The 67421-nt window shown below is 37.0% G+C and overlaps 2 protein-coding genes, 1 long non-coding RNA gene, 1 other non-coding gene and 1 pseudogene across 7 annotated transcripts; 3 read left to right on the top strand and 2 right to left on the bottom strand.

The window, feature by feature from the left end:
• Positions 1-30707: 30707 nt before the first annotated feature.
• Positions 30708-31573, bottom strand: LOC132066452 (uncharacterized). Its single transcript, XM_059459760.1, has 2 exons — positions 30859-31573; positions 30708-30820 (listed from the first exon to the last, which is right to left on the bottom strand). Exons 1-2 carry the CDS (start codon positions 31316-31318, stop codon positions 30708-30710), a joined length of 573 nt encoding a protein of 190 aa, XP_059315743.1. The 5' UTR covers positions 31319-31573.
• Positions 31574-38094: 6521 nt separating this feature from the next.
• LOC132068698 (uncharacterized) lies at positions 38095-42197 on the bottom strand. Of its 4 annotated transcripts, none has more exons than XR_009417480.1 (5): positions 42071-42197; positions 41778-41910; positions 40831-40920; positions 40211-40287; positions 38095-38380 (listed from the first exon to the last, which is right to left on the bottom strand). It is a non-coding gene; the product is annotated as an uncharacterized LOC132068698 (long non-coding RNA). The 4 variants fall into 4 exon arrangements; XR_009417479.1 differs by having other exon boundaries at positions 41999-42145; XR_009417481.1 differs by lacking the exon at positions 41778-41910 and having other exon boundaries at positions 42071-42196.
• Positions 42198-53297: 11100 nt separating this feature from the next.
• Positions 53298-54297, top strand: LOC132067032 (F-box protein SNE-like). Its single transcript, XM_059460193.1, has one exon. It carries the CDS (start codon positions 53537-53539, stop codon positions 54020-54022), a length of 486 nt encoding a protein of 161 aa, XP_059316176.1. The 5' UTR covers positions 53298-53536; the 3' UTR covers positions 54023-54297.
• On the top strand, positions 54059-54161 carry LOC132069030 (U6 spliceosomal RNA). The gene has a single exon (XR_009417602.1). It is a non-coding gene; the product is annotated as a U6 spliceosomal RNA (small nuclear RNA).
• An 8278-nt stretch (positions 54298-62575) lies between the features above and the next one.
• Positions 62576-63468, top strand: LOC132067031 (thaumatin-like protein 1; annotated as a pseudogene).
• Positions 63469-67421: the final 3953 nt, after the last annotated feature.

Here is a 67421-nt window from a genome sequence, read left to right as displayed (position 1 = left end):
ATTCTTTAAAGGCATTACCCTTTTCACTTTTTTATCCACAATTCCTTATACTTATTTTTCACCAATACTTTTTTACAATTCTTTTGTTCCTTAGTATTTTGATAGGATATTCATTAAACAAACACTCTTTTACGAAACGGTAGAAACAAGTCAAATCGACTTCACTTTTTTCTGAATTCTTTTGTTATATAAGATCTCTACACCAACGAATATTCTTAAAGCCTTTTTACATTCTTTATGCACTGATATATCTAGTTATACAATTTTTATACATTTTTTATTTTGATATACACTCCTTTATATTTGAAATACATTCTTTATATATTTCATATACATACATTCTTTTATATACATTTTCACGCATTCTTTATATACTTGATATACCTATTTTACATACTCTTGTATTTTTTATATTTCTTTTATATAGTTGTATACATTCTCTACACCAACTGATATACTTTTGTGCCAATAGATATATACTCATTTTACTAACGAATACACTACTACGGGGTATGTTTTCTTTACACTCCATTGTACATTCCTATCGATAAACATTCTTTATAAATACTTGATACTTGATATACATACATTTTTATACACTGTATATACTTAGCATATTATCACCTAGTGTAGCTTTTCATGAAATCATAACATTTTGAAAACAAGTAATAATAATGATAAACAGATTGATAATCCCCCTCTAGTGTTCAGTTAAACTAAGTTTAAGGACTGTCTTCGGATAGGCTCTGAGGGATGCTTAAAACTTTCTCCTCGGGGTAAATAAAACCCTTATCTAAAATCTCATAGGTTTCATGGATTACAAATAGAGTAGACACACAAATACATACAGGTTTCCTGATTTCCCTTAAAAATTAGGTGGCGGCTCTAACTCTTTTAAACTAGTTAGAAGAACCGGGAAGTTACAAACTATCTTGGACCCGTTCAAAATAGGGCGCAATAGAATGGCGACTCTAACTCTTTTAAACTTGTTAGAAGAACCGGGAAGTTACAAATTATCTTGGATCCATTCAAAAAGAGGGCAAAACAATAGGCCTAGATGGAAGCTTCTAAACCCCAATCCATCAAGTCCCTAAATAAAGGTTCTTACGGCACTCAACACTACAACCAGATAGCCAATAAAGAATCCACAAAGAAACATGTATATGCGGATACAATACAAGTGCTATGCAATGTAATGCAATGCTCCCTAGGCCTTCTCTCCATATCGTACACACATGCTAAGGGAAATGCGTCATAGTCATGACCCATGGGGGACCCGCAAAGTTCATGTACTCACACAGAAATATCCGCTAGGGCTCACACAGAAAACCGACGTTAGGGTTCACACTGAAATCCTTTGTTACCTTTGCCAATTTGGCCCACACAGAGTATCCTTGTTTCCATAGTAACCATTGATGCATACGAATGGGTGATACATGTATGATTGGATGAGTCTCAAATCAATATGTACAATAATGAATGCATGCCATGCATGAGATCTATCTCAACAAACAATCATGTGGAAATCTCAACAATTACTTGCCATAAACTCGCACATCACAACTTACTCCATTACGGTATTTTCCCTTTTTAGATGATAAGTAAGATATCCAAAGACAGAGATGGGCTCAGAAATGCTCATATCACACTCAAGGAATTTATAGGTCAAGGCATGAAACCAACACAATCATGTATCTAACAAGCAAACTAGTCATAAGGAAATAACATATATGGCGGTAAGCCTACATAACAATTGACGGAACCAACCTAAATGGAATTCTCATCCACACCATGCCCGAAGGCCTATCATGATCTCCCCGTCAATATCTACTTCCACATTTATTCCCTAATCAGAGTGTAATAGTGTTAAACTGTAACCTACCTCGAAGCCGAACAGGAGCCATGAACCATCCATCTCGAGCTTCTTTCCTTTTTGGAACGCATCCGAATGGGCAAGGTGTAGTCAAATAAGTATTCGATATTAGCGAACGAAGCTACAAACACGATATTAGCAAATGAAACTACAAACACCCAAGCTACCATACTCCTAGAAGGACTAAAAAATGACCCCTGGCCCACAAGGGCAAATTCGAAACTTTTACGTAAAATTAGACTACTTGAAGCTCAACCAGTCAACAACCTAAGTTTCACGCATTTCTAATCCCAAATGAGCTTTCAATTCCTCTAATTACTAAAATTCCCAAAGTTCAAGGAAGACCCAAAAGTTGACCCACTTGAAAAATCCATTTTAGAAGTTGAGATTGAGCTGAAAATAACTTGTCCAAGCTACAATCTATGAAATATTTCAAAATAATCCATGATTTTAGTTTAAGAACAACATTTTACCCACCTAGGGTTTATAAGTCAAAAAGGGTTTTCCCCCAAACCCAAAACCTAACTTGCATTTAATTAATGGAAGAAATAAAGATTAGAAAAGAATAATGAAGTAGGGTTTAGGCATTACCCTTGCCCAAAACCATGAAAGTCCTCTGAAATCTCTCTAATTCCAGCTCTAGAACATTTTGCGGATTCATTAATTTTCATAGGTCTCCGCAAAAGCGGATGAGTTCTTGCAGACGCAGGCTCGCAGAAGTGGCCCACCGATCGCAGGTGCGAGGCACTTGTTCAGAAATCCTAGGTTGATCAGTTTCTTTTCAAATAGGCTATAGGTCAACCTTACCCGCTAATCCTGCGCATAAAATGCTACCAAACGAATCTAAACGAGGGATATTTCAGAGATAAGAGAAAGAGTGTCCATAATGACCAAATGGATCATTACAAATTCGTTTATATTTAACATTTGTTATATTAACCGTAGAATATTAAATTTTTTGCTAACAAAAAAATCGTGGTTAAAATTTACAAGATATAGCAACAATTAAATCAAGTTGTTACCATTTATTCATGTATGCTAACAATAATATAGTTGTTGCTACTATACTTTCTTGTAGTGACAAATTCCAAGGGTTAAAAATCAAAATAATTAATCCAATAATTTTCAAAAATAGATAGAAAAATCATCCTCAAATGTCACATTTGATGGCTATTTTACAAGAATATTTTCATTAATGTCTTTTGCTTGTAGAAGGACGATAACAATATCATTGAAAAGATAGCTAGCGCTCCACTAATTGAAGTACTCGTGGCAAAGGTTGGCTCTAGAGATCATGATAATTTTGCTTATAACAAACTTGCTTGTACAAAGTTGATGTTTTATTGTTGACAGGAACAATGATAATTTTAGGGACCTATCTCTGATCATGAGTCATCATCGGAGCTATAGTTGGGGAAGTGTGGAATCCATCAAATTTCAATTGTAATGATAGGGCACATAACTTGCGGCATAGTGCACATAACTTATAACTCTTTCAAATATGCAACTAATTAATTACCAAACCCAATAATGACTCTTATTAATATAAGCATATTTGAATTTTAATTTTCATAATTTAGAAAGGAATATTTTATATGAAAAACCATAGATTATGACAACACGATTTCTATATAATGGTATTACCACTATCATTAAAAGGCAATTAATGAATTTATGTGCCTGTCACTTGGAGTAGCATTTTCTCGGCTTCTACTTTCTGTGCTAAGTTTTTAATGGAGCTTCTAGAGAGTATAGAAAAGTTATTTATTGAACGAAACATTTATGGATAGACGGGATGGACAAAAAGTATGACTGACCGGGCAAATACATTAAGGGAATTTCAAGTTTCAAAGACTGAAAATCAGAATAATTAATTTAATTGTAACAACTCGGCCCTTAATTTTGAAATTTAGCACTTAATTTTAGGTTGGTGTCTTTTAACAAGTCATAATATTTATTTGGAACTTTTTTGAGGAATTTGGGTTGGGACTCGACAGGTATGAGTGAGTTTTGGGTTCGCGTCCCTTGATGCTGGACCAGTTTTTTTCTAGTATAATTGCAAGCCTTCTCAATTGCGGGGCTTGGGTTCGCGTCCATGAGAAAGGGTCGGGGACTCTTCGCGGTAGCATATGGCTGGTCGCAATCGCATAGGGAGCCTCGCTGGATTGCACTTCATAGTCATGGGCCTCTCTCGTGGTGGCGTATACGGGACCACTGGCAGCATGTAAATGGCAGATTAGGCTTAAAGTTTATTTCAGCATTTTATGGATTTGGACACTTAGGTTTTTGGCGATTCAAAAGTGTACATTCATCACCAAATATTGGGTAAGTGATTTCACCGTGAATTTAAGCTATTATGTCAAATGCCCGTTGATTTTAACATCTAGTTCATGAAGGTTTGAATTTGAAATTGGGGAATTCTTACCCTAGATTAAGAGAGTATAATTCATTAAATTGAAGGTCAATTCTTTGTTGGATCTAGAAATTGATTGTGAATTTGAACTCGTGGGAGTTTGGGTAATGAGAAAATGTATCAAAGTTAAAACTTTAATCCCGAGGCTCGGGTTTGATATTTTGATTTCATTTAATTATGCAAATATGGGTATTGTTGGACACTTTAAATATCGTAGAGTACATTTTTGAATTATATTTAGAGCACTTAATTTTAAGGCTTTGAGAAAAGACAAGGCTTTTCAAGATGACTAGTAGTGATTTAGATTGATGTAAGTTCAAATTTTTACATTGATGGGGGGATTTTCTCAACTAAATGATAATTGTAATATACTACATATATGGGGCCGCAGGGATGGACCTACCTTATAGCAAGGAGATTAGTTGAACCCACTTCGTCAAAAAAAATCAATTTTTATGTTTGGATTTCATCATAAAATGGAAATACATTAGTATTGATCCCGCTTAACATAAGCAATTGATGTAGAGCAGTGATTAAGGGGTTCTAATTGTTGCCAAGGTACTAGTTTGAATCAGTGCTAAGGCAGTGAACTTGGAGCTATTGTTTTTATCAATATTTCCCTTTTGGCTTTTGCTAAATAGAAAAGGGCCAAGTATATCCCTGTACTATCATAAAAGGTCTAAGTATATCCCTTATTATACTTTGGGTCCAAATATACCCCTACCGTTATCCTTTGGACACAAATATACCTTTCCACCATTAAAGTTGACCAATATGGATCTCAATCCCACATGACACTAATATTTTAATGAAGTAAACACCATACCAAACCTAGGTATTTCGAACCCCTGATGTATGGACCAAGTTGGGGAGTTTGACTTTGTCTAGTGCCCAGGAGATGGGGAGAAGTTGACGCCTGTGCGGGCTTGGGAGAGTAGGAGGAATGCGAGTAGTTTGTGGGTTAGTATGGCCAGTTGCATTAGGAAAGCATCTAGAGAGGCATTGGAGATCTCGAGAGGTCATCGTAGTGGGCACCAAGGGGATTGGTAGTGGAATGGAGAAGTCCAAGGGAAGGTGGAAGCAAAGAAGGTGGCATATATGAAGTTGGTAGACATCAAGGATGAAGAAGAAAAGCGGACGAATCGGAAAAGTATAAGATGGTGAGAAATGAGGCGAAGTTGGTAGTTTCGGCGGCAAAAACGGCAGCTTTTAAATGCCTTTATGCAGTGGAGGACAAAGAAGGGGATAAGAAGCTGTTCAGGATAGCCCAAGGTAAGGGAGAGAAGGGAACGTGATCTGGATGAATTAAAGTGCATCTAGGACGAGTATTGCAAAGTATTAGTGGAGAAATCTCTTAGACGGAGATGGCACTCATACTTCTATAACTCTTGAACGAAGAAGGGGACAAAAACGTTTTATTGGGAGATTTGTAGTACTCTGATGAGCGCCGATATTTTGGGTATTGTAAAAGAATAAAGGTTGAGGAGGTTAAGGGTGTTGTTCGTAGGATGCGCAGGGGCAGAGTGACCGGACCTGACGATATTCTTGGGGAATTTTGGAAGAGTGTTGGTAGAGTAGGTTTGGAGTGGCTGGTTGGATTGTTTAATGTCATTTTTAAGACGGCGAAAATGCCCGAAGAATGGAAGTTGAGTAAAATGATTCCTTTATACAATAACAAAGGTGACATTCAAAGTTGCAACAATTATAGAGGTATCAAGCTGCAAAGCCACACTATGAAAGTTTGGGAAATGGTGGGAGAGATGAGGGTGACGAGAGGCATGCATATTTTAGAGTAGTTCAGATTCATGCTGGGGAGCTCAACTACAGAAGCTATTCGTCTTATGAGGAGACTGGTGGAGCAACATAGATAGAGGAAGAAAGACTTACACATGGTATTCATCGATCTAGAAAAGGCTTACGATAAAGTGCCAAAGGAGGTTCTATAGAAATGCTTGGAACTAGAGGGGTACCTGTGGCATACATTAGGGTAATCAAAGACATGTATGATGGAGTGAAGACTAGGATAAGGACAGTGGGAGGAGACTTGGAGCACTTCCTAGTTGTGATGGGGTTGCACCAGGGATCAACTCTTACCCCATTTTTATTTGTCTTGGTGATGGATGCATTGATGCGGAAAATTCAAGGTGAGGTGTCATGGTGTATGTCATTTGCGGATTACATAATATTTATTGATGAGACTCAAAGCGGTGTTAACGCTAAGATGAAGGGTTAGAGACGCGGAGCACTTTCCAGTTGTGATGGGGTTATACCAGGGATCAGCTCTTAGCCCATTTTTATTTTCCTTAGTGATGGATGTATTGATGCGGCAAATTCAAGGTGAGGTGCCACGGTGTATGTTATTCCCAGTTGGCATAGTCTTGATTGACAAGACTCCCAGTGGAGTTAACGCTAAGCTAGATGGTTGGAGACAAACTCTAGAGTCTAATGGGTTTTAGTCCAGTAGGACCAAGATAAAGTACTTAGAGTGCAAGTTTAGTGACATACCGCATGAGGATGATGTGGAAGTGAAGCTTGGTGATAAGTCGTGGATTTGGGACTTCTTACATTCACTACTTATACTTTTTTAGGAGTCTTTTCAAGTATTAGTCTCTACTTTTATAGTGTTTTCGTGTGTTTTCAGATTTTGTGAGTCCGAGGGCATAAAAGGGATAAAATGGCAAAAAAAAGAGCAAAAACCACCAAATGCGGAGCAAAGTTGCTACATCGCAAGTCGGAGATGCATTCACATACTCCAATTCCTATCAACTAGTGAGTTAGACAAATTGCACCAAGTTGCTCAATGAATGCGACAACGCATTCTCAATATGCGGCCGCATCTCTGAAGATCAGTGGAAGACTGACAAATGAAGATGATGCGGTGCTCTGAAGGAGTTGCGGTCGCATCTCAAGAATGCGGCACTGCAAAGTGCATGCAAAACATCACGAGGTCTCAGAATTCAAGAAGCCCAAGCTGGAAGATGCGGCCAGGATACGGTCGCATACTCTTGTTGCGATCGCATTCTCTGCATTGCAAGTCGTCACTTAGTCCATTTTTGCACCTTTTGTTCTCCCTCCATTGATACTTGTGCTTAGGTTTTTGTGCACATTATTGAATATTCCCTACACAAACTTTATTGTTGTCTTTTAGCATTTAGAGCATTGAATATTGATGGTTGAAGGTTTTTAAAAGGAGAATCTTGTACTTTTCTCTGCACACCACTGTAAGCTTTATGAATATTCTCTTTACCATTGTCTTTTATTTAATAGACATGAGTAGCTAAACCATTTGGTTAAGGTTGTGAGACCAAATGTATTAGTTATGTGATTATTCCAACAATAATTGTATGTAAAAGGTGTTTTCTATTAACTCTGCATGCTTGAACTACTTTTTATGGTGGCCAACATTACTTGTGCCTAAATACTTTTACTTTGCTTGGAAAAGAAAGTATAAGCTAGGAAAAGAGTTAAATAGCAAGAATTTGGGGCTTTAAGCCTTACCTAATAGCTTGATCTAGAAATAGGAAAGCTACTTCACACTAAAAATGGGTGTTCATATTTGTATCATTCTAAGGCTTGGAAAAGCTTGTTAATGAGATTTACTAATTTAGTTCAAAGACTTTAGGTAAAATTAAGCAACCATTATTTACTACATCTAACATACAAATAAGTTGAACTGATACCAAATCACATTACTTTCCTTTGAAACCACAACCTTAGTCCTCTTACCAATAGATCAAATTTTACAACAAAGGTTTCTCTAACAATTAGTGTGACAAAACTTCAAATCAAATACTATTTATACCCCTGTCCCTAGAAATATAGACTATTAGTTGGCCATTACACTTACTAAGTATATTTCTTCATCGTGTTCCTTGTGGGATTCGACCCCAACCTCGTTGGGTTCTATATTTGGCCAACGACTACTTTACTCCTATTTTTAAGGGTGTAATTTGGACGTATCAAATTTTGGCGTCGTTGCTGGGGAATATGGTCTAGAAATTTATCAATTACTGTAAAACTCTACTTTTAGTCTTTATTTCTCTTCTTACTATTGTTTTTGTTGAATGTGTTGATCCAGGTGAAATGACGGATACCGATAATGTTACACCCCAGAAAATTTCACGTTACTAAGGCTGCAGACGGCTTAATGTGAGCTCAAGGAGGAGCAAATATTACAAGTATAAAGGATGAAAATTCTACTATATTAGCATGAGGATAGCATGAGTATGATATTTGGAATTCGTACAGTATGATTGGAATGATACGTTAAAAGATATATAGCCCTCGTAATCGTAAGCTGAGGTGGGGTCCACATGTCAAGATTTTATAAAGGACATATGACAAGTTATATGGATAATATATGTGAAGTTAAACACAACTCAAGAAGGATCCTTGAGCCAAATCCAAGTGGAAGCCCTCAAAAAGATGTTTTTAAGTTACATTTTTCGGGTGATCTGAATTCGGGAGGCCATAACCCCATCATTATTTGGGAATTTGGGAAAACTCCAAAAATGAAAGTTGTAGATCATTGAAATACCTTTCCAACCATAGGTCGTGGGCCTGCATGTGACATAGGGATAAAAAGTTATGGACTTTTTAAGACAGAAAGGTAATGCTGGGCAGTGGGCTCGGCCCAACCCGACTCAAGGTCGGTGGGAACCGACCCAAGACCCATATATAAGGGCTAAAGTCATAAAAATTCATTCATTTATACATCAAGAAGTCCACAAACTTTTAGAGATGGAGAGAGGAGAGTTAGAGAGAGAAAGTGGAGAATCGATCAAGTTCGAGGCCCCGAATCCTGAGGCTCGTGAAGGATAAAGTGTAGTACGAGTTGTCGTCATCGTTTTAAGCTAAAAGTTGAACTTGGGGGATGTTGGTTTCGTGGTGGCTGCTCATATAAGGTATGTTTAAGATGTTAATGATGTTCTTACCATGATCATTGATGGATTTGACGGGTTAGAATAGAGAAAATGACGTTGAAAGTTCGGTTATAATTTTTGGATATCAAATGACTTGGGGGCTGTTTTGGTATGATTAAATGGATAGAATTAGTTGGATATTGATATAAAATGATTGTTGATTTTTGATATGTTGTTGATAAGTTGCTGTTCTTGAATTTGGGAGAATAAAGTGTATGAAGATATCGTATACAAAGCGTATACTGGGTTGTTTTGGTGTATATCTTTGGGAGTTGATGCTTTGAGTTTAAAGAGACTTATATGAGATGGTTGTTGTTGTTGTTGGTTGTTGATTGTGTTGTTAAATTGAATTGGAATTAGAGGGAAGCGAAGATTACAGGGAAAATGTTGCCCGAATTTACGAAAGTTAATTACGAGCTTAGAGAAGTATATGAACCTTTATCAAGTTGTCTACGGGGTTTCCTTTACCTTGATTGTGGATTGGCCAGTGTTTGGAAGCATAAGTTAAGCTAATCATATAAGCGACAAGGTATGTAAGGCAAACCTTTCTTCTTTTGGCATGATTCTTGTTGTTATTCGTTCTATATGTACTCCATATGATTCCATTCTTAGACGAGTAAGGTCTAAATGTTTCTTGTGATGCCTTATTGATATTGTACTCCTATTCTGTTCCGAAGGAAACACCCATAAGGTGCCACGTTGAGTTGTGTATATGGTTTTACTAATGATTTCGAGGAAATGAGTTTTATACTAAAGGAAACATAAAGTTTGATTTTCAAAACCACTCCGAAGGGGGTGCGAGATTTTACTACTTCATTTCATTTACGATTTATGTTTACATTCCATAGTATCATCCCTTTGTATTGACATGATCATTTATTCTTTGGGTAAGGCAATAAGATGAAATTGAGTAGAATATAGGTAGTAAGAATTTCATAACAATTCTACCCTCAAACACTGGAAGTATGTCCTCTCTAGTCTAGTGAGATACAAATTTGATAACTTCTTATGAAAGACTAAGGCTAATAATTGGATTGTGATGAATTGATTAGTGACTTATGATATGAATTGAAATTGATACTTGTGGATTGAGTTGTGTTGACATGATTGTGATATTAAGCCGGAAGCGACTGCCCGAAGGGGCCATCATTATTATGCTTAAAGCGGCCGTCCGAAGGGACTATTGTGATACTAGCCGGAAGCGGCCGTCCGAAGGGACTATTCTATTAACATGTCGGAAGCGGCATGTGTGTTGGATTGCATTATTTACTTAAAGATTGTTTTGAGACTTCGTGTACACATTTATGTTTCTTCCGGCGAAAGGCTGCGGTATTGAGTTAGATTGTGATTTCTTCTCTCCTAAATCAAATTATGATTATGATTTGTTACCACCTTACATACTCGGTACATTGTCCGTACGACGTCCTTTTTTGCACTGGGACGCCGCGTTCATGCCCGCATGCCCAGATTGTTTGGCGAGTTAAGTGTATAGCTAGAATGCTTGGACGTCGGTTTGGATTGGCAAGTTCCACCTCATTACCGGAGCCGTGTCTTGGAGTCATGTATAGATATGCATAATTATGGGTATGTCGGGGCCACAATCGACTCATAATATTCGAGTTCACTTCTTAGAGACTTCGAGACGGTGTCTGTGGTATGTTTGTCGAGATGTCGACAAAGTGATGTCGATTGAGTCATTTGTGGATTTTAAAAGAGTATGTATTTTAGATGATTTCAATTGGTTTAAAGTACTTATTTGATTGAAAGTTTTCATAATCGTCATAAAGATAATGATTTCTATTTAGAAAAGTTTCATGTTTTTAAAAGTTTTTGAAATGACGGGTTTTGATAGAGCGAATGTCTAAGGGTTCGCTCGACTCTGATGAGAGTCGGGTGCCCGTCATGCCCTACCATTGGTAGGACAAAGTGGTATCAGCGCAGTTCGTTCTAGGGGTTGTCTGCAAAGTCGTGTCAGGTAGAGTCTTATTCGTGGGTGTGTTGTCGACCACACTTATGAACAGGAGGCTACAGGGCATCTAGGATGGTTTCCCTTCATTCAGATCATAGATTGTGCTATAGAGCTATGTTATAGGCCTTTAATCCTTGCCGCTAACTTTAAGATTTGAATTTTGATTAAGTGATTGTAAAGTGCGGCTATGATTGCGAAATTGGAATTGTTCGTAAGAAAGGTAAGTTCTCGATGATTAATGATTGCTATGTGAGGTAAGTCTTTGCAGGTTAAGGATTGCAGTAAGAAAGGTATGCTTCTTATCGAATTGAGAATGCCATTGTGAAGAGCATTTGTACAGGTATGTATAGGGTGTTGTAATATGATTGTGGCCCTGTGAGGCAAGTTGATATATTTTGATTGTGGCCCTGTGAGGCAAGTTGATATATTTTGATTGTTGCCCTCTGAGGCTTGTTGGTTAGCAAAATTTTGTTATACGGGTGGGTAGTATAATTACGGATCGGTTAGGAGGGTTATAAGATGGGTTCGAGAATGAGTTTGAAAGAGGTTAGTTCAGAATGAGTTTGAGAGTTAGGTTGAAATTACTCGAGGATATAGAAGTGAGTCGAGGATTAAGATAAGTTCTCTCGGGGATTAGAAGTAAGGTGGATGAACTAAGATTAATGTGATTCGAATAATGCGATAAGATTATGAGAAGAGACTTAAGAGGGGAAGCAATGATAATCAAAGGAGTCATTCGAGAGGTGAGTTAGTAAAAAAAAAAAAAAAGGTTGGCTTAAACGAGTAAAGAATGAAACAAAGAAGAGAAAGAAACATGATTATATGTGGTTGAGGAAAGGGAGTAATGTGTCCCTTATAGAAATCAATATAACGGAAAGCATCAATGAGGTTAAGGGAAGTTGAAGCTTATAGAGGAAAGATAAGTATTGAAAAGGACTTTAGGAATTGTGAAGGGTTAAGTGATATTAATAAGCATAGGAATTGGATACGAGTATTAGTCTTTATTTAACATTCGAGGACGAATGTTTCTAAGAGGGGAAGGATGTTACACCCCAGAAAATTTCGCGTTACTAAGGCTACAGACGGCTTAATGTGAGCTCAAGGAGGAGCAAATATTACAAGTATAAAGGATGAAATTCTACTATATTAGCATGAGGATAGCATGAGTATGATATTTGGAATTCGTACAGTATGATTGGAATGATACGTTAAAAGATATATAGCCCTCGTAATCGTAAGCTGAGGTGGGGTCCACATGTCGAGATTTTATAAAGGACATATGACAAGTTATATGGATAATATATGTGAAGTTAAACACAACTCAAGAAGGATCCTTGAGCCAAATCCAAGTGTAAGCCCTCCAAAAGATGTTTTTAAGTTACGTTTTCGGGTGATCTGACTTCGGGAGGCCATAACCCCATCATTATTTGGGAATTTGGGAAAACTCCAAAAATGAAAGTTGTAGATAATTGAAATACCTTTCCAACCATAGGTCGTGGGCCTGCATGTGACATAGGGATAAAAAGTTATGGACTTTTTAAGACATAAAGGTAATCTTTGGGCAGTGGGCTCGGCCCAACCCGACTCAAGGTCGGTGGGAACCGACCCAAGACCCATATATAAGGGCTAAAGTCATAAAAATTCATTCATTTATACATCAAGAAGTCCACAAAATTTTAGAGAGGGAGAGAGGAGAGTTAGAGAGAGAAAGTGGAGAATCGATCAAGTTCGAGGCCCCGAATCCCGAGGCTCGTGAAGGATAAAGTGTAGTACGAGTTGTCGTCATCGTTTTAAGCTAAAAGTTGAACTTGGGGGATGTTGGTTTCATGGTGGCTGCTCATATAAGGTATGTTTAAGATGTTAATGATGTTCTTACCATGATCATTGATGGATTTGACGGGTTAGAATAGAGAAAATGACGTTGAAAGTTCGGTTATAATTTTTGGATATCAAATGACTTGGGGGCTGTTTTGGTATGATTAAATGGATAGAATTAGTTGGATATTGATATAAAATGATTTTTGATATGTTGTTGATAAGTTGTTGTTCTTGAATTTGGGAGAATAAAGTGTATGAAGATATCGTATACAAAGCGTATCTTTTGGTTTTTTTGGTGTATATCTTTGGGAGTTGATGCTTTGAGTTTAAAGAGACTTATATGAGATGGTTGTTGTTGTTGTTGTTGGTTGTTGATTGTGTTGTTAAATTGAATTGGAATTAGAGGGAAGCGAAGATTACAGGGAAAATGCTGCCCGAATTTACGGAAGTTAATTACGAGCTTAGAGAAGTATATGAACCTTTTTCAAGTTGTCTACGGGGTTTCCTTTACCTTGATTGTGGATTGGCCAGTGTTTGGAAGCATAAGTTAAGCTAATCACGTAAGCGACAAGGTATGTAAGGCAAACCTTTCTTCTTTTGGCATGATTCTTGTTGTTATTCGTTCTATATGTACTCCATATGATTCCATTCTTAGACGAGTAAGGTCTAAATGTTTCTTGTGATGCCTTATTGATATTGTACTCCTGATGTTCGAAGGGAACACCCATAAGGTGCCACGTTGAGTTGTGTATATATGGTTTTACTAATGATTTCGAGGAAATGAGTTTTATACTAAAGGAAACATAAAGTTTGATTTTCAAAACCACTCGAAGGGTGCGAGATTTTACTACTTCATTTCATTTACGATTTATGTTTACATTCCATAGTATCATCCTTTTGTATTGACATGATCATTTATTCTTTGGGTAAGGCAATAAGATGAAATTGAGTAGAATATAGGTAGTAAGAATTTCATAACAATTCTACCCTCAAACACGGAAGTATGTCCTCACGAGTCTAGTGAGATACAAATTTGATAACTTCTTGAAAAACTAAGGCTAATAACTGGATTGTGATGAATTGATTAGTGACTTATGATATGAATTGAAATTGATACTTGTGGATTGAGTTTGTGTTGACATGATTGTGATATTAAGCGGAAGCGGTACTTGCTGAAGGGCCATCATTATTATCGAAGCGGCCAAGGGGTCATCCAAAGGGACTATTGTGATACTAGCCGGAAGCGGCTGTCCGAAGGGACCATTCTGTTAACATGTCGGAAGCGGCATGTGTGTTGGATTGCATTATTTACTTAAAGATTGTTTTGAGACTTCGTGTGCACATTTTTGTTTCTTCCAGCGAAGATTGCGGTATTGAGTTAGATTGTGATTTCTTCTCTCCTAAATCAAATTATGATTATGATTTGTTACCACCTTGCATACTCGGTACATTGTCCGTACTCGTCGTCCTTTTGCACTGGGGACGCTGCGTTCATGCATGCGGCCCACGATTGTTTGGCGAGTTAAGTGTATAGCTAGAATGCTTGGACGTCGGTTTGGGATTGGCAAGTTCCACCTCGTTACGGAGATGTCTTTGAGTCATGTATAGATATGCATAATTATGGGTATGTCGGGGCCACATGCGACTCATAATATTCGGTTCACTTCTTAGAGACTTACGCGACGAGTGTCTGTGGTATGTTTGTCGAGATGTCGACAAAGTGATGTCAGTTGAGTCATTTGTGGATTTTAAAAGAGTATGTATTTTAGATGATTTCAATTGGTTTAAAGTACTTATTTGATTGAAAGTTTTCATAATCGTCATAAAGATAATGATTTCTATTTAGAAAAGTTTCATGTTTTTAAAAGTTTTTTGAAATGACAGGTTTTGATAGAGCGAATGTCTAAGGGTTCGCTCGACTCTGATGAGAGTCAGGTGCCCGTCGTGCCTACCATTGTTAGGGTGTGACAGATAATGGCATGGTGGAGGAAACTTGGTATGCAACCGCTATCCAACCACCTCCGGTTCAAGGGAACGCGAGTTTCCATGTCAATAACACTATGTTGCTCCTGCTCAACACAAAGAGCTTATTCGGAGGTCTACCCACTGATGACCCGAATGGTACCTTAAGAACTTTCTTGGGGTGTGTACCACCAACGTGCATTCGAACGTCTTAAGCGAGATGGATAATTTGAGGCTTTTACAGTTCTCTCTCACGGGGGAAGCCACCGTATGGTTGGATGATCTTCCGGCCAGGTCTATCACTACTTGGGCAGAATTAACTCAAGCTTTCCTCAAGAAGTTCTTCCCTCCATCCTGGATGTTGCAACTCTGTGATAAAATTAACAACTTTCGTAAACTTCCGATTGAAGCTCTACATGAGGCTTGGACTCGATTTAAAAAGAAATTCAAGAGTTGTCCAAAGCATGGGTTGCCCTATAGCGTTCTTTTTCAAACATTTTATCGGTCACTCGATTTAGTCAACAAGTCGGTGGCTAATAATATTGCGGGTGAGTCCGTGATGGAAAATTCTTATGATGTCATGAGTGCTCTCCTAGACAAATTAACTAAGACCAACGAAGCTTGGCATATTAGAGAGGCCTCGAAAGACAATCAAGAAGGAGGAAGAGAGAGATGAAATAATGGAAAAGTTGGTCACTCAAATGGAGCTTCTCACGTAGCATGTGTTGGATGGAGGCACGAAGCGGGTTAATGCAGTAGGACCTTATGAAGGGGGCCCTCAAGATGAACAATGCTTCCAAATGTATGATGAGGAAGCCAATTTTATAAACAATCAAGCAGGGAGTTTCCGGCCTAACTACCACGGTTCTAATCAAGGACCTTGGCGGAAAGGTCAAGTGAATCAAGGTTAGAACAAAGAGCAAGGAAATTCACAATGGCCGGACAACAATCAACGGGGTTACAATAACAATTACAACAACCACCGGAGCTCTAATCTTTATGTCCCACCTAAGGGGAATCAAGGCGATTTCAAGCCAACCATCCACTAGCGACCCCGCTAGTTCTAAAATAGAGGACATATTATCTAGAGTGTTGAAAAAGGTTGAGTCGACTGATTCCTTTTACAAGAAAACAAGAGATGAAATGAAAAGCATGGGGCAAGTTGTAAGTTCTCACTCAACTTCCATCAAGCAATTAGAATCACAACTTAGTCAAGTCTCGGCTACCCTCAATCAAAGGTAAAAGGGCACACTCCCTAGTGATACGATTGCAAACCCAAAGAATGATGGTGACCATATATCCCATGCAATCACTACTAGGAGTGGCAAGGCAATTAGGGAAAAGAAGTTGGTGCAAGATAATTTGGTTGTTGATGATGAGAAAATGGTTGAAGAGCCTATGGTTATTGAAGAAGAAGTCACTCCAAAGAAGAAGCAGGCTAGTATTGAAAAGCCCATTGTTATTGAAGAAGTGCCGGAAAAGGATGAAGCTTTAAAAAGCAAAGAAGTGGTAGAGAAGGTACCAAGGGCTTTAACGCCCATTCCAAAGCCACCTCCTCCATTTCCTCAAAGGCTAGAAAACAAGGTGGATGATGACAAGTTTATAAAGTTCATTGAAAAATTGAAACAACTCTCTATCAACATCCCATTGGTGGAAGCCCTTGAACAAATGTGGGGTATACTAAGTTTATGAAAGATCTTGTCACAAAAAGGAGGCAAACTAGCTTTGCAACGGGGGATGTTACAAATCATTGTTGCTCCATCGTTACAAAGGCTTTAGTTCAAAAGAAAGAGGACCCTAGATCTTTTACTATTCTATGAACCATTGGGGCATATAAATTTGCCAAAGCTTTGTGTGACCTTGGTGCAAGTATAAATTTGATGCCGCTTGCAATATTCAACATGTTGGGCTTGGGCACTCCCCGACCCACAACAATAAGGTTACTAATGGCGGATCGAACCGTGAAGAAGGCGGTTGGGATTATTTTTGATGTGCTTATTAGGGTGGACCGTTTCATATTTTTGTCCGACTTTGTTATATTGGATTATGAGGTTGACTTTGAGGTCCCTATTATCATGGGGCGACCATTCCTAGCCACCGGACGAGCTCTTGTTGATGTCGAAAGGGGTGACCTCAAATTTCGGATGATCAATGAGAAAATCACATTCCATATTTGTAAACCAATGGAGCAACCGACGCATGTGAGTGTGGTGTCGGTGATTGACACTATTGGTAAAGTGGTAGAAATCACCATTGAGCAAGAATATGTTGGTGAGGTCTAGGCGCGGTGTTGATGAATTACGATGGGAAAATTACGAAGATTTTGAGGAGACGGTGAATGCCTTGGTAGGCTTGGAGTCTTACAACTACAATCGCAAGAAACTTGATCTTGATTTGGAAAATCGAGAAACTTCTCCCACAAAGCCATCCATCATTGAACCACCTTCTTTGGAACCTGAACCTCTCTCTTCACATTTGAGGTATGAGTTTCTTGGCCCTAACAACATCGTTCCCGTTATTGTTTCCACTCGGTTAACCGAAGAACAAATTGAAAGATTGTTGGTGATATTGCGGAGATTCATAAAGGCAATTGGTTGGTCTATTGCGGACATTCAAGGGATTCCTCCCCGTATTTGCACCCATAAAATTCAACTTTATGAGGAATGTTTACTGTGTGTTGAGCATCAAAGGAGTTTAAATCCTCCCATACAAGAAGTGTTTAAGAAAGAAATTATCAAGTGGTTAGATGCTGGAGTGGTGTATCTAATCTCGAATAGTCCATGGGTAAGTCCAGTGCACTGCGTGCCTAAAAAAGGAGGTACAATCGTGGTTCCTAATGAGAAGAATGAGTTGATCCTAACACGTACGGTTATCGGTTGGAGGGTTTATATGGACCACCGAAAGCTAAACTGATGGACCAAGAAGGATCATTTCCCAATGCCATTCATGGACCAAATACTTGATAGGCTTAGAGGGAGGGCCTTCTATTGTTTTCTAGATGGCTATTCGGGATACAACCAAATCACTATTGATCCCGAAGATCAAAAGAAAACCAATTTCACTTGTCCTTATGGGATGTTTGCTTTCAAAAGGATGCCCTTTGGTTTATGCAATGCACCCACAATTTTCCAACGGTGCATGATGTCCATTTTTTCCGACACAGTTGAGGAGTCCATTGAAATATTCATGGATGACTTTTCCGTGGTGGGAGATTCTTTTGATCATTGGTTGGGGAATCTAGCCTATGTTTTGAAGAGATGTGAAGAAACGAACTTGGTTCTCAATTGGGAAAAATGTCACTTTATGGTGAAAGAGGGGATTGCACTTGGTCAATAAATTTCGAAAGATGGGATAGAGGTTGACAAGGCAAAGATTGAAGTTATCATTAAGCTTCCTCCTCCAATTACTGTGAAGGGTGTCCAAAGGTTCCTAGGCCATGCCGGCTTCTATAGGAGGTTCATCAAAGACTTCCCAAAGGTAGCTAACCCCATATGCAAGTTGTTCAAAAAAGAAACCAAGTTTGTGTTCGGTGATTCTTGTCTTAAGGCCTTTGAATGCTTAAAAGAAAAGCTCACTTCGGAATCTATCATTATTGCTCCGGATTGGTCTAAACCATTTGAATTAATGTGTGAGGTGAGTGACTTTGAAATGGGAGTCGTTCTTGGTCAAAGCTGTGAAAAGATCTTTCATCCAATTTATTAGGCAGGCAAGACTCTTAATAGAGCTCAAATGAACTACACCGTCACCGAACAAGAGTTGCTTGTCATTGCTTTTGCCTTTGAAAAATTTTGCACCTATTTATTGGGAACTCATATGGTTTTTCACACCGATCAAGTGTCCCTTTGTTACCTCATGGCTAAGAAAGATGCAAAACTAAGGATAATCTGTTGAGTTCTTATATAACAAGAGTTTTACTTTGAATTCAAGAATAGGAAGGGATGTGAAAACCAAGTGGTCGACCACTTATCTCGCCTTGAAGAAGGAGGGCGTCCATCGGATGGCCTTGAAGTAAATGAAGCATTTTCGGATGAGCAAGTCATGGCGGGGTCACATGATATGATCCCATGGTACGCCGACTTTGCAAACTATCATGCTAGTGACATTATGCCAGAATATATGAATTTCCACCAAAAGAAGAAGTTCTTGAATTATGTCCAAAAGTTCTATTAGGATGAGTCATATCTATTCCGGTTTTGTGCCGATAACATCATAAGGCGGTGCATACCCGAAGTTGAGATGATGCCTATCATTGAAGCTTGTTATTCCTCACCCGTTGGGGGACACCATAGTAGCTCACAGACGGCCACTAAAATTCTTCAAAGTGGTTTCTATTGGACAACCATCTACCAAGATGACCATGATTTTATGAAGGCTTGTAATCAATGTCAAAGACAAGGTGGCATCTCAAGAAGTAATGAGTTACTAATGACACATATTCTTGAAGTTGAATTATTCGATGTTTAGGGGATTGACTTCATGGGTCCATTTGTGAGTTCCTACAAAATAAGTACATCCTTGTGGTGGTTGACTACGTATCCAAGTGGGTTGAAGCCGTGACGCTTCCAAATAAAGAAGGAAGAAGTGGTACCGCATTCTTGAAAAAGAACATCTTCTCAAGGTTTGGTACTCCAAGGGAAATCATTAGTGATGGGGGCTCTCATTTTTGCAACCGGTTTCCAGACTCTTCTTGAAAAATATGGAGTCAAACATAAAGTTTCCACCCCGTACCATCCCCAAATAAGTGGACAAGTTGAGGTGTCAAATAAGGAGATCAAGAGCATTCTCTCCGAGACAGTGAATGCAAATAGGACCGATTGGTCAAAGAAATGGGATGATGTACAATGGGCTTACCGAACGGCTTACAAGACACCAATTGGCATATCTCTTTCCCAATTGGTTTTTGGTAAAGCTTGTCATCTCCGGGTGAAATTTGAGCATAAGGCATTGTGGGCCTTGAAAAAGTTGAATCTAGAATAGGGTGATGTCTCAAACTTGAGGATGGAACAAGTTAATGAGCTAGATGAATTCTGATTTAGAGCATATGCTAGCTCTTCACTCTACAAAGCCCACATGAAGCACTTCTATGATAAGAATATCCTGAAAAGAGAGTTCATCCCAGGGGATTATGTTTTGTTGCTCAATTCAAGACTCCGGTTGTTTCTTGGAAAATTGAAATCTAAGTGGTCTGGTCCTTTCGAAATCACTCAAGTGTTCCCACATGGAGCAATTGAGATTGTGTGCCTAAGTAGAGATTGAATCAAAGTAAACGGACAGCGGGTTAAGCATTACTTGGCTTACCCAATGAAGTGAAGATAATCGAGGTCATCTACCTTAATGAACCATGAAAGGGTAAAACCGTTGTGCCACGACGTTAAATCAAGCGCTTCTTGGGAGGCAACCCTAGCTTTTATTTTCTTATTTTTCTTACCGTTTGTTTGAATGTGTAGGATGCAAAGTTGCAGGGAATCTGAGTTGAATCACCTGAGACTTAAACTTTTGGTGGAAATTAAAATTCACTTAAATGAGCAGAAATGTCGAAGTTGCAGCCAAAATCTGGCACCGCATCCTTGAATGCAATATAGTTTGCAGCCACATCTTCAGCCCAGTGAATGACCAGTAAGTAGTGCAAATGAATTGAGAATGCAAGCACTATGCGTCGCCGCATCTCACATATGCGGTCGCATCTCTCAGTCCACGACAAGACAGGTAATGGCAACTTGCGAGAGGATGCAGGGTCGCAAACTCTAAATGAGACCGCATTCTCATTGTACCTCGCAAAGGGTTTAAATTACACTTTGGAATTCAATTTCTCACTTTTCCCCCTTAAAACCCTCGACCGTTACACTCCCCCACTTTTCCAAATCAGCGATCTCAAGCGATAATCTCACCCAACCGTCCTTTAAAGAACACGATGAGCTGATTTGGATATGGTGATGAGAAGTATGATGATCTGGTAGACTTTGACACCCTTCCAGATGCTATATAGGATGTGCTTCAGGCCACCATGACAGCTTCTCTTCAGACGGAGAATCTTGTTGCTCACTCGGAGGAGGAGCTTGAGAGCACACACAGATAACCCGTGAGCGATCCATTATGGACTAGTTAGGCATGAGAGAGAAGGGTAAGGACGCTTCTTCCCTGCCAGCAGATGGAGCGAGTTCATCTCACACCCCGACACCAATTGTTATAGCTACTGAGACCACTGTTCCACCTACCGAGCCTGATTTAGCTCCTTCTGATGCGGCTCGAGACGACGCTTGGTGTGTGTTCTCACCTCTTTTGATTGTATATGATGCACTGGGGACAATGAAATATTTTTAATTAGGGGTGGCTATCCTTTGTATCTCTTATGGGTTGGATGTGATGACTTGGATATGGTATATTGGATGTTTTGTACTTTGTTTTTGTAGTTTGTCTTATTGGATATTGTTGATATTAGTTGATGTTTTGTTCTGATGTCTGCCTATGTTTCATAAGTATTAGCTATATCCTTGTCTTTTCTTAGCCGGAGTTCTTTTCCCAAGGATGCTAATGGTCTTTTTAACCCGGTATTTTTAGGTAGTTTTGAGTCGGCTTATCCCAATAATAGATATTTGGGCAATTTCTTAAGGGAATTAAGCCTTGTAGGGTAGGGATGACATCATGACTTGTTTGGTACCAGTATAGTAGGGTATGGATGACATCATGACTTGTTTGGTGCCAGTATAGTTAGAATCTTGCATATTTATGTTATTAATGTGTACCCCTTCAAAAAAAAAAAAGTTTAAACAAGTGCAAATTTTGACAATATGTGCCTCACTTTGTGATTTTTGAGTACCCTTTTGGTTCATTGCATAACTTGTGCTTATCTTAGAGGTTGAGTGACCAATCTTAAACAGTGCATGTGCCATGAGTGGTGACGTTTTGTTAATAACTCTTGTGTTTGCTTGTGTCAACTACAACTCGCCAGTTTGTTTATCTAAGCTAATCTTGATTGTGCTTATTGGAGAAAGGATTTTAGGCAATCTTTAGATGTCCTCAATGAACCCCTTTTATCTTTGAAAGATCACCAAAAGCACAAATGTATCCCTAGTTACCCCTTTCGAGTCTTTTTATCCCTTCTTTGTCAACCACATTACAAGCCATAACCCTTCATACATCTACATCTTTTGAACCCGTCCTTCTTTGAACTTTAAGTATCAACTTAGGACAAAAGCCTAAGTTAGCGGTGAGAAGCCATGTGAGTAAGGGAAGGTGTCTACTTAGGCCTTCGACCTAAGTTGGGGGGTGGAGTACCTGGTGTTTGACTTGCTGCCCTTGTACATAAAAAAAATGATTAGAAGTAGCAACACTAAGAGCAAAAAAGGCTGGAAAATAACGAAGGCAAAAGAAAAGGGGAACTATCAAGAGAAGGTTAAGAGAAGAAGTTAGATCATTGATAACCAAAGAAAGGCCATAATGATAAGTAAGTAGAGTTTAAGAAAGGTGAAGTCACTTTTGTACCCAAATGTATATCCTACCCAACCCTAAGCCTACATTACAACTAGAAAAAGTCCTTTGAGATCTCCAAATGAGCACTTTTGAGTTAGTCTTGAATAAGAATAAGAGCAACCTTATGGTTTGATACTTGTGACACTTGAGATTCCTTGTGAGTGTGAGTGTTTGTTTTAAGTCTTTGGTAATGGTTGAGTTTGAGTATGAGGGACTTTCTTTCCTATGAGGGAATATATATTGTAACATAGGGTTGGAAATGACACCGCGTAAGTGGTTCAAGAGAATGTGAGCTAGAAAAGAGTATTCTTTAGGCACACTTTTAGGCTTGCGATTGTCATATATTTGCCAACTAGTGCATACTTGAGAGAAAATATGGTGTCGAATGAATGGAACAAACATGCTTGCATTCTAATTATTGGTACTAACCGAAAGTCATATGCATCCCAGGTATGTTAGTTAAGTCTACATTGAGTCATAGTTACGTGTCGTTTGCTTCAGGACAAGCAAAATGTTAAGTTGGGGGTGTTGATAAGACGTGAATTTTGGGACTTCTTACATTCACTACTTATACTTTTTAGGAGTCTTTTCAAGTATTAGTCTCTACTTTTATAGTGTTTTCAGATTTTGTGAGTCCAAGGGCATAAAAGGGATAAAATGGCAGAAAAAGAGCAAAAACCACCAAATGCAGAGCAAAGTTGCTGCATCGCAAGTCGGAGATGCAGTCGTATACTCCAGTTCCTATCAACCAGTGAGTTAGACAAATTGCACCAAGTTGCGCAGCGAATGCGACAACGCATTCTCAATATACGGTCGCATCTCTGAAGTTTAAGTAAGATCAGTGGAAGATTAACAAATGAAGAAAATGCGGTGCTCTGAAGGAGTTGCGGTCCCATCTCAGGAATGCGGCACTGCAAAGTGGACGCAAAACATCACGAGGTCTCAGAATTCAAGAAGACCAAGCTGGAAGATGCGGTTAGGATGTGGTCGCATACTCTTGTTGCGACCGCATTCTCTGCATCGCAAGCCGTCACTTAATCCGTTTTTGCACCTTTTGTTCTCCCTCTATATATACTCGTGCTTTCATTTTCGTGCACATTATGGAATATTCCCAACACAAACTTTATTGTTGTCTTTTAGCATTTAGACCATTGAATATTGGTGGTTGAAAGTTTTTAAAAGGAGAATCTTGTACTTTTGTCTTCACACCATTGTAAGCTTTATGAATATTCTCTTTACCACTTTATTTTATTTAATGGACATGAGTAGCTAAGATTGTGAGACCAAATGTGTTAGTTATGTGATTATTCCAACTATAATTGTATGTAAAAGGTGTTTTCTATTAACTCTTCATGCTTGAACTACTTTTAATGGTGCCCAACATTACTTGTGCCTAAATACTTTTACTTTGCCTAGAAAAGAAAGTATAAGTTAGGAAAAGAGTTAAATAGTAAGAATTTGGGGCTTTACACCCCACCTAATAGCTTGAGCTAGAAATAAGAAAGCTACTTGACACTAAAAATGGGTGTTCATATTTGTACCATTCTAAGGCTTGGAAAAGCTTATTAATGAGATTTACCAATTTGGTTCAAAGACTTTAGGTAAAATTAAGCCACCATTGTTTACTACATCTAACATATAAATAAGTTGAATTAATACTCAATCGCATTACTTTCCTTTGGAACCACAGTCCTCTTACTAATAGATTAAATTTTACAACAAAGATTTCTCTAACAATTAGTGTGACAAAACTTCAAATCAAATATTATTTATACCCCTATCCCTAGAAATATAGACTATTAGTTGAGCATTACACTTACTAAGTACATTTCTTCGTCGTATTCCCTGTGGGATTCGATCCAACCTCGTTGGGTTCTATACTTGACCAATGACCACTTTACTCCTATTTTAAGGGTGTAATTTGGGCATATCACTTGGTACCCAGGCCATCCAAAAGAAAGAAAGTTTCAAGTATCTCGAGTCTATTATACAAGAAAATAGGGATATTGACGAGATGTCGCACACCGTATTGGTGCAGGATGGATGAAATGGAGGCTCGCTTTCGGAGTGTTGTGTCATAAGAAGGTGCCATCAAAACTTAAAGGCAAGTTCTACAAAGTGGTGATTAGACCGATTTTGTATGGGGCGGAGTGTTGGCCAGTCAAGAACTCTCAGGTTCAGAAGATGAAAGTTGCGAAAATGAGAATTTTACGATGGATGTGTGGGCACACTAGGAGAGATATGATTAGCAATGAAGATATCTGAGACAAGGTGGGAGTGGCCTCGGTGGAGGACAAGATGCGGGAAGCGAGGCTGATATGGTTGGGCATGTGAAGAGGAAAGACACTGATGCCCCAGTGCGGAGGTGTGAAAGGTTGGATATGGATGGTTTCAGAAGAAGTGGAGGTAGGCTGAAGAAGTATTGGGGAGAGGTGATTAGACTTGACATGGCGCAGTTCCAACTTACCGAGGACATGACCTTAGATATGAGGTTATGAAGGACGCAAATTAGGGTAGAAGGCTGGTAGGTAGTCTCGCTTACCCGTTTGTACTAGTAGTCACAGTTTTGTCCAGTAGTTTCTTGTCCTTTGTTTTATGCTACTATCTGTTATTTCTTGTACTTCGATTATTTTATTTATATGTGGTAGCTACCACTTTTTTTTTCCAGACTGTTTTATCATGGTTTTTCACTTTTGTTATTTCATTTCCATACTGCTTTGGATTTCTTGACCTCATCTAACCTTTTTCCTATGCTTTCTCTTGAGCCAAGGGTCTTTTGGAAATAGCCTCCCTACCTTTCGAGGTAGGGGTAAGGTCTACATACACTTGTTAAGATTTTAAGGTGTGAATGAGAAATGAGAAAGGAACTTTTTGGAGTGCACCCAAGAGGCACCTTTTGGATTGCACCTCTCCATCACACCCTTTCATTGTCTATAAATTCGAAGGCTTTGCCTCAGATTTTATATACAGAAATCTGAATTCTTTTCCTCTAAAAATGTTCTCTGCATTAATTAATTTTCAAAACAAAGTTATAGTAGAGTCATGTGATTTGTTGCCGAATTTGCGTTTGACGAAGTTATTAGGGTTTGAGGTACCGCTACACCATCAACATGTATATCCGTTTTATCCTGGGAAGAAGTAATCCATAACCTCGAGTACAGTGAGGGGATTAAATTCCTTAAGGACACACAGTGAATTATGTGGACTAGGATAGTGTTTTTGTCATTTTGTTTTCTCGGTTTATTAAAAATATTGTTTCGTTGTTTGAACATTGTTTTAATAACGACATTTATTATTTTGAGCACAGTTTGGATAACAATCTTAAGGAATTTAGTGTATATATATATATTTGTGTTCATTTCTATCCCTAAGTTACTATTCGATTTAGAAAATATAAAAATTTTATCGAGTTAGTAAATTCGGTTTGAAGAATGTCAAAACTTTGCCGAAGTTGGTCAATTGTGTCAGCTTGAAGAAATAAAATCTTCGCTAGTTTCATTGTTTTTAAGAAATAGAAGTACTGAAATATAAAAGTACTTTTTCTAGAAATAAAAGTACTCTTTCCTTAGATAAAAAGGTATTGTTTTTTTCCAGCAATAAAAAGTTACTTTTTTGGAGACTAAAATATGTGAATTTCTACTCTGGTTTTGAGATTAAAGTTTTCGTAACTTTCTACTCATTTGATTATTCGGTTTGAAGATATAAAAACTTCATCGAGTAAATAAGTTTGTGCGTTACGGTTTGAAGATATAAAAACTATTATATTTGCATTTTTGGAGATCAAGAAGAAACAATGAAGCAACAGTTTTCCAGGAAACTTTTGGGCGCAATTTCTGGTCCTGATTCTATCAAAAATGGCAGAAACAATGTGAGGAACAAGGAAAAAAATATTGGAGTATATTGCTGGACGAGACTAATATGACGGATAAATCTTTACCAGTAACTAATTAAATTGAAGGTTTTCAATTTTTTAAGAATTGAGTGATATATGCTGCCACATATTTTGTTCTTGGCCAATTCCACACTGTTTTTGGCTTTCATGGATTAGAAGGAGGTTTTGTCAGAAGAGTTTGGTGGCTTTAAAGTCGCACGGTGCCTTCATCAATACATTCCAAGTACTTTTATTCTTGAGAATGATGGAGGTCCGGATCTAGAAGAGTGGTACGTGAAGGGGTAGCGGTCTCGGCGACGAAGATTTTGTTGCCTTGTCCTACTCATGTACTTTTTCATTCGTTGTAACTGTTGCGACTGTTGGAATGGTCTGTTCCATTCAAGAATAAATTAAATTGTGAAAGCCGATGACAAATATCAACAGATGCTCCTATTGATGCTACTGGGAATTTGGGATCATTAATTTTTGTAAAGTAATCATGAGATAAGAAATCTTATCCCTTGAAGATACTTGTCGTTAGATTCATCCTAAGCAAATTTAAATCAATCAACTTGGAAAGGGAAAAAAAAAAAAAACAGAAAGACCAAAGTTAAAGGACGATGGATCAATGTGAAGGAAGCTAAAGAGTTTCTGCCAAAGAATTTTTCAAGGATCAATCATCCTAAGACGTTATGCAACAGGGAGTATTTGTTTGTAGATTGACGTCCACTATCATGGAGATCCACATTCCAATTCTATGTCCGGAAAGTGTTGTGACATTGAGAGTGTACAAGTTAATAATAAAGATGGATCAACAAGGAAGTGGCGAAATCGGATTCTACTTTCTTAAACTCTAATTATCTTTTTAATTTATAAACTGCTTGTCTCGAGTTGACGATGGCATTTAGCATTCGAAGCTAGTACTTCTGTTGGTGAGGAAAACAAATCCAAGTTTAGAACGTGGATATGCCAAACAGATTGCTACATCACACCATGGCTTGGAGTGATTGGAATGGTGAAATAAAGGGGAAAACAAAACCGGTTCTATTTTCTTAACTTTACTTATTATTTATATGTATATAATTTCTACCCTTTGTGCTTTTGTAAAATTTATTTTCATAAATAAGATGTTAGGGTAGATGACCCACTTGTGATGATCTTAAAATGCATGTTAAGTTTATTCAAGATAAACATAGTTGATATACTTATTATAATCTGATATTTCATGTCAAACAAACTATGGTAAGTTGGAATAACTATGTTACGTAATGATCAAATGGAGTTTACTTTCATGCACTGTGATCATACGTTCGAAGTATTATACAGGTTTGTAAATATATTTGAAGTTGTCATATTAATTTAAATCGTGAGAAAATGACAACTTTATTAATTAGTAGACCATTCTGAGTTTGCTAAATGTGATTGAAAGACATTTTGTATGTACTTGATATCCTGTAATGAGGGGAAAAAATATTAATGCTTTCATGCATATATGAAGATAGTACTTGAACTATTCAAAATGTGGGGTCTTGTCTTGTCATAAAATTTGTCATTAAAAAGTAATATTATACTTAATGTCTAATTTAATTCGGAAGAACAAGAGATGTTAGTTCTAATAAAATTCTTGTAAGACCCTGGGTGAATATGAATCTGGTTTTGAAGAAATATGTTTGAACTATGGCATCATTCATCAAACAACTGCTCCATACACACCGCAATCCAATGGGATTGAAATGATGAACGCTTTACTGATAAGTTTTGGATTACTGCAGAACTTGTGGGGGAAGCTTTACTTACAACTAACCCAATACTCAACCGAGTACCCTATAGCAAAACACAGTCCATTCCATATGAAATATGGAAAGGAAGAAAACCTAACTTGAAATACTTTGAAGTGTGAGGTGTTTGACAAAGGTCCAGGTTCCTAAACCCAAGAGGGTAAAAATAGACCCAAAACCGTTGACTATGTTTTCATTGGATATGCCACCAATAGTAAAGCATATCGATTTCTGTGTACAAATCAGAAAATCCCGACATTCATACATATACGATAATAGTATCAGATAATGCTGAATTTTTTAAAACTATTTATCCGTATAAAAGAGAATGTGATCCATCTAGCGAATGATTAAAATGACCTCGGGAAGAATCAAAGGAAAATACACCAATTAACGAAAATCCAAGGCGTAGTAAACGTCAAAGGACGTCTACTTCCTTTGGATCAGATTTTCTAACATTTTTGTTGGAAAATGAGCCTCAAAATTTTAAAGAAGCTATGACTTCTTTGGAAGCTTAATATTGGAAAAAAATAGTCAATGGTGAAATTATTTTCGGTAACAAAAACCGATTTTATTTACCAAATTGGATAATTACAGAGCATAAAAAAAACAGTTCCTGGACATAGTCCCAGGAACCAGAATCTACCATTTCAGGCACTAAACAGCTAAACTATTGATTAGAGCCTAAAAAAAAAAAAAACACAATCTAAGCTTTCTTAGGGATAGTAGTTCAGGGTGGCAATTCTCCTTGCTAGTTTGGGTCTCAGGCTCCCTCTAATCATAGCTTCCTGCACAATCTGCCTTATAAGAATATCAGGAGTTTATGTCTTGTATTGAAGGACTCTATTATTCCTTTCATGCCATATAAAGTAAACAGCAGCAGCAAGTACAATCCTCAACATTTCATCATGGGCATTTTTCTTGTTTGCACACCTTACAATCCAATTTACCTCTTCTTGACAAGTCATAGGTGCTCTATCAACATCTTGCCATAATAGCAGCTTCCTCCATTTTGCAGCAGCATAGGGGCACTCAAAAAAGAGGTGATCAATAGTCTCCTCTACATCAGTACATAATGAGCACTAGTTGGAGTTAATCAGCCCTTACTTTAATAGCCTATCCTTAGTATACAACCTTTTATTCAGGGCTAAAAAGGGGATGAAATTCCATTTAGGGGCACCATGGTTATTACAAGTGATTCTCCTCCATTGTACTTTGAGAAACCGACCTCTGAGCTTTAAGTACATATTCTTTATAGAGAAAGGAAGCATCATACTTGACTCAGTTATTCCAGCTTCATCCATATACTTAGTGGCCTTGAAGATCTTTTGGAGCATCCATGAAGCTTGCTTTGGCATACACATCCATACATTCCCTCCTTTTATATAGTATGAGTGCACCCATTTGACCCATAATCTATCATCTTTGTTACATAAATTCAAGAGCATTTGCACACAACAGCTCTATTCCAGGTCTCTAAATGTATGATATTAAGTTCTCCTGCTGCCTTGGGTAGATAGAGTTTCTCCCAAGATACCAGTGCTTTCCCAGAGGTTGCAGTTCCACCAGTCCACAAAAAAGTTCTACAAATGGTCTCAATTGCCTTGATCACTTTCTTGGGCAAGATAAACATTTGAGGCCAAAAGGTTTGAATTGAAAACAAGATCGTTTTGAGAAGTTGCATTCTGCCAAAGATAAGACATTAGTTTTGCAGCCAATGAGTGACCCTCTCCATCATTTTGTCTATAAGTGGCAAGCACTGGATTGCTGATAGTCTCTTGGTACTTAGAGGCACACCCAGATATCTAAATAGTAGCCTACCATTTGAGAACTTGAGCTTGTCCAGTATCTCTTGTTGAATACCTTGCTCAGTGCCCCCGAAATATATAGAACTCTTAGCTACATTTGTTATCAAACCTGATGCAGCTGAAAAACGTAGGAAATAATCATACAGTTTTAACGTTGAACTTACATCACCCCTAAAGAAGAGAAGCAAATCATCAAAGAAATCCAAGTTGAACAATCTTGAGTTTATCACACTTAGGGTGGTAATTGAAATCTGGATCATGTTTCAAAGTCTTGAGCATCCTATTGAGATACTCCATACAAATCACGAAAAGGAAAGGGGACAACGGATCCCCTGCATTATTCTTTTCCTAGCAGGGAACTTCGAGTCAGTTGCCCATTCACAACAATTTCATAAGAGACAGTTGACACACAACACATAATCCATCACACAAACTTATCTGGGAAATTCAAACTAATCAGCACCTGTTCTAAAAAACCCAACTCCACAGAGTCATAGGCCTTTTGTATATCTATCTTCGACATACATTGTCTTGGTGAAATGTCTTTCCTCCCATACCCTTTGACAAGCTCATACCCTAGGATGATATTATCAGAAATCAACCTGCCAGGTACAAATGTTGTTTGATTGTTCTCAACCAAAGAATTGCATTACTTCTTATAGTCTACTGGTAAGGACTTTTGAGATAATCTTGTACAATACTGTGTAGCAGGATATAGGCCTAAAATCTTAGCAGAGGTTGGATTCTTAACTTTTGGAATCAAAGTAACACTTGTGTAATTGAATTCATAAGGCATCACTAGATCCTTAAAAAAACTTCATCCTCAATTGGCCGGTCTATCCGTAGAATGTGCCCATCTTTCATCACACCACAATGAATTGCTGGTAGTGAGCTTGTATTGGACCCTAATAATAGTTTGTAGAATCTGCATATTTCCTTTTCGATCTCTCCAGGCCCCTGAAGAATCACCCCACTATCATTAGTAAGTTGAGTTATCTTATTCTGAGCCACTCTACTCTTCATGTTTGCAAAGAAATACGTTGAGTTTGAATCCCCCATCTTGAGCCACTGTACTCTTGATTTTTGCCGTATAACACTCTTTTCAACTTTAGCCCATTCCTCATATTGTATTTTCAGATCTTTCTCATCTTCTTTGAGATTGGGATGCTGGCCATCTGTAGTGAGTTTTTGTATATCCAGCAGTTTTTGCCTTGCCTCTTTCAGTTTCTCTTCAATGCTAGCAAATTCCTTCTTTCTTAACTGCTTCAAACCTTCCTTTGCATGCATTAAATGCCACCAAACAGTTCTCAATGAAGAACCAGCAGAGCAAAAGGACCAATGTTGCTCCACTAACTCTTTAAAATCTATTAAATCAGCCATAGAGTTAAAGAATTTGAAAGGTTTGTGAATCCTCTTTCTTAGCTCAAAGAACATTAAAGCAAAAGGGAGAATGATCTGAGAACATAGGTTCCATTGCAACAACACTTGTGATATTCATCTGGACTATCCAAGCAGCATTGGTGAGGGCTCTATCAATTTTGCTAAATATAGTACCATTGCTCCATGTGTATGTCCTGCCTGTTGTATTAAGTTCAGCCAAACCAAAGGTCAAGCAAAGATCTGTCTAAAGTCCCTTACCTCTATTTCTTGTTTGTCATTCCCATTGATCCTGTCTTCAATATCAGTAACAGCATTGAAATCACCAAGAATTATCGATGTTATTATTCAGGTTCCTTAATTCAATCCATAATGTCCTTCTTTGCACCACTGTATGTAGCCCATATACAAATGTAGTAAAAAATGTAGCCCTCTGAAAGCTTATAGAACAATGTATGATCTGATCTTGTACTTTGTGAACAAAAACACTTACTCTCGTAACATTCCATAATAACGATATCCTTCCTTTCCCATTATTATTACAGTTTGCTTCCCAATTCCGTCCCTTTTCCACTTTCTTTACAATACTAAGAGCATACCTTTCATTAACCCTGTGCTCCATTATTGCTATCACCCCTACATTATTTACCCTTAGGAATTTTATCAATTCCCCATGCTTATACTGCTTATTAAAACCTCTAACATTCCAAGTTACTATTAACATTTAGAAGGTAAACTTACTAGAGGATCACCTCCTCTATTTTCACCACTGCCTTGCCCATGCTTCCTTTGTCCACCCTGATTATTCCCATCCTAAATTTTGTATGCCTCCCTCATTTTCAGGAGTTACACTTCCCCCCTCTTGTTTCTTATATCCTACTGTATTCACCGTGTTCTTCTCTTGTCTGATAGGTCTGTTCATAGAAGGAGCCTGAGATGATGTTGCAGCCTCGGTAGGGGCTTGTGTAGCCCCATCAGGTATCACCACACTTTCTGACACATTTTCTTTTGCGTGCCATTCCACTCTGTTAGTATTAGCTCTTGGAGGAGGGGCCACGGTGCTTTTAGAAGGTGCTTTCAGTGGTGGTTTAGGCACTGTTACATTAGGCTTAGGAACAGCAGCTTTGTCATCTGTTTTCATCACCATCTCTTTTTCACAATACCCAACTGGCAACATGTGCTACAATACACTGGTTTCCAGTCATAGGTTACCCATTGCTCGAACTCGTTCCCATTGGGATCTTGCACCTTAATAGAGTTGGGCAAAGGTCTTGTGATGTCCATTTCGATCAGAACTCTGGCATAGGATATCCTGACCATTTGAGTGGTACATTCATCAGCGTATATGGGCAATCCTAATCCACTACCCAAACGACTAAGCGATTCTGCACTCCAACAATTTAGAGGTAGATTAGGAAAGTTCACCCATAATGGGATGGACTTAAGCACCTCCTTGGCAAAATCAAACTGTGATGTCCACGCTTTAATAATAATAGGATTATTGTTCATTATTTGAGGCCCTGAGTAGAGCACCTCATTTCAATCCTTAAGGCTGTTGAATTTGGCTACGAAGAAACCATCGTTATGGTAAAACATAGTGGGCTTAGAAGAAAAATTCCACTGATGGGCAATAAATATCTCCACAATAGCAATTGTTGGAGAAGCTCCAATAAAGGACCAGGGCAGTCACCCACTTCTCGCTTTCCCTATCCAAATCCAGTTTGAAATTCAATGATTTTCTCACCATTTACCACTTTGGGATCAATAAAGGACAACTTCATTCCTTTGTCAGCTAATTTATTCCCATTAAACAAATTAGACCAGGCCTTACCTCCAGCTGCAGATTGAGATTCAGTCGTACTAACAATAGGGTTGATGCTGGGCTCAGCAATCGCCACACTTGCGGATGCAACTTCCGTAATAGATCAAGCTGGAGGCAAACCCGCAGGTGACGGCGTTGTTTGAGAGGATAACACCTTTTCTGTAGAGCCTTAAGGTGCCAGAGGAGGTGTATTTATCCCACTACTCTTTGCTGGGAGCAGTGGCCACATCTCCACTCTGGCGGGTTCCAATAGTTGTTTCATCTATTTCCCTAGGTCAGGGGGCTTAGGCTCCGCCAGCTATGTGGTAGTAACCGTCCTGCTCGCCCTTACTTTTGCCATTCCGGCAAGGTGGTGCATGTTAGTCGCACACTAATGTGCACCAGTTCAATCAATGGTGAAATTGAATCCATATTAAACAACCATACATGGGAGTTGGTTGATCTTCCACCCGGGAACAAACCTTTAGGTTCCAAATGGATATTCAAAAGGAAGAAAAAAGATGATGACACTATTGACAAATATAAGGCAAGAATTGTTGTCAAAGGACTCAGACAACGAGAAGGTCTTGATTATTTTGACACATACTCATCGATAACAAGAATAATATTTGTTCGGGTGTTAATAGCTTTAGCCATTGTGTATGGTCTTGAAATCCATCAAATAGATGTTAAGACAACTTTCTTAAATGGATATTTAGATGAAGAAATCTACATAGAACAACCAGGAGGATTTGAAGTTTTCGGGAAAGACAAGAAAGTATGTCAACTTGTTAAGTCTCTTTACAGACTAAAACGAGCACCCAAACAATGGCATGCAAAATTTTGACCAAACGATGTTGACCAATGGATTCAAGATTAATGAGTGTGATAAATATGTTTACATTAAGAACATTCAGAATCATATAGTCATTGTTTGTTTGTATGTTGATGATATGTTGATAATGAGTAAAGACATTGCTGACATAAATGCCACTAAGTGTATGCTATCTAGCAAATTTGATATGAAAGACTTAGGAGTTGCCGGCTTAATTTTAGGAATTAAGATCCATAAGACTCTCCAAGGTCTAGCACTGTCTCAGTCTCATTACATTGAAAGATTACTTGAGAAGTTCAAAATTTAGATTTCAAAACTGCAAAAACTCTAATTAACGTAAACCTTGCTATTGCAAAGAACAAAGGTGAAAGTGAGTGTCAATTGGATTATGCTAGGGTATTGGGAATTTTAATGTACATCATGAACTGTACGCGACCAGATATAGCTTGTGCTATAAGTAAACTAAGTCGGTACATGAGTAATCCCAATCAAACGCATTGGATGGCAATGAAACGAGTTCTTGGATATTTAAAACATACCCAAAACTTTGCCTTGCATTACAATAAATATCCCGCAGTTATTGAAGGATACAGTGATGCAAATTGGATCACCGGATCAATAGAATCCAAATCCACAAGTGGATATGTATTCACTATTGGTGGAGGAGCAGTGTCATGGAAGTCATCCAAACAGACATGTATTGCTTGCTCTACAATGGAGTTTGAGTTCATAGCTCTAGACAAAGCCGGTGAAGAAGTTGAATGTCTCCGGAATTTCTTAGAAGATATTCCTTTCTGGCCCAAACCTGTGGCACCTATATGCATACATTATGATAGCCAAGCAGCAATAGGAAGGGTAGGAAGCGTTATGTATAACGCGAAATCTCGTCACATACGACGAAGACATAATACCGTTCGATAACTACTCTCTAGTGGAGTTATCACAATTGACTATGTAAAGTTAAGAGATAACCTATCGATCCACTTACAAAAGGCCTAACTAGAGAGGCGGTTGAAAGATCATCGAGGGAATAGGTTTAAGGCCTCGGACATGTCATCATGGCAGTAACTCTACCTAGTAGACTGGAGATCCCAGGAGCTAGGTTCAAAGAGATTAAACAAAGTTATGAATGACGATTAAACAAAGTTATGAATGACAGCTCAACATTGTCAACTAACTCAACTTATTCTCATGATGAAGACAATGTTTAGAAACAAGGATAGAGCATTAAGGTTTTTTAACGAGTTAATAAAGTTTAGGCTTTTTAATGGTTTCTAAGTTTGGCAAGTATGACCAAATAGTGTATCTACGGGACGACACATTTAGGAATCACCTACGTGAGTTTGAATGTAAGCCATTTCGAGGAGTATGTTAGGTAAAGGCCCATGCTTTACACTTAGGTAAAGGCCCATGCTCTATGCACTGATGAACCAGGCAGTGTTCATGGCTGAAACAACACAACAGTGAAAATCAAAGACGATTAAAGGATTAATTGTGTGACATCTGGTTGTCTAGGTAAACACCAAATCTAGATGGTTCAAAGATATCAAATCTACCGATTGACCGAGTATATCCGACATATGTTCACTACGGAAAGTTTAAAGGGAAACCTACTTATCCAGATGCAATTAATCCTTGCTTACGAATCATACAGTTTTTATGCATGTTTTAATCTTTGAGTCATTCCCCATTCATGTAGGAGATTGTTAGGATTTTAAGGTGTGAATGAGAAATGAGAAAGGGTACCTTTTGGAGTGCACCCAAAAGAAACCTTTTGGATTGCACCTCTCCATCTCACCATTTCATTTTCTATAAATTCAAAGGCTTTATACACAGAAATATGAATTCTTTTCCTCTAAAACTGTTCTCTGCATTAGTTTTCAAAACAAAATTATAGTAGAGTCGTGTGATTTGTTACCAAATTTGTGTTCGACGAAGTTGTTGGGGTTTGAGGTACGGCTACGCCATCAACATGTATATCCGTTTTTATCCTGGGAGGACTAATCCATAACCTTAGGTACAGTGAGGGAATTAAATTCCTTAAGGAAAAAGTGAATTATGTGGATTCGGATATTTTCAGTTTTATGCATTTTACGTTTTTCAAGATTAATTCATGTTTCTGGTTTACTAGTTTTGAACATAGATTTACTAACAACTTTACCCTCCCAAACCATACATTGTGGGATTTCACTGGGTATGTTGTTGTTGATGTGTCGATCAATATTTGCCCCAAAAGAAAACTACAATTGGATTGCTTTCTTCTATTTTAACAGATGGTACCTGAACCCGTCCCTCCAATTATTAATTCTGTAGCCATGTAGCATCAGATGAACAAAGCATTGAACCATATTAACAAAAATGATTCTTACAGTGTATATTAATTTTTTAAGTAATTTTAGCTATAAGTTGTAGCCTACTCTTTCTCATATGACTTATTGAATTGAAATCTGACCGAAATCTGATTTCATATGTGGCGTCAAATAGTTGGAACTAGGATGTCATTACTAGTTCCTATTCTGGTTATTCAGAACCGTATATTATTTTTGTGTCTGATTTTTGCAGCAAAATGAATGATCAATTGAAGACTCATCAAACAACAGCTCACGGGGGCAGATTTACCTTAGGCCAAGGGGTGTCACGTGACACTGCTTTGTCGGAAACTTTTACAAGTATATATAATTAAAAGACAAAAACAAAAATAAGTGATATATTAAACAATGTGACACCATTTAAAAAAAATCCTGCATACACCACTGGGCCAGCTTAATCAACTTTCAACAATGGGATGATATATACAATTTGTGCTTTTCCTAAACAGGAGTACTCAGAGTAACTTTTTTTCTTGCTTATAGAATTTTGAGGCAATGCACAATGGAAACATCAGAGAATTTAACAGACCAGCTAATGGTGAAATTGAGACGGAAGGAGGGGGAAGGGGGTGGGAGTGGGGGGGGGGGGGGTTAAATTGGGTTGTACTGATTCATTTCGTGCACTTTTTATATACTTAATGACTGCATATGTAAATCATGCTTATTTCATATCATGAGTTGAGCTGACAAGTCTGTGTGACCTGCAACTTGGGCATTAGTGGTATAGCTTATGAGCCAATATGGTCTACAACTTCGGTGCTAGCGGTTACGGTCCCCATTTGTATTGATATGCATTGCTAAGTCTACGGACTTTGATGTCAGTTGAAATGATTTTTGTTGATGAATCTATGAACTTGTGTATCAACTGGTTATGAGTGTGGATAAAGATCCAGCCCCCTATAGTCACTACTCCTGAGTCTATCAAGCGGTATGCGCACGGAGTCCTGGAAGCACTGGTTATTGAGACAAGTTTCAACGGCCCTTCCGAGCGTTATGAGTGCTAGAATCCTTTCCCCTAAATGACACTTCTCTTAGGCTTACCATGTGTTTTTCGCTTGTGAGGATAGGTGGCACATGTCCCGAGGAACCCAAATGCGTTTGAGAGAAGAAAACCAAAACTAGAAATTTGGAGACTTAAGATTTGACCAAAGTCGATATTTGGGGTTAACAGATTTAGAATCGAGGTTTGAAAGTTCATATAGATTTGGTTTCTTGCGCTGAAAAGTTGTAATTTTATATGTTTTTAAAAATAATTTTATATGTTTGTAAAACTCATACTCTGAGGCTGTAATTTGAGTTAAACTTTGTTTCAAGTTAGAGTTAGCTTGAAGGAGTAGCAACAATATTAGGATTGTTGGGGTAATGAGTTTAGACGTAGGTGTTTTTGGGGATACGAGTGCAAGGGCGGAGCTAGGTACAATGTACTACAAGAAAACAGGTCTTTAGCGAGGGGAAATCCAGTCATTAAAAGCTCAAATCCGGTCGCTATTAGTCTATAACAACCGATAAAAATCCGGTCGTCACCGGCCGCTAAAAGCTCCGTCGTTAAAAGTTCGCGACCGGATTCCAAACCGATCGTAGTTCCTTTAGCGACAACAAAAATTCCAGTCGTTACTAATTACTTTTAGCAACTGGATTTTTCTCTCGCTAATTGTTGTTCCGGTCGTTAAACTTTAATTACAACAACAAAATGAACTATTATAAGTGCTTTTAGCGACAGGCTTTTATCTTCGCTGATTGTCTTACAACTCTCATCAGATAAATTATATGGTTATTACTGTAATAATATATAAAATCCTATACATACACGTACTCTGCTCCAAAAACATAAAAAATGATCAATATTTATATTAAATTTCACAGTTAACTACAAAGAACAAAAGCATAATAGTACCAAAAGTATACCTATCCAAATTGTATGACAATATATTTGTCAAGCTCTACCAAAACAAAAGATAGAACTATAGCATTACAAATGGAAACATCTTTAACAACTCCAATCAAAATAGAAAATAGGTTCCTCTTGTGGTTCAACTTGTTCTTTAGCATTTTCAGTTGCTTCTCCTCGCTCCACTTTCTTCCACGATAGGTTCTTCAGACTTCAGCTTTTTAATCTGTTAATAGAAAAAAAATTCATAACAGTCCAATAACAAAACTCCTAATAGCTACTACATTTTCTCTTTTTACATATGCACTGAATAGCAGAGCCTATAATAGTTCCGTATGGAATCTATAGCAGTATGCCCTAAACCAAGAACAGAAATTAAATTGAGTACGAGTTTAAACTAATAAATTGCCACCTATTCTTTAAGATAACTTCAGAAGAGTTGAACATACATGCTGATTTTTAAAACATCAAACTGTAACTAAAGTCATATGTACAAATATATTTATGCATCAGGATTAAAAGTATGAATGTGACCAGTGGCTAAATAACTTAAGGGCAGATTAAAGACACATGCAAACATCTCAGTTAACAAATATCTTCAAGTTTCTACTGCTGAGCAACATGTTAGTAATCAAACCATGATTATTTAGACAAAATGCCTCAATAGCATGGCATAAACACTATTTTCTTCTGGAAGAACAATGCAGCGAAAATATAAGGAGGCAGGCCAATCAACATGTCTACTTGTTATATATTACCTCCATTTGATTTTAGAAACACTTCATTAATCAAAATAAAACAATATAAATGATAGAATTTCCACTCTTCAAAAAAATCAGGCCATTTGTAAACAACTCTTCCTCATTCTATGTGTTTTATTTTCTTTTCTAAATCGGGATAATTTCACTAATAATATACTCGAACGATGCCAAAAATATATTACAATATTGCTACATGAATTAGCCATGATCTTTCTCCAGGTTTACCCAACTATCTATACAAGATTGTACTATTGTACTTCACACCAAAAATATAAAAGAAATGGAAGACAAAGAAGCATGTAAAGCAGAGAAAAATACAAGCCCATCGAATTACTCTAAACATATCTAGTTTTATGGAACTACAACTTGCCAATTTGATGATACATATAGGATAGCTCTCTATTTCGCTACTAATACTCAAACCAAGTATAGCTCTCTGTTTCACTGCTAATATTCAAACATGTCTCCTTTTACTAATACACAAATAATTGAACTCCAGTAAGATATTTGTCCAAAGAGCTTTTTCTTAGAAACAATTTTTTTTAAAATAAAAAAAAACAGATAATGTATCCTATCAGAGTACAATAAAAGGTTGCAATTATTCCTGAAATTATTTTAGCTAAGGATGAGATCACAACAATCTCTCATCTTTCCAATACTGTAGATGCTTTATGTTAAGGACTTAAATGTTATTGAGGTTTGTGGCATTGAGTAATTTGGGAAACTTAGTAAGAGGTACGGCTCAATGGGATTGCAGACGAGTTTCTACTTCAACATCATGAGTTTAAGATCACTTGTCTGACTATCTGAATATCCTTATCAACCGTCAAATCGTAAAATGATTGTTCTATTAATAAAACACTTCTTATTCCAAACCTTGTAACTTCATGAACTTTCTGTGTCTAAAAGTGCTAAGACACTCTCTTAACCAAAGTCCTAAGACACTCTCTTAACCAAAGTCCTTGAAATCCTCATTAACATGCCAATTCTACTAGTCTAGACTAATATTCAAAATGATAAATTTTAGACTAATTCTCAGTTGTGCTAATTCCCCAAAATCTGTGCTAATTCCCCAAAATCTCATCCCAAATTAAAATATTTTAGCTTGTCTTAAGTCCGACAAATCAAACTTTCTCTATTTATGTGATGTGGGACAGGTTATCAAAAGTTAACATGAAGATATCCACCAACAAATCAAAGTTATTAGTGCTCATTTAGTAAAAATCAACTCAACGGGCAATAGATGCTAAAGAGGAATTAACGAATAGCGAACGCCAAACAGAATATATGCTCACCTATACGGTGTCATCAGTAAGGCATCCCACAAAATTCTTTAGAGGGATGTAAAACTTTGTTCCCATGTTTCTCTCCCCTGTAGATACAGAAAAGAATTGACTAACTTCCAATTGATCCAACATCCATACCGTCCATTAGAATCTATAGATAAATTAACTAACTAAATGCTATCTAAATCCATGTACACAAAGTCTTGCATTGTTATATTCTCTCATTACTGACGGTCTTGTTAATGAAAACCACCAGAATATTTAATCAGTTATTCTAATATCAATAGGTCTTGTTATCGAGCATTACAAATGTAAGTTAATTTGGTTGTTAACAAAATGTCTGAGTTCATAAGTTGCATCCATAGTCGATTAGTTTATTGGAAAAACTCATGTGAGTCAATAAATTAGTGACTCAAACAAGCAAAAGTATTTGAAAAAGGACAAAAAAACTTGAGCTCATTCTGTCAAGATACACTCCACCAGCGCTACAAAGACTCAACCTTTAAACACTTCACCAGCACTACGAAGACTTTACCTTTTCCCTCTAAGTAGTGCCTTGGTCATTCAATGATATACGCAGGGAGCGAGAAATAGATACAAAAAGTAACTTCAAGATTTTCCTTTCACACCTTCGTTATCAATCTCCTCAAATGACGAAGCACTACAATCATCAGCTTCAAAACTCTTTCATTAGCTTCAAAATCCATATTTCAACATCCCTAAAATTACAAGCAGTTATTAGCTTCAAAAACTCTTTCATTAGCTTCAAAATCCATATTTCAACATCCCTAAAATTAAAAGCAATCATTTGCTTCAAAAACTCTCTGTATTTTTTTATAAGATGTTATCAACTAAAGTAGACTTACCATGATTACTAGAGTCTCATAATCGATGTAAAGCCAGCACTGCAGATGTATTTGATATCTTATTGTTGGGCTATAACTTGTTGTCTCTTATGTGCCTCATGTTGCACTCTCATGATGTCATTTTTCTCGCTCAATAATTGCTATTAATTGAACTTTGCTAAGGGAGATACAATTGCAAATGTTATACTCCTTGTAGTATCTAATATCAGGATCCTACATTATGACATTCTTCTATTTTATTTTTCCCTTTTCTGTGTTCATGTTACTCTACTTTTCTGGTATATATGGCATTTAATGTTGTCTCTACAGTGCAATTATGCTGCTAGAAATCATAATATAATTGTAGTTCATATTTTTTAAAACATATTTTAATTCTTTACTCAAATATGTGTTACTGAAAATTAAACATGTATTGCAAAAAATATCCACTGCAAAAAGTTTTAGAGTGTTTTTAGCTGTGGGACGAAGAGAGTTTTCTAAGGCTCAAAAATTCATTCAGCCATTTAGTCGAACACTTGGTGTGCAATTTTAAGGACGTCTATGAAATTGAAGTTCTGGATTAGCCATCCCCAAAACAATTAGGGCAAACTAATCACAGCAACCCTTCACCAATTTAACACAAACACAATAAATGAATCATTCACAAATTAAACATCACAACAAAAGCAAGAAGAACACAAACGATGTTCAAAATTTAACCAAGAACGCACCTGATGTTCTGTTGGAATATCTCAATACCTACACGCTTCCTAACTGTGGCACCGGAGTCTCGAGTTTATTCCTAAGCTTCAAAGTAAAATTATGAAGCTTATTCCAAACATAATGAAGCTTATTCCAAACATTCTACACGCATGAAACAAAGAGAAAGCATGAGAGAATGTTAAATTACAAAAAAGTGGAAGTAGAAAAGTAATTCCGCAAGCAATACAACCTATTTTACACATTCCAAACAAAGATACGGCTTAAAGAATGAGAATTATGAGGCTGAGAGATGAAGACTTACAGCTTTTTTAGTCGGTTTCTATCTCTGAGTAGTCTTGTTCGTGTGTAGGGTTTTTTATTTTATTTAGAGAGATAGGGCGGGGAAATTTTGAGGGAAGCAGGCGCGCTTTTTTTTGGTTAATTTTAGTATTAACAACAGGATATTATACTTTGTAACGACCGGATGTTATCCTCTTGTCATTGTTAAATTAAAAATTGGCTTTTAACCACGAGAAAAAAATTTGGTCGTTACAAATATACTTCTAACGACCGGATTCATATCCCCTCGTTAACAAATGGTCGTTGAAAGTCAAAATTCTTGTAGCGCGATTAACCAAGGGGACCGAACCCTCATCGGCAGAAAATTACATTGTTTATACAAGGTTAAAATTATATTTTATGTATATATAGTAGATGTTGAACCCTCTTTGGCTTCTTCGTCGTGTGTTTACTGTTTCATCTTTTGAACCCTCTTAATGAAAATTCGGACTCCGCCACTGCACAAGTGTAACCCTTTGAGTTTTTGGGTCAAGCTAGACTTAGCTTAAAGACGCTATCAACAAACGAGGATTGTTAAGCTTTTTAATTAAGGATTATTTGTGTGAAGTTTACCGTGTTGATTTAATAGAAAAGTTAGTTAAAATTTCACACGAGGTGTTGGTCGAGGTTTTTCACCTTTGAGCTAGATAGGTTTTACAATTAAGTCACGTGTTCGTTATACTCCCTCTGTCCCAAAAAGATTGTCCTCCTTTCCTTTTTAGTATGTCCCAAAAAGATTGTCACCTTCTCTATATTTAGAAACAATTTAACTTTATGAGATGATTTACAGCCACACAAATATCTAAGGCTTGTTTTGAACCACACATTTCAAAAGTCTTCCTTATTTCTTAAACTTTGTCATTGAAGTCGTTAAGAGATAATCTTTTTTAGGCGGAGGAAAGATTATTTGCTTTCTATATTTAACCGACAAAGCACCCATTGTACCAGATTTATATAGTTCCCGTAGATTGAACATGCAAATTTTATGAGAGTAAAAATATTGGTAACAACCTAATTCAACCCTCCCTCTTATATTGGATGAGTATCTAAATCAACAATTAAGAAATTAAAATATCAAAAAATGGATTAATCAAACTTTTAAAAAGTTTCTTAATAAACTGATCAATAAATGGTAGTAAATTATTTGGGTGTAGCTTAAAACCACTTCTTAGTGAGCTTAAATGAGAAAGTTTCTCCAAAAGAGTAAGAAAGAAAAGTGACGCCCGACCCTTCCCTCACACTGTCGGATTTAATTAGAAGATGACCATATAGAAGAATACATTTTAGGCTAATTGTTTTATCATATCAATGAAACTCTGATTCCACATAATTAGTGTTTTATTGCAATGAGCTAAGAGAGTAGTTCAAACTTTGGTGTCCCTTTATGGCATTTGTATGCACTGTGGCAGTTGCCATTTCATTAGCTTCTTTTCCAAAATCTTTTCTGTTTTTACCTTTCTAGTTTGTTCATTTATGGGGTTGTTTTTCATGTGATGTAGCATGGAAAATATAATTCAATTGTTGGATTGTGCTTGACTTTTGCAGTTACTAACTGTGCTTTACGAGTATGATTCTTCCCTCATTATTTAATCAACTCCGCTGAAGTTGACATTACTGTCCATGCCACGTGGTTCTCTCTCTATCTGCAAAGCTTTTTTTCTTAACAATTAATTAATCCCCATTGTTTTAATGTGGGGTTTAGTCTTTAATTTTCTCGTGATGTTTCTAATAATTTTTTTTTTTTTTTTTTTTTTTTTTTGGGTACGCCTCAAAATTTTAGGCTTTGTAACCCACATCCAATTACAACCCTTAGAACTTTCTAGCTAAGGTAATACCATTAACCATGAGAATTACTATTGAACTTGTAATGCTTTGGGATCCAATGCTTTGCATGAATCTTGAAGTGAAGGCTTTCTCAGAGTAAAATTTAGTACTTCTTTATTTCTCTTCCACTTTAAATTCAAATGACATTTAGACGTTTCTTAAAAAATTCACTCACAAAGAAAAGAAATTTCTCTTAATCAGAGAAATTTCTCTTAATCAGAGCGGTCACGTGAAACAATATAGTGAAAATTTTGCATTTTTAACCATCATTTGCAAAAAGAATATAAATGGAAAATGGAAATACGTGACCTGCTTCACTTTCACACATTATTGTAAGAAAATTGATCTTTGGATCTAACTCGGCCTCAAAAGATAATTTATAAGTTGACCATATGAAAGACAATATTCGATACTCTCAACCAATATTAATGCGATACATATTAACCTCTCCCTTCAACTCAAGTCTGAACAATTAATATGGCAACATTAGGTATTTAAAAATCAGTCTAGGTCTGTTCGACCATGCTAAAAAAATGGACTTCGAATCTATTCAATTCCGAAATTGTGCCAAGATTATACAAGGAGGTATAGTTAATTTTCCCAACTAATATGCCTCACTTAATACCATTGAAGCTTGTTTGCTAGATGTTGTGCGAATGGTTGCACAAGCAAAGGTAATAACATTTTTACTTGTCTGCTTGCCAATTTATTTTCACAAGTGACAACATGATTTTGTGTTAGGCGCATTGGCCAATAAAAATGATATTGAGATGACTTCAACTGTTTTATGTTACTAATTTATCATATATAAGTTTAGACATTATTTCTTACCATATTTGACTAGTTAGTATAGAGCAGATATCTTACAAATGACAAAGTACATCAGAGAGACGTTGATGAAGTTGTTGAAAATATTGAAATATTTTTGCGGACTTTGCGGGTTTCCCTTTGTAAGCTTGCTATTATCGAATTGCTTTCATCGAGAGAATCATAATCTGTACTTCTCATATATATAGGTTCAACGGACAAGTCCAATACAATACAAAACAATCATCCATGACAAATCTCTTCACCTCATCCACCCCCCCGCCCCACACCGCCCCCCCCCCCCCCCCTCTTAATATAGAAATAAAAATTATTTGGTGGGGTTGAGGTTTCATTTATATATAGACTTCTTTTCCTAAAGATCTATAATCTAATAATTTAATTACATCCTTTCTGTATTATAGGGATTTGGATTTTCCTTTCTACACCAAGAGGCAATCATATAGGTACTCTATGACCATGATCTTGGCAAAGTTCTTCAGCTATGATTGGACTTCAATATACTATTTGTTTGTTTTAACTACTTACTTTTTTTCTATAAAAAGAATCTTATGAGAAAAACATGCATATGACCTATAAATATAGAGTCATATATGGAAGTGGAAAAGAAAATTATGGGTGTGAAGCAAAATCTCGGATTGGAAGTTGATAATTAAGATAATTGGTAAAAGTTTAATATAGGTATACTCTTAGAGGTATATGTAGGTTTGTTGTAGTGTATTTGCGTTGGTTTAGACTAACAAGCTAAGCTAGTATCAAAGCATATGATTCAACGAGGCGAGTATGAAAATAACAGAAAGTATAGTAGCTCTTATGTCGCGCACGGAACTTATGATAAACTGAAGAACATAGTGATAGCATGGAACACACCCGTTTACAGCTTTTGCCTATCTATGTGGTCAATTTATCATCTTTGTTCGTTGTTTGTATGAACAAGGGAAAAACCTTGATTTTCTGGATATTGAAAATGAAGAAGATCATCTCCTTATAAGGTTACAAAGAAATCTATACATGGTAAATACAATTAAAGCAGATTCTAGGCTAATAATATGCAATTTACCTCCTAATCAATCAACCATAATTAGAGTTATACATGGAAGGTATATATTGTAATTGATGGTGATTAACACCCCACCCCCGTCCCCCTCAAACTGATGGTGGTCAACCAGTAGTTTGCTAATAAAGAACTCATGCCGCTTCTTGGTTTGAGACTTGGTGAAAAAGCCCAGCAGTTGATCTCTATAGGCAAAGTGAGGAAGAGAAATAAGACCGTCATCAAACTTTTCCCGAACGAAGTGACAGTTAATCTCGATATGCTTGGTTCGTTCATGAAAAACAGGATTGGTGGCAACCTTACTTTCATTGTCACAATACATAGGTGTGGGAGAGGAAAAGTGAATGCTGAAATCAGCCAACAAACGACGCAACCAAACAACCTCACTGCAAGTAGTCGACATGGCGTGATATTCTGCTTCGGTTGACTATTTGGAAACGGTCGCTTGTTTCTTCGACTTCCAAGACAGCAAGGAGTTACCAAGAAAAACACAATACCTAGTGGTCAAACGACAAGTGTCGAGGCAACCACCATAATCAGCATCCGAGAAGGCAAGTAAAAGAGTATGTGAGTCACGACTGTAATGACGGCCCATAGTCGCAGTCAACCGAATATAACAGAGAAGGAGATGAACCATCATAAGAAGGCATCGAGGGTCAGACACAAATTGACTGAGAATATGAATAGCATGAGCAATGTCAGGTCGAGTGACAATTAAATAGACGTCAAATAAGGCATCGATAAAGGGTCGGGTCCGAGAGAAGTTCCCCGTCAATCTTGGAATAATGAGTGTTCTGCTCTATGGGTGAGCCAACAAAGGGTCCCATCAGACAGGTGAGCCATGTCCAAAATTTCTTTGGTATACTTCCGTTGGTAGAGGAAGTAGCCACCATCATTTGCGAGAGATTTCCAAGCTAAGAAAGTAAGATGCGTGCCCCAAGTCCTTCATTTGACCCAAGTCCTTCATTTGAAAGTAAGATTGTAACATACCCTTAAGCAGCTAAATGCCTTCTACGTCATCCACAGTAATCAAGAGATCATCGACATAGATTAGCACAAAAACTGTCCGTCGTGTCGAGGGGGAAATAAACAGAGAATAATCATCGTGGTTTTGCCGATAGCCATCTTGCAAAAGAATAGACTTCAACTTAGAGAACCAAGTACGCGGAGCTCGCGTCAAGCTATAAGGGCCTTTCGCAGTTTGCATACCATGGATGGAGAAGTGGATAAGCCCGAAGGAGGCTTCATATACACAATCTCATATAGCTCACCATTGAGAAAGGCATTAGTGACGTCCATCTGGGAGATGTCCCATTATCGAACGGTCGCGACCGCCAGTAATGTACGAACAGTTCTCATTTTAGCCACATGAGCGAAAGTTTTCTCACAATCAATCCCATACTCCTGCCTAAAACCTTGCACCACCAAGCGAGCTTTATATCGATCTAACGTGCCGTGGAATTTTTGCTTCAAAGTGTAGATGCACTTACACCCAACCACAGTTTGATCCGATGGGGCAGGAACCTGATCCTACGTATGATTACGAGCCAAGGCATCAAGATCAGTTTGCATAGCCAAGGTCCATTCTTTACAGTCAGCTGTTTGTTCATAAGATCTAGAAATAGAAATGTAATCAAGTGAATATAACAGGGATAATCAGGAAGGGGCTTTACTGACTCGGCCAGATCGGGTAGTGACTACACTGTGTACTGGTTCTGTCACGTCCCAAATAGACGTGAGTGGCACCCACACTAGTCCTATAGTGAGCGAACCAATCCCTTAACCCATTATCAAGCCAATTTTAATTATTAAATCAATTAATCTCATAAATAATAGCATAAAATGCTTGACAATAAAATAACTAAAAAGTAAGTGCGGAAGTCTAGCTATTACATCCCCAAAATCTGAAAGTCACCGTACAAGGACTCTAACCAACAATGTCTAAAGAAGAAGTACTGTCTTAAAATAACATAATGTCTGGGATAAAAATAGACATCTGAAATAAGAAAGATCTTCAGGTGGCATGGCATGGATAGGAGCTCACCTTCTGATCTTGTAGCGAATAACCTCAACTAGATGAGAGGTCTGGAAGACGTCTCTGGCTCAAAATCCGACTACGCTTAAAAAGTGCGAAGTGTAGTCGCACAAACACGCGTACTGGTAGGTATCATAGGCTGACTAAGATTAGTATCATGCATACATACATAAAATAAATGAAATAGGCAGACGAGCACAACAAACATGTATCACAAATAATATCCTCAAATAACCCACTTTCAGAATAAGTCACCAATTATCAACAACGAACACCAATACTCAAACCAAAGGAAATAAAACAACAATGAAGTTTCCCTCTCTTTCACATATATGTACACACATGCTAAATGGTAATGTTTTCCCCAAATAGCCATGACTTGCAGGGGACCCATGGCGTCCATGTACCACTCGTTCCGGAAAGAACCTCAAATTACGAGCTCACACTAGGCTACATCGTTACCCCTATCAAATGTGCCTTAAAAGATGTATGTATTCCATCTCAATCATCATCAACAACGTCTCAAAATCAAATCACAAGGAATGACTCAAGAACACGTATCAAATCAACATCAATGAAGTATAGTTCAATAACACAAGTCACAATAAGCCTCACAAATAATCTGCTCAATGTAATAGAACATGTCACTAACAACAACTCATCTCTAAAGGGTATATGTGAACACCTTCCTTTCAACAATCTCAAGAATACAATTCAAGTTTATCAGCCTCAACAATGGAAAATCACTTCACATAATTAAATCATACAACTAACAACAATCACCCAATCTCCATGTCCGAAGTCCTAGACATGCTTTCTCCCATAGATTCTACGACATATACAATCAACTAATCAAAGTCTAACTCAAGTAAATCGTAACCTACCTCGAAGCCGAACTCGAACAATGCAATCACTTCACAATGGCTTTTCCTTTCCTCAAAGCTTCAGAACATTCAAAGTCTAGAAATCATAATGCTTAAGTAAGTAATGGAGTATGAACTCAATTCATGGGTTCTCTAATCATTTTAATCCTACCAACCTGATTTTAGCCAAAGTCCCCATTTTTATAGGAACCCTAGGTCTCAACAACCAATTTTCGGCGTTGAATAACAAGTTCTCATGCTATGCAGCGATAATCTCTATTCTTAGATAAACAAACAACATTAACCAACAATAAACAATACCCATCAGTATTCTAGGGTTTTCCTTAGTGTTTGCGTTCTACCCTTCAATTCCCATTAAAGGTCCTTTGATTGAAACAAGAATCAACTAAGAACATTACGCGTAGAAGCTAGTGATTAAGGCTTACCTTTGATGAAGAATAATGCCCTAGCCTTAGAAAGTCGCTTCTATGCTCTTGGGAACAGTTTTTGGGATTATGTGAGGAATAAGGTCGAAATAAGGTATTTAAATCGGGTTTCTAATTTACTGAGGTCCGCTGCAGCGATCCGCCGTTGCAGTGAGAACTACCCCCGCTGCAAAGGGCTATTTGAGAAATCGAACCTTCGCTGCAGCGGGACCCCTCCTCGCTGCAGCGAAAATTCTTCCACTGCAGTGGTGAAACCTAGGCAGTGAGCTCGGAAATTTTCCAATTTTTATACTTAGTCTCAAAATAATAATTTTAAGGCCTTATTAACACAACCAACACACAGACCAAGTTAAAAACACATCACAGAGTCAATTATAAATCGCCACCACAACATAAAACACACCCCAAGCTATTTAGATAATCTCATTCCTAACCTCTGGAAAGTACTAGCAAGGGTAGAATGGTCAACGCACGCATAACGACCAAGCGGGTCGTTACAGGTTCAGAAGAGGGTAAAATATGAGAATAAGAGGGGATACCTGGATCCGGAGATGGTGAAGGAGGAGCAGCAGCCAAGAGAACTCTCATATAAGGATCAGGCTCATCATCAAAGTAGAATGACATAGGAATCAAGCGACCAATGACATTAATCAATTTTGTAATCGAGCGAAAGTAGAACGAGTCCTCAAAGAAGAGAACATTGTGTGATATCCTCATCTATTTGGCATCCCGGTCATAGCAACATAAAACCTTTTTGAGTGTTAGAATATCCTAAACAATGCATTTGGCACACTTGGCATCAATTGTGGAATACTCAAACCTTGGAAGAAGCACATAGCACGTACATCCAAACACACGGAGAGTGTCGTACGAAGGCTTAGTACCAAGAAGCTTCGACAGATAAGACTGATTTTGGAGAACCATAGTGGGCATTAGATTAATGAGATAGACCATCGTGTGGACAACTTCAGCCCAAAATAACTGTGGCAAATTGGCATGGAGTTGAAGTGCATGGGCAGTTTTAACAATATGGCGATGCTTCCGCCGTAAATAACATTCCCGAGATCGGGTGATAGGTTTTCTGAATAACACCTTCAGTAGCTAAGAAATGCTCAAAATCTTTGGAGGTGTATTCATCAGCCGAGTCTGTGCGAAGAATCTTTATGTTTTTCTCAAATTGAGTTCGAACCATGGCATAAAAATACTTAAAGACCATGAACACCTCAAACTTGTGTTGAAGAAAGTAGACCCATGTAAACCGAGATACATCATCCACAAATATTATATAGTACGAATTGCGAGAGAGCGACTTGGAGCTCACAGCACCCCAAACATCAGAGTGAATAAGTTCAAATGGAGAGGTGGTATGATGAATACTTTTACTAAATGGCAACAAATGTGATTTTGCAAGAGCACATGATCCACAATAAACACTAACATTATTCTTAAAATCAATTGTAGACAATAAATCGCCAGAGGAAAACAAAGACTTGAGATTCTGAGTATGAGGATGTCCCAAGCACCTATGCCATTATTCCTAAAGAGCATTGGTTGAGGCAATCTCCTGAGAAGATGGAGCAAGAAAGCACTTGTGAGAGTCGTAGGATTAGCCCAAATCCAAGATGAAGATTTCCTTTTGTCTACAGCCTCAACCAATCACCTTCCTGGTTCGCAGATCCTGAATAAGACTACTATTAAGCGTGCAAGAAACTAAGCAATGTTGATTAACAAGCTAATGAACAGAAATTAAATTAACACTTAATTTGGGGACATAAAAGGCATCAAATAAGACTAAGGAGGAAAATCGGGAAAGGTAAATCGTAATGTGCCACTTCCCTAAATTTCAAGGTTCATTCCATTGGCAAAAGTGATAGTTCTAGGGAGGGAACAAGGTCGAGAAGAAGCAAAGCTTTTTAAGTCACCAGTCATGTGATGAGTGGCACCCTAATCTATAATCCAAGGAGTACTCAACTCAGGCTTACCAAAACCTGCAACATGAAGACCTTGGATAAGTTGTTGCACGAGATCAGTAGGTATAGAAGAGAAGGAACCATCAGAGGGAGGATCCACAACAAAAGTAAAGGCAGTGGGAGTGGTTGAACAACCAGAACATGGTGGACGAATCGGGCAATCGATGATCAGATGGCTATCTTTCTTGCAATAACGACAAAAAAGTTTGGTGGTAGACCCTCTCTGGTTGCAGCAATGAGAATCATAGTGGCCCTTCTCATGGCAGTTGAAGCACTCGATAGTAGACAAGTCATGATATTTTCCTTTATAAGCACCAAAGGAATCAGGAGAGGGATTCTGATAGGAGAGAGAGGCAAGGCTAGTCTCTTCGGAAAGAAGATCAGCAAAGACGGTGTCAAGCGATAAGGTTGAGTTGCGGTTGAGAATGGAGGCCCGAATATGTTCAAACTCAAGTTGTAATTTCATAAGGAATGTACGACAACGAGATTTCTGACGCGGGGTAAGGACCGTGTCTAGCGTCGCTTCCGGGATGTTTGTTTCATCAATCATATCCATCTCATTCCAAATCAGCATGACGGAGGAATAGAATTCTTGAATATTAGAGGTCTCTTTAGAAAGAACGGAAAGAGACTGTTCCAGTTGGTACATCTGTGCATCATTACTACGCTGATAGATCCGTTGTAGGTACTCCCACATAGCACGAGATGAGGACATAGGACTGAGATTGAGATAATAGAGTTTTCGACAGACTCCATGATCCAAGTACGTACTTTTGCATCAGGCACACACCATTTGGAGATGACTGCAGAATTGTCAGTCGTGGCTGCTAGTTTAGATGAGGTGACATGAACCCAAAGCTCTTTGCCCTCAAGAAAATTATGAAACTACGAAGCCCACAAAAAACAGTTCTTTCCATCAAGTTTCATGTTTCGACGATGCTGATGTGGATCCATTGGAATGGACTGGGAAAAAGAAGAAAAAAAAAGACACTTGAGACAGAGGAGAAAAAAAAAACTAAAAGGCTTTACATTGCTGATACCATATGAACAAGGGAAAAACCTTGATTTTCTATATATTGAAAATGAAGGAGATCATCTCCTTACAAGGTTACAAAGAAATCTATACATCGTAAATACAATTAAAGCAGATTCTAGGCTAATTATATGTAACAGATTCTAGGCTAATTATATGCAATTTACCTCCTAATCAATCAACCATAATTAGAGCTATAGAAGGTATATATATTGTAATTGATGGTGATTAACAGTTTGGAGATGCACACACTGGCACGCAAATTTGATGGCCGTAAATATTTGGATGTGAGTGACACATAGCTAGCTAGTTGGCTATGTGATATACTTACTTCGAGGGAAAAATTATTGAGTGTGTGAAAAATTAATTTATACACCGGAAGTTGAAAAGAGGAAAAAAGGTAAAACATAAAATAGAAGTATTAAATGGTGTGATTGTGTTAACATTTTGGTAAAAGTGATGCGACCTTAAATATGTTTGGACTGATTTAGCCCAACGGGCAACTGGTGATAATACAGAATTTGTTTAAATTGAGGGAATCATATGAAGCAACTTAATTTTCTTTTAGAGAGAAGGCAACTTATTGAAACAAGTTGACTCTAACACTATTAGCTTTTCTTATAACAAGAATACTAGTACTCGTTAGGTAAAACTGTTAAGTGATCCTTTGTAGTTCATCGAAGACGTATATTAATTTGAAGAGTTTGTTAAACGAAGATGTTGACATATATGTAACTAAAGACGAATAAGTTGCAAGACTTCCACTTTCATTCAATTCATCAATGCGAAAAACGCTAACATCGAAACAGCAATACCTTACTACACAACAGCATAACGTTCACATTTGACTTTTCTCACTCTCTTTAGTGTTCTCACACACATTACACAATTGATGGACCCAAAGCTTACAAAAGTCATCAGGTATTTGAGCATTGAACTGAACAAACTCCAAAAACGACAAACATTAGTTTTCCCTTACCACTTCCCAAAACCCTTTATACACTATTATATTCAAACTCTACTCTTGGATTCTTGGTTCTAGTTTCTTTCCCTCCAAACTTTTCCTTTTGGCCTCTTCTCTTATTTCGCCGATACCCTATACTTGGAAAAACACACCCCAAGTCAAAACCCCTTCATTCCCTCCCTACATATACCCTTCAATTTCCTTCACCCATTTCCCATAAATCACTTGTTTTCTTGAACCTCTTTGTTAAAGAAACACTACAAATAAATAAGGTATTAGCTACGAACTTCGTTGTTAATTTGTCACTGAGTTGCTGGTAGCTAACAAATTATTTTGATAACCTGTCATTAATCCGACGGATTAGTGATAGATTTTGTTGTTTAGCTATAAAATTTGTCTGTCGAGTAATTAATATTTTCTTAGTAGTGAGATAAAATGGTGAAACTGGAACAGGAGGATGAAAATGAACACAAGGGCACAGGATTTTTCATCAATGACAATGTTGATGTGCTGATAGAAATACTGCAAAGGCTCGATGGTGGCTCTTTAGGGGTAGCTGCTTGTGTTTGTAAGCTATGGTGTTCCATTACTAGAAACGATTCTCTTTGGGAGCCCCTTTGCTTCCGCCACGTGTCTCCTCCACCTGAGGGCGTGAGGACGGTGGTGGTGGCTCTCGGAGGGTACCGAAGACTTTACATGGTGTGTGTTAAGCCGGTCTTAGACCGGCTCAGGAAGTCCAAACTCAGAAGAGTTTGGACTCAGCATGAAGTGGGACTTTCGTTATCGTTGTTTTGTGTGGATTATTATGAAAGAGTGTTTTTGGGTGGCGGTGGCGGTGGAAGACTCGGAGGTGGTGGCGGAGGCGGTGGTGCTGCGGCAGCATCCTCGCTTATGTTCCTATGCAACGCCGTGAATGTTTAAGAAGTTGAAATCATTTCTATTGTAGTAAGGTCGCGAGTCCCTTCGGGGACATCCGATAAAATTGGAACGATACACAAAAGATTAATATGGCCCCTGCATAAGAAAGACATGCACAAATTGAGAAATGGTCCAAGTTTATAGTAAGGTGGCGAAAAGAAGGATGCCATGATAGATACAGGCCTTTTCCCTTCTTTTTATCTTTGCTCTTGTTTTTTATTTTTGTTAATTCGGAATTTCTACTATTTGTTGCAAATGAAGTACTGCGTACTACTTAATTATTATTATTGTTACTAATAAATAAAACTAATTATTCTACCTACCTTCTTTTTCTTGTAGTCTAGCCATCAAAATAAAGTTTTCCGCGCTGTCTTCTATTGTGAAAGTTATTTTCTGCAGATTTGATAAAGGAGGCTAATTAATGTCTAGATATACAAATTAATCTTTGTGTACATACTTTACTGACAAACACAGAACTAGATCTTTTTTTGTGTTGGGGGCGGGGCGGGGGGCGGGGTGGGGGGCGGAGGTTGTGTAAATAAAAGAACATAATACATTACATGTTTTTTTGTGAAACCAATAGTAAATTGTGATGCGGAACAATTAAAGTAAAGAATTCAAATTTTTGACGTGGCAAGACTCAAAAGTGTATATATCAATCCTGAGACTTAACTCTGAGCCTTGACCCCAACATTCACTCATCTGTTGCACCTCTTCAAGTTAACTCTAACTTGAATCCAATTTTTACTAAAAACAACCTAGAATGCTTCTAAATAAGAAAATTTGGTTACAACTTGATAGCTTAATACAATAAACTAAGACTGAACTCCATGAATTACTCCATACAATAGCAAAAAACACGTATCCAGCTTGTTTTTGCACACACTCTCTAAAACTCTTAAGATTTGAAACTCTCAATTACGTTTGCTTGCTTCTAATTTTGTGTATATGTACCTCAAAATACAATTAAACAATATACATGCATGAGTATTAGTACCACATGTATTTCTGCTTGTATTCCTGTTAGTACTCGAAAACATGCAACGTATGTGAAACAATTTCATGCAACGACTCACCAAAAGAACACACATAAGTGTAAATAAAGAGGTCTTTTGATATGATGCCTAATTAAGCGAAGTAAATTGTCTTTTGATACATACAATATATATATATATACACTAGTTCCTGAAAGCCCGTGCTGAGTCCGAGCCCAAGGTCAAGAGTTCTCATAAAAGTTTAAATAAGAAAATAATAATTTGTGTTGTGTTCTCTTCTTAATTATGCATTATTAATTATTTAAGTTGGTCGCACAATTGGATAACTTACTAAAAGAATTGTTTATGAGGAAGCAAGTATCGCAGGAAATAAGTATTAAAGAGGCACATATAACTTAATGTCTTGTAGACTAACATAATTTGAAGTATGTAAAACAATTTCAAATTAACTATAATTGTACACTGAAAAGACATTTTAGTATTTTATGAATTTGTTAACATATAATTTTTAGTTTAAGATAAAAAATAGATGTTTTGGTATATATTAATTAGCCGTTTGTAATCTCATCGGTTTATGCTAGTAAAATACGATGATTAAAGCCTAGGTCTAAATACATCTATACACACTATATTTATTCTCTCATTGACAGACTTAGCGAACTTAACTATAAATAAAGATAAAATTAAAAATTAAAAAAATTGACTCTTAACTTATTTAATAGATTCTATTTCTAATTAAATCATTAAAAAAAATTAAAGATATCAAAAAATAAATGTTTTTCTTAATTTAAACTTTATTTTCCTTTCAAAAATAAGAATTTTCTTTTTCATTTTTTTTAGTGTTAGTGGAATATTATTGTGTAAACTTCATGTCATAATAACCTTAAGCTATCAATCTCAAATAAATTAGGATCGACTAAATTGTAAAATTGTGTTAAAATATCATACATAAATTTATATTTTTAAAATACAAACTAGAGATCAATAATCAACAAGAGCATGGGAAATTTAACAAAGAATTTTAAAATTTACCCAGTGAAAAATACCATCTAGTACTTTTTCAACAGTAAATGAGTTCCTTAAAATTATTGTATTTTCTTATCTTTGTCACAATTATTTTTGCTAGATATGACATCATCAGACAACTTTTGAAGCATTTTAAAGGATCTCAAATTTCTTATATTTACCCAGGTGAATGTGACAATCTAAGTAATAAATAAATAAATAAAGTAGGGGTAAAAGTATGGGATAGAAAAAGTACATATTCACTAGCAAAAAGTTAATTTGTGGGACCAAGTATTACCAAAATAGGTTTGTAAATGTCTTGATTTGTTGAAAACACACTTTGGCATATGATGCAATAAATATCAAATACAAGGGCAAAATTGAAAGCGCAAACCATTTGGTTAGCAAGCTCCCTAATAAGAAAGTTGAGAACTAAGTAAGGACGACAAAACTCATTACATTGTCACTTATTATATATATATATATATATATATATATATATGTGTGTGTGTGTGTGTGTGTGTGTGTGTGGTCTGTGGAAAGTAAAGTAGGGATTTATATAAGCTACTAGTAGCGAATGGGTTCGGCAGCTAAGACGCCCAATCCAAAATTTAAAATATAAAATTGAAATTTAAAATTGGATATTTGGTCCTTTATAAACTTTTTTTTATAGTTTTATGATCTTTTTATAAGAGATCTTCGTTTTTTACACATAAGAGATCTGGAAAAAAAAAAAAAAAAAAAAAAAAAAATAAAACAAAAACATAAGAGATTTGAAAAGCCATTTTCTTCTATTCAAATTGTAAGGGGGCAAGAGATACTATTTTCACTGTTTTAAAAGAACATCATTATTTTGGGGAAAGTTGAAGATTGGCACACTTTATAGGCATTAGGTAATGCAATTTGGAGCGCAAATTTAAAATGTTGATTTGAAATCAGTGTTTGTTTATGACATTGAATAAAACTTCAACTTTAATTTGAAATTTTAGTTTCAAATTTCAAACTCTCCTTAAAGGTAGGATTTTAATTCCAAGTTTGTGATTTCTTATTTTATAGAATTTGAAACTTGACTCATAAGTTTATTTTGCAACAAAAAAAAAAAAAAAGACTCATGCTCGTCGTGAAGAGATTTTCCCATACAATTTGGGAGGATTACATTAAAGAATAGTTAGTTACTAATCTTGTTGATTTATTGGAATCATTTATCTATAAAACGGACATGAAATATACGATATGTTAGTGCGGAGCCATAGGATATTCTGATACCTTGTCTATGAACTATGGTTTGCTCATTCTTTTAGATTGTAAGATGGAGTAAGTTTTGACAGTTTTCATAAATTGTGGATTTTTCATGTTTATAAGAAAAAAAACATACAACTTTTGAGATCCATACTGCATATCCAGGGAAAATTGTAACTTCAAATCAACATGATTTCAAATTCAAAACAAAAGGTTTCCTAACATATCATTCGCTCCTTTTTAGTTTTTGTTTTGTTATCTATTAATATCTTCACTAACAAAATCCTTTTTAGTAACTTCAAATGATATTGAATTATTTTCTTCGTTTTAATTTATGTGAATTTATTTAAGTCTGAACAAAATTGAAGAAGTGCGGGGCGAATATGATATTACAAATTTGGAACTTTCAACTAATTCCTTTTTATCTTCTTAAGAAAATTTAAAGAGAAAGTGAAAATATCATAAAAGGTTCATGTACTATAATATGACTAACCTAAAGAACCAATTCAATCAGAACTATGGAATGAGCCTCCTTAATAATACATACTTTAGCTGTGTACATCTATATAAAAAAAATCAACTACCTTAATAATTTTATTTTAGCTAGAAGTATTTTATCGCAATTACTGGGAGTAAATAATACAGTATATAAACCATAAAGTGAAGCATTAAAATACAGGAAAGAGCAAATAGGAACTTAAGCTTTATCTGAATAAAATAGTTGTCAATATTGTGTGCAGGAGCAAATTTTAGAACCACATGGCAGCGAGTTGAATTCATGGTAGGTGGGGCCTATTGGATACCAGTTCACCCAATAAAACTGTTCTAATTCGTTAATATCACATGAATACCCCTGTTAACCCAAAAATTGTACAAAGGGAAATATGAGGGCTTTTAAGTCAATTCACAAGTTGTGAAGCTCATGATACATGCTGGAGGAGCGGTGTTCGTCCCTCCTCCACGCTTATATATAATAGAAATATATATATTTTTAGTAATGTGGCCAAGTAATACGGGACGAAGGGAGTACTTCATTTTTATTAATTCTTAAAGAATGTGAAAAGTCAAGTATAGTAATGTGGCCAAGTAATATGGGACGAAGAGAGTACTGTATTTATTAATTCTTAAAGAACGTGAAAAGCCAAGTAATGTGGCCAACTAATATGGGATGGAGGGAGTACTTCATTTATTAATTCTTAAATAACATGAAAAGTCAAAAGTGCACAAATAAAAGTACACGGGGGAAATAAACATGTGTCGAAAAATTAAAATTGGAGTGCATACATGTATACATGAGAAGAGAATAAATATTCAGCAAGAACGTGAAAATGCAAAAGTGAACAAGTAAAAGTGCACGGAAAAAATAAATTTGTATAGGAGAATTAAAATTGAACTGCATACGTCTAAGTAAAAGTGCACGAAGAAAATAAATATGTTGGATAATTAAAATTCAAGTGCATACGTCTATACATGAGATGTGAATAAATATTAAGTACTATGACATATGTCTACGCGGGATATAAAAATAGTTGGATAAAGTATACAAGTTATATAGCTTAGGATACAAGCATTCATTGCGTGTACAAATTGTGAAGCTCATGGTACAGCTATTGGAAGCTGTGTTCGTACCCGCATGGTACTCCCTCATTTATTAATTCTTAAATAACATGAAAAGTCAAAAGTGCACAAGTAAAAGTACACGGGGGAAATAAATGTGTCGAAAAATTAAAATTAGAGTGCATACATGAGAAGAGAATAAATATTCAGCAAGAACGTGAAAAGTCAAAAGTGAACAAGTAAAAGTGCACGGAAAAAATAAATTTGTGTATGAGAATTAAAATTGAACTGCATACGTCTAAGTAAAAGTGCACGAAGAAAGTAAATGTGTTGGAAAATTAAAATTTAAGTGCATACGTCTATACATGAGAAGAGAATAAATATTAAGTATTATGACATATGTCTACGCAGGATATAAAAATAGTTGAATAAAGTGTACAAGTTATATAGTTTAGGATACAAGCATTCATTGCGTGTACAAATTATGAAGCTCATGGTACAGCTATTGAAAGTTGTGTTTCGTACCCCCCATGGCACTTATATATACTCAAATGTGAACAAGTAAAAGTGCACGGAGAAAATAAATTTGTGTACGAGAATTAAAATTGAACTGCATACGTCTAAGTAAAAGTGCATGAAGAAAATAAATGTGTTGAAAAATTAAAACTTAAGTGCATATGTCTATACATGAGAAGAGAATAAATATTAAGTCATATGACATATGTCTACGCAGGATATAAAAATAGTTGGATAAAGTGTAAAAGTTATATAGCTTAGGATACAAGCATTCATTGCGTGTATAAATTGTGAAGCTCATGGTACAACTATTGAAAGCTGTGTTCGTATCCCCCATGGCACTTATATATATATATATTGTAATTGTAAAATAGTAAGTAAAGTAATATAGTAAATAAATAAATAAAGGTCATTTGTCTTTGGAAAATATGCCTCCTTTACCTTGACTTATTTGGTTTTGGGCCAACTCTTGGGTCTTTAAAAAGGGACAATTTGCACGATTGCCCTTCATTGGGGCTAGTCTTTAATTTTTGGCCCTCAAATTGCTGGTCTTTAATTTTGATCCTTCACCTAAAATACCCTGAGGTTATAGGTTCGAACCCCGGCTTAATCATAAAAATAAAATAAAAAATCACAAGGCAAGGCTTTGCAAGAAGTCTGCCTTATACGGCAGACTTTGCCTTCAGGCATAACTAAAAGTCTGTCGGATATGGCATACTTTGCATTATAAGGTAAACTTTTAGTTATGCCTTAACTACTTTTTACAAAGGTTTGCCTTGCGCTTTTTTTTTTTTTTTTTTTTTTTTTTTTTTTTTTTTTTTATCGAGCGGGATTTCAAACCGGAACTTGTAGATATTTTTAAACCTTTTAAGTGAAGGACAGAAACTAAAGACCAGCAATTTGAGGGCCAAAAATTAAAGACCACCCCAAGAGAAGACAATCCGCGCAAAAAAATGTTTAAAAAGATCTGAAATTGAATGGTCAGGGCCATTTGTTTTAGGCCTGGCTGTGCTTGAAAGAGTCTTTTAAAAATTTGCTTTTGCAATTGTTTAGACCCAAGTGGCTTCAAATGGGCCACTAGTTTTACAGACTAATTTAGCCTTTTCAATAAACTATTTTGGACTTAAATGACCCATCCAAAAATTATTTCCAGAATTTTTGCATTTCTGGGCCTAGAAAAAAATCTGAATGATTTTGATATTTTGAAATCCTTTTAAAATGCTTTTGGTATCGAGGACATGACCCTTGATAAGAGGGTGTGGAGATTGAGTATCCGAGTAGAGGGTTAGTAGGTTGCGCACAGATTTCTTTTCCGTACTAGCTAGGAGTAGTAGTATCTTTGTTACATCTGCTTATTATTAGATCCCCAGTACAATCTCAATGTTTCTTTCACTCTGTTATCTTATTACCTTGCTACTACTGTTACTTATTAGTAGTATGTATTATTACTAATGCTTTTTCATTTCTCCTTGAGCTAGGAGTCTATCGGAAATAACTTCTTTACCCGTCACAAGGTAGGGGTAAGGACTGCGAGTACTGTACCTTCTCCAGACCTCACCTGGTGGGATTATATTGAGTATGTTATTGTTGTTGTTATTGTTTAAAATGCCTTTGATGAGTAAAAAATTTTTGTTTTTGACATTTTCAAGTTAGTAACAAAAAATCTCCAAATTAAAAATAAAGTTGCTTTGAAAAGAGGTCATTTTTGTTTGCAATCAGTTTGTCAAACTTGACAAACTTTTAAAAGATGTGATTAGGTTTAGAAAGAAAAATAGGAACTAGTTTTTGAAATCACGTCCGCATCCTACTTAACCTGGGATAGTCCTTTAAGGGTGTATTGAGTGAAAAGTGCACCCGGAGTTAGCTCGCGTGGCCGGATGCTCGAAGAGACTGGAGGGTTCGTATAGCTGCTTGCTTCCACTCCTGCCAGCTCGAGTCACATTTGTCAACCTCGATCAGAGTGCCACGCCGCAGACCACATGAGTGTGACAGAGAGGTCACCTCACCCGTACTTTGGGGGTTGAAAAATCTAACCTTGACTTAGTCAAAGGAAGCTTAGGGTAGAAGGAAGACATCATCTTGACCCATATAAGGGAAGCTTAGGGTAGAAGTAAGATCATCTTTTTCTTCCTTATGCTCTTGTAAACATTATTTTCCCTCTCTGAATGAGCAATATACTTGAGACTACTACTTTCTCATTTTTACATTCTTGAATCATTTTTTTGATTTTTTATCTTACATTGTGCTTCACACGTACTCACCGTTACTCCAAGCCGGACTCATAAAAGAGTTTCCGAGATTGGATATGACCTACTTATCTTTAAAACCCTTAAACTATAAATCTCTAACTGATTACCCTTTTTCACCAAAAAACAGTTTGGCCGTCTGTGGGGATAGACAGCTATGGCGTCGTCCTGATCTGTAGCAAAAACTCTTAAAATTTCACTCACTCACTCACTCACTTCAACTCTACAAAATCACAAAACTGAGAGCTCTAACAGTAACAAAAGCTCCACTTTCACTTCCACTGTTCTTTTTGTTCTTCTTAATATCATGATAGCTACCATTGCTTTTACTTCTTCCTTAGCTAACCAAAAACAAAATCATCCTAAACAACAACAGCCTACTAAACTTGCTAAGATCTCCTTCCCTTATTCAACGCATCAAATCCATAAATTTCTCTAATTACACATCTCAAGAACCCCTTAAAGATTACAACTTTGACTAACCCCATCATCAACAAGAAGAAACCCCATTTGAACCCCCAACACATTACATTTTTGAACCAGCTCCTGAACAAACTACCATAGAACTAAACACCACCCAGTATATCTTCAATCAAGAAAATGTTCAACAGCAACAAACCCAGTACGATTCCCAACAAACCCATCAAGAAAATCTTCTAGAAACGCAAACCCAGTACCTTTTTCAACACACCCACCAACAAAACCCCAAAAATATGGATCATGATTTCCACTTTGAGCCAACCATGAACAAAAGCATGAAACGATGGACACCCATTTCGATTTTCAGCCAATCGACGAAGAAAAGGAAGAAGAAGGCAGCTTGGATTTTGAGTCTCCGATTCCCTTTTTACATGTTTGAGGGCCCGTTGGTCAAAGGAAAGGGAAGTTCACTTCCGGACGGATCCATATGACGTGAGAGTGTCACGTACGGTTCCTTTGAGAAGGTGTGATACCGCCCCTATCCGGCCCCCGGTCCCGCGGAAGAGCAACTGTCTCTACAACTTGGATTTTGAATCTCTGATTCCCTTTTTACATTAATTAATATTCCCACCTTCTTCTTCTTCTCCATTTTATATATTTTGGAAAGATATACAATCATCTGCAACAGTTACAATGGTAAACAAATGTCAACAAACAATATGGCCAGGAATATTATCCAACTCTGGAATTGCTCCACTTTCCACCACTGGATTTGTTTTACAAAAAGGCGAATCAAAAATAATTAATGTACCTTCTAATTGGGATGGCAGATTTTGGGGGCCGTACACATTGTACTGAAGATTCTACCGAAAAATTCACCTACTGAGGGCGATTGCGGCTCGGCAGCCGGGAATCTTGCAGCCGTGACTTAGCTTAATTTACCACTGGCGGCTCCGGTGGGATAGATTTCTTTGATGTTAGCCTAGTCGATGGATACAACTTGCCAATGCTTGTGGCACCACAAGGTGGGTCCGGTAACAACCGTACAAGCACTGGATGCATGGTGGATGGCGCGTGTCTGAAAGTGACGAGCGTGGGTGGTGAAAATGTCGCATGTAAGAGCGCATGTGAAGCTTTCCGACAAGATGAGTATTGTTGTGCCGACATACATAATAACCCTATTACATGTAAACCGTCGTCATATACGATGTTGTTTAAGAAAAAATTTCCAGGAAAGGTGTGCAAATGTTATATGGACCTGAGGATCTTCCTAGGCCGTCACAGATGGATCAGTTATGTGAGAAATGGAAACCTTATAGGTCAGTAGCTTCGTGGTATATTTAGAGCAGCAACAACAACTTCAACCGAATCAGCAGTTCTTGGATCCTATTAATGGGATTCTTGATGTTGGATACGTTTGTGAAAGCTCATGCCGAAGCTTGAAGGCTTGAGACGCACAAGAAGGAAGAGCAACAGGTATGGTCGCATGTCTACATCATTTATCTTGTATTAACTTGCTTCCTCTTCCTGACAGGGACTGCCGACAATCGACGTTTGCGTCCCGTTCTCTCTTCCTGCAAAAGTTCCGAAAGTCTTTTGTATCAACAAGACGATTTGTCCATACAAACTTCAATAATGGAATAAGAATCCTCACTTTTTCCTCAAAATTGTTGTCAACAAGACATCTCTTGAACTCAAAAGCTTACCGGGCCATATCCCGACATTCGTACCCTCGAAACCTCACACCCGAGTGCTAGGAGGAGTAGAAAGGACCCAAGTGATTAAAAATTGAGGTCTCCCCGAGGATGAACCGGAAGAGGCTGGGACTGTTGGCAGTCACTGCACTTGCCCGATCTTCTTTTTTCCGAAAACCCGGAGAGGGGATTATGTACCAAGAGGATGAGTCGCCCCTCATAATCTCAAAAATGAAATAAAAACCTCCGCTTATTTCTGATTGATGTTAGCAGGGCATCCTCTGCTTGATATCTGAAAACGTTCGGGGCAAAACGGACTCGGAAGCCACACGGCTCCGTAATCCACTTCTATATCTCGACATTTATATCCTCGAAACCTCACGCCCGAGTGCCAGGGGGAGAAGATCGGACCAAAGTGATTAAAACTTGAGGTCTAACCGAGGACGAACCCCAACGGACTGGGATTGCTGGCAGTCACTGAAATCGTGCGGACTCCTTTTTTAAAAAAAAAAAAAAAAAAAAAACCTCTAGAGGGGATTAAATACCAATAGGACGAGTCGTCCCTCATAATCTCATAAACAAAATAAGAACCTACACATATTTCTGATTGCTGTTAGCAAAGCATCCTCTGATGTCTGAAAACGTTCGGGGTAAAACCGAACTCAGAAGTCACACAGCTCTATAAACCGCTTCTAATACACGACATGGACATAGAGCCTCCGAGCGTGCGGGTTCCATGAACCTTTTGCCATTAAATAGGGTCAAGACGTCCTCCCCATCAGCACCGAAAAATTGAGGGCCCTCTTTTATCGCGAATTGGATATTTAGATCCCCAATACCGCGAAAGCGTTTCCGGAAGCGACATTCCCGGATTGGGTTAGGAATGATGACCTCAAACACAAAATGCAAAAATGACATAAGCGTGCACCGGTCATTGTTGACACCTAATTTTTTTACCTCCCGTAATTTATTTTAATTACTCAGAGTCCTTGGATGACAAAAAGTGAACCGTGCATTTTTAGAGGTCAAAATGATTTTATAAAATTATTTACGTTAATATTTTACCATGCTTATTGGTAAAATAATTTCTCTGATATTATAAATCATATAAAAATTAATTGGTACACTTTGTGACAATTATGAGTTATTTGCTAGATTTAACCAAAAAAGAAAAGCAATTTTAAATAATTATTTATTTGATGGTTCATATTGTCAAAAATTGAATTAGGAAATATTTCATTCCCTTTAATACAAGGAATTTGATTAATTAAAAGAATTGACCATTTTATCCCTCAATCCTTAATTCTGTATATTTAATATGCATTGGCATAATTTGTTAGGATTAATCATAATTATTTTAATTAGTTGATTAATCAATTATGGTCATTATTACAAATTGACTTCTAATTGTTCAATTGTTTCTGTTATGGCCACAATTGAAATAACCAATTCATGGTTTGAGACAATTAGGGTCATTTCTGCAAAACTAGCCTCTTAATGGTTTAGTAGATTTGATTATGGCCAAATTCATTGTCTTAAATCAATTAAGGTCATTATTCACTTTAAATTGGCTAATTAGGCCAAATAGGGCCATAATTCAAATAATCAATTAGATTAAAATTAATTAAGCTTGTATTTGCAAAGTTAAGCCCATTTAAACAATTGGTCACAATTTAAATTAATAGGTTAAGTATGTCCTAATTTGATTATAGTATGGTCAATAATCAATATTTTAGTTTTACCCATTTATTAAATTACCCGTTCTACCCTTTATACGTGTAGATACATTAAATATACATACATGTATATATATATATATATGGGCCATCCTCATTTCTTTATACCTTGGACCGAGTCCAATCCAAAACGGACCAAGACCCAGCCCAAGTCTGCTCGGTTTAAGGGGTAATACCCCCCTTTAGCGTTTCATTTCATACCAACCACACCCCTACCATCTCCTCTCTGTCCCCTCTTCCCTAAAAACCCTAAGCCAATCTCGTTTTATCTCTCTCCTTGCTAAAAATGACAAAAGTTCAGAGGTTTCACACCTCAATCAGTTTTTGTACGTCGGTTTGCGGCAAAGAATTAATGCATCCATCATATTTCCACTCAATCTCACCAAACACCGCCTTAGAGGTATAAAGTTACTCCCATTTTCACTTTTTCTTTTACTTTCTTGCCTGAATCTAGTACAATAGCATTAATTAACGTTGTTTCTTCCGTTTGAAACCCTCGATGCCCATTGGTTCTTCAAGAACCAACTGGATCGAGGGGGATTGGCTCAAATTTAGCCATACGTTGTTGCACTACATTGATCTCAGTCGTCTATGCCAGTAACAAGCAAGAATCTCTCAAAATTTCATTTTTGTCCCACATCGATGCAATAGGGTTTAGGTTTTTTTTTTTTGCCCGGGGGGGGGGGGGGGTGGTTTCTATAGAGAACCCCATTCCATTGAAAGAAAAAAGTTTGGATACACGTAAAAGCTTGATTTTTGAGACTTTGACTCGAATTTTAAAGCTATTAGTAAAATTTTGTACTTAATTGTTGGAGGTTGAGTTTTTAAGTTTAAAATTTTGATTTTATTTTCTTGTGTGGTGGCTGAGTCGAGGAGAGGAAGCACAAAGGGTTTCAAATCCATTCTTGCTCGCGGCTGCACATCAGAAAGGTAACTTTTTTTTTTTTTTAAACATTTTATTGCCTTTCATCTTCATCAAGTTCTATGCTTAGCTTAAGTATTTAGATTAAGTGTTAGTTTGGGTGCTGGTTTAATATTCTGTTTAGTACAAAATTATTACGATTATGCTGTGCTACTTGTCTTTGAATGACTGGTTCAATTAGTATTATGTTTAAATATTGAAACCTGAACATATACCTTAAGTCACATAAAACTCTTTCATAGTTTTGAAATGAACTAGTAAATGGTTTAAGGTGAAAATCAACTTACTATACTTATCTTCAAGTGCTTAAGTCCCTGGGTTGAATTCTGATGCCTTGTCTATAAATTTAACACAACTGCTTGGCTATGGTGGTGTATCTATATCCTTGTGGTTCAGTCTGGATGTATTTCTGTAGTGACATAGTGTGTTGATGTTTAAATCAGTTTGTGATTCTTCTGTGAAACAAGATGACTTAGAAGACCTGTCAATGATGAAGTTAACTATTTTTGTGACTTTGTGTGAACTTGATTAGGATTTGGGAATGGAAATGCTTTAGTCCTATTGAAAGGGATTCTGTTTGTTTGAATATATGTGTAGTTGACACCTAATTTTCAGCTCATAAGATGCGTATTTTAATTTTCAAATTTCTCGAGCCAAAGGCGGAGTAAGGATGCACCCTTTAAAAATTAAAATTTCAAAAATCCCGAGAAAATTGTAAAAACGACGTTTAATTATTATTTCCTGAAAAAAAAACTGACAATTACAAGAAATACGAGTTATTTACTTTCATCCTGCTCCGTCTAGTCCGGGAAAATTGTTAATTTAAACGACGTGTGAATTACGGCTCATTTTAACCGCATTTTTATATATTTGAAATATTCTTTAATTTATGTCAATATTGGGCTCGTTTTAAAGCTCGCATTTAATTCTACAAATTATGATTTTTATTGGTCCAAATAATTATTATATATTATTATTTTAAACCAATATATTTATAATAATATGTTTTGTTATACGAAAAGGAGGAGTCATTTTCTATCTTTTGTAAAATTTTTATTCGTTTTTTGGGGAT

The sequence above is a fragment of the Lycium ferocissimum genome, chromosome 8, assembly GCF_029784015.1.
Source record: "Lycium ferocissimum isolate CSIRO_LF1 chromosome 8, AGI_CSIRO_Lferr_CH_V1, whole genome shotgun sequence".
NCBI classification, from domain to species: domain Eukaryota; kingdom Viridiplantae; phylum Streptophyta; class Magnoliopsida; order Solanales; family Solanaceae; genus Lycium; species Lycium ferocissimum.
Note: the sequence above shows the minus strand (reverse complement) of the source record. Positions and strands in the feature narration are given on the sequence as shown.

Bases quoted from the DNA above. Each gene is read 5' to 3' on its own strand.
- LOC132066452 (XM_059459760.1), bottom strand. From the start codon at position 31,318: ATGTTCTTTGAGCTAAGAAAGAGGATTCACAAACCTTTCAAATTCTTT. The intron at 30,821-30,858 runs GTGGGGTGATTC...GAGATCGAAAAG, and splicing joins AACTCAACTTACTAATGATA to GAAATATGCAGATTCTACAA.
- LOC132067032 (XM_059460193.1), top strand. From the start codon at position 53,537: ATGGTGAAACTGGAACAGGAGGATGAAAATGAACACAAGGGCACAGGA.